The 72,089-nt window shown below is 34.6% G+C and overlaps 1 protein-coding gene across 1 annotated transcript; it reads left to right on the top strand.

Moving 5' to 3' along the window:
* The first annotated feature begins 28,584 nt into the window (after positions 1 to 28,584).
* LOC133092181 (THO complex subunit 7 homolog) lies at positions 28,585 to 29,279 on the top strand. The gene has a single exon (XM_061191412.1). It carries the CDS (start codon positions 28,595 to 28,597, stop codon positions 29,216 to 29,218), a length of 624 nt encoding a protein of 207 aa, XP_061047395.1. The 5' UTR covers positions 28,585 to 28,594; the 3' UTR covers positions 29,219 to 29,279.
* Positions 29,280 to 72,089: the final 42,810 nt, after the last annotated feature.

Below are 72,089 nucleotides of genomic sequence, written 5' to 3'. Positions count from 1 at the left end.
AAGAGTTTTTTTTAATACCAAAATGTGTGCTAAATGTGGATAACCTGCTTATACTCTTCTAAACAACAGTTTTATGAGTTTTCTGCCCAAAGTTTAATTAGCTCTTCCACACTCTGTCCCCTTTTCAAATTGTATATTTGGGTTAAGAAAAAGGTTGTGATGTATGTTTAAAACATTAGCTAGTCACCAAAGAGTAGAACTGCCTCCTGTGTTCTGCCAAGGAGAGTAAATTGCTTGGAAAGATGTCAACACTGAAAAACTGTCAATAACTTTTTTGGCTGCTGTTGTTCAAAACATTTTATTAGTATTTGATCGGTGTTTTTAAAACAGACCAAAATACACTCAGGATTTATAGACTTTGGAAACAAATGATTATATGTTAAGCCAAAATCCTTTTCTTTCTAATTATATTGCTTCCATTCAAAAGTATGAATCCATATTTGAACCTCTGACATTATATTTTTTTGATATGAGATATGTTCCATCTGGATTCCATCCAGAGAGCTTTACTAATTAAAGTACCAGCTAAGTATGGTACATTATCTCATAATGATGAGGAAAAAGCATACAACCAAGATTTAGGAGGTCTATATGCAACCATCATGGTAGTCAGATTCCCTAGGTCTTGGTTCTGAAAAATATGGAGATAATTTCTGCCTATCTATTTCAAGGGGTTTTTGTTAATATAAAATGAAATTAGCACCTAAATTAACTTTTCTAAATTACAGATAAGTGCATTTGTGTTATAGACACCTGATAGCAGTAAAAGTATACCAAAGATTTTTAAGATAATTGGACAATTCTATTAAAATACTTCAAAAGTGTTAAGTGCAAAGAGCAAGACAGAAATGCTCACATAGAATACATATGCTTAGAAACACCAGAAGGAAGTACACTAAAATGTTATCTGTGTTCCTCTCTAGTTAAGGTACTATAGGCAAATATTACTTTCTTTTTTAATCTTATCCACTTTTTTTCAAATGTTCAATAGTGAGTATACATTAGTTTTATAAGAAAAATATCAATGTAAAACTTGAGAATTATCTTTTTCACTTATATTTCACTTGATTTACTAATAGTGAATATAGAATTTGAACTTTATACCTATATTACTGACAATTGTTTTAAATAATCAAGATTGGGTTATTTACACTGAAGTATTCACAATCCTAGCTCTGGATCTGCCTCTCCAATATATTATCTGCATCTCCCTTCCATTATGAAATGAAGAGAAATATTTTCTGTCTTACATAGTTTTTAAGAAATAGCTTTCATGATTATTTCTTTTTCTTTTCCCCTGCTGCATTAAAATTTTATACTCTAATTTTCCATGTGATTAGCTTTTTTTAATATCGTTTTTTCCGCCAGAGCGTGCCATGCGCTTTCAGCACTTTGTACCATGCCTGAATACTAGCCAGAAAGAGTAGCTGACATCTTTCTTGTTCCTGGGATCCACAGACAAGGCAAATTCAGTGCCTTTACTCCTGCAACTCATGGATAGTGATAAAATGGCTCTCATACTGAAGAACAATTAGAAAATGTGAATTGAGAACTGAATTTGGTATAAGATGCCCTCCTGAAAATTAAGTATAACAAGTGTGAAATACTTTTCAATAGTTCTATAATACTAATAAAGTTGAAAATTGAAATCAATCTTCTTTTCTATATTATTTCCACCTTATAATAATATCAAACTTTAAAAATGTTGTAGAAATTAAGGTTTGGTGCTGTAGACTTCAGGTTCTTTTCTTATAACCTTGCATGAGGAGTTCAAGATCTCAAAAGCAAAAATGAGGATGGGAAAGGGAATGTTTGTTGGTAAGAAAGATAATTTTTCCCTAATATCTATCAGATAAAATATTTTAGAAAAGTAAAAGGAAATTAAAATGTGGCTCATGTATTCCTTCTATTAATACTCTTCTTCCCTCCCCTATAAGTTCCATGAGACATAGTGGATTAGCTCTCTCAATGGTACCTGTGTTCCCACACTGAAGTTAACTGAAAAAAGACAAATCTTTCAATACTCTGATCTCATTCAAAGGTCATAAGGTGCACTGACTAATGAATGAATAAGGCACTTTGAAAACCATCTAAAATATAATATGTAATTATCTATCATTAGGGGAACATATCAGAAAGTTTTGTTTTCATTTTTTAAACAGTTGACTTCAGGCCAGTTCCTCATTTTACTTTATTTTTCTCATCTTGCTCTGGCTTATGTTCAGAACTCCCATTGACTTCCAGAAGGATTTTCGCATTTGGCTCAGCTTCAATAGCAGAAAACAAGATATTGAACAGACCCTTACTGCTTCTGAATATCTCTAAAATAACAATGTTCCACCTTCGAACTGTCTATCCCATAATGGATTTTTCATCATCAACATCAAAAACTGCAAGCAACTCTGCACAAAATGTTTTATAAAATGAATTCAAAGAGTGTAAAGAAGTTTGCTTACTTTTTTGTGGAGTTATTTTAAAGTTTCCTGTTATTGTGTATATATTATTTCATGTAACCTTTACAATATTTTGTGAAATTTTTAGGGTAGATACAAGTTTCTCCATTGTGCAGAAGAGAAAACATGGAATAGAATTAATAGCCATTAAAAAATAACTCTTAGTGGCATGGACATATATACACTACCAAATGTAAAATAGATAGCTAGTGGGAAGCAGTCGCATAGCACAGGGAGATCAGCTCGGTGCTTTGTGACCATCTAGAGGGGTGGGATAGGGAGGGTGAGAGGGAGGGAGATGCAAGAGGGAAGAGATATGGGGATATATGTATATGTATAACTGATTCACTTTGTTATAAAGCAGAAACTAACACACCATTGTAAAGCAATTATACTCCAATAAAGATGTTTAAAAAAAAAAAAAACTCTTAGCTCTATCAGTAGCCTCTGTACTTCAGACCTCTGAAAGGTTTCAGCATTACTTAAGGGAGTTTTACACATCATTATAGTACAGCAAGTATTGGGTCACATACATATGTATTATAATTTTAAAATATTTTTAGGTACCATTTGATTAATAAACCATATGCCAGTTATACAGTATTTGTATAGTCGTAATATTTTTGCATTATGTACAATCTCATTCAGGGGCTAAAAAAGAACAATTATTCTTATATACAATCTCACTCAAACTTATTTTCTGGTATTAAGGAAAATTCAACATGTAAAGAATAAATGCACTGAACTGCATTTATGCTCCTAGAGAAAGTGGCACTAGGGGAATAAAACAGATTATTCAAGATGATGGGTTAAAGCAATATTGAGCTTAACAAATTTGCATCTAAGAAACCATATATATGGACCAGATATAGTCTAACTATTGAGACTGTCAAAAGAAACTCTACATCTTAATATACTTTTATTGGTTCTTATTTTTTCAATAAGAGATATGGTGTATAATACACCACTCCCAATTGAGAGCCTAGCTCCCAAAAAAGACAAAGAGCTCCTAGCCCCAAATCAAGTTAACTCAGCCTTAGAGAATAAATTTAAGCAGAAGTAATAGGCCTTACCTTTCAGTGTGAAATTGCAGAGACCAATTAGTGAAGTTCTGAAAGGTACCATTTCTAGTAGCAATTCTTCACTGTCTCAGTCAGAGACAAACTGTAAAATGAAGGGGACTTTTCTCATTATGTTTGCAATATCTTCAATAGCTATGACAGTAATACAAATAAGAAGTCATCAGTATGAGTGAAGAAAGGAATCATATTTGAAAGAACCAAGTTAGAATTCTCTAATGTATTAATAAAATATTGAATGAAGCAATTCCAATTTCCACTTTTACAATACTATAATATTCACTATTGTCTTAGAACTATGGGAAGAAAGTTGACATATAAATGATGACAGAAGAGAGGACAGAAATGGAGAAAATTTTTTTTAGTGAATAACAAATATGGTATGAAAGGAAGAGTAAAATCAAAGATCCAACAGGCCCTGAAGGTAGAATACCTTCCTTAATACCACTTATTAGAAAAAAAACTCTAGAGCTCAAAAAATGCATTCAAATTGATTCCTTCTCATTATTACAACTGCATTCCTTCATTTCAGCCTCCTTGCTGACGTTCCAGTTACACACCTTCTCATTCTCTCCCTACTTCCACACTCTTGCCTCTATTTATCTCTCTAAAAACAAACTGAATCATGTTAATCTAGTATTTAAAAAAGGGAAAACATAATAATGAAAACTCTATTAATGACCCATTCTGATATGCCCATATCATATGACAGAGATCTATTCAATCTCTGCATAATTTGAAGAATAAATTATCACATGAAAAAGACTGCAAGTGAATATATTTTAAATTTACCTAAAACAAGGCAAATAAATTAGTAACTGAAAAACTCACTTTTCAAGAATATGTCATAAATGAAATAATATTTTTCATTTTTATTCTTGTTTTTTCTAGCATTATTTTATTTTTATAGTCAGAGAATGGTTCATTTACAGTCAATATTTCCTTTATGAACACTACAAAATTAATTATGGTTTATTCTTTAATCAATAGACTACTCTGAAATAATCACTACATAATGATCAAAAGGTCTTATCAATAATTTTTGTTTCAAACTGGTTTTTCAAAATTTCTTTTCTTTTTTTTTTATTTGACAGGTGTTTATTGTTTGTCAGACACTGTGCTAGGCATTGGAAATAGAGGAGTGGATAAAACAGACATAAGGACACCAGCCACTGGATTTAAGGCTCCCCTTAATCCAGTATGACCTCATGTTAATTTAACTAATTACATCTTCAAAGACTCTATTTCCTCGCATTCTGAGGTTCTGGGTGGGCATACATTTTTTTTTTTTTAATTGGAGTATAATTGCATTACAAAGTTGTGTTAGTTTCTGCTGTACAATGAAGTGAACCAGCTATATGTATACATATATCCCCTCTCTCTTGGACCTCCCTCCCACCTCCATATCCCACCCATCTAGGTCATCACAGAACACTGAGCTGAGCTCCCTGTGCCATACAGCAGGTTCCCACTAGCTACCTGTTTTACACGTGGTAGTGTATATATGTCAATCCCAATCTCCTAATTCTTCCCACCCTCCCCTTCCCCCCCATGTCCACATGTCTGTTCTCTATGTCTGCATCTCTATTCCTGCTCTGGAAATAGGTTCTTGATATAATTAGTATGAGTATTTATGTAAAATGACAGCTAGATGAAATACCACTATCATGGATAAGGAAAATGTCCAAAAGTGTTTATCATCTATTTTTATTTCGCAGTTTAATATGTTGTTGTATTTGATTTAAGACTATAATTTTAAAAGGCAATAGACATCACTGAAAGGTAAGACTTTTAAAAACAGATTTAAACTCCAAAATACAAGACACCAGAGTTTATATCATATCAAGTGCCACAAAAATATTTTTAAATGTTATTTAAAACATTATTTTAAATATTCCCTACTTTATTTTTTTTAAATTTAGTATATCAAGTGAACTTAGTAATACCTGCTTGGCTTTTAAGTTACTTAAGCAACATAGTTATAATAATATTTTCTTTTAGAAAAAAATGATATAAAAATTCAATTTTAAAGTCTAATAAAAAATACAACAAAATTAAGTTAGACTGCATATAATATACATTTAAGGTATTTTGAAAATACAGCAGTGAAGAAGTCTTTCCTGCTTGAGTATGTAAGAAGATGTATGTGAAGGTTAACAGTTATACATATGAAGTCAACCCAAATATCAAAACTTTTATAAACAACTAGACTGTTTAAAAACTGTTTATAAATCTGAGGTTATGATTTTTTGTTTTGAATGCGTGTTGGAAACCTAGTTAGGATCATTTAATGTTGACCTCTGGACCTTCAGCCTTATTTCATAAAAAGTGGCCATTTTCATATTTTTCTATGCCTTAAAAAAATATGATATAAAGGTAAAAATAAATAAATGGGATCTAATTAAAGTCTTTTGCACAGAAAAGGAAACCATCAACAAAACAAAAAGACAACCTACTGAATGGGAGAAAATATCTACAAATGATATGACTGATAAAGGGTTAATATTCAAAATATATAAACAGTTCGTACAACTCAACATCAAAAAAACAAACAACCCAATTAAAAAATTGGCAGAAACCTGAATAGACATTTTTCCAAAGAAAACATACAGGTGGACAACAGGCACGTGAAATGATGCTCAACATCATTAATCGTCAGAGAAATGCAAATTAAAACTACAATGAGATACTACCTCACATCTGTCAAAATGGTTATCATCAAATATACCACAAAAAAACAAATGTTGGTGAGGATGTGGAGAAAAGGCAACCCTCGTACACGTTGGTGAGAATGTAAATTGGTGCAGCCACTGTGGAGGACAGTATGGAGGTTTCTCAAAAAACTAAAAATAGAAGTACCATATGACCCAGCAATTCCACTCCCAGGTATAAATCTGAAATAAACAAAAACACTGATTTGAAAAGATACACGCACCCCAAAGTTCATAACAGCATTATTTAAAATTGCCAAGATATCAAAAGAACCTAAGTGTCCATCAACAGACCAATGGATAAAGAAGATGTGGGAGTATATATATACACAATGGAATACTACTCATCTATAAAAAAGAAAAATTTTGCCATTTACAGCACATATATATATATACATATATATATACTATATTCCATTGTGTATATGTACATATCTATATATAGTACTCAGCCATAAAAAAGAATGAAATTTTGCCATTTGCCACAACATGGATGGACTGTGAGGGTATTATGCTGAGTGAAATTTGTCAAAGACAAATACTGTATGATATCACTTATATGTGGAATTTTAAAAATACAACAAACTAGTGTATATAACAAAAAAGAAGCAGACTCACAGATAGAGAGAACAATCTAGTGGTTATCAGTGGGGAGAGGGAAGGGGGAGGGGCAAGATAGGGGGAGGGGATTTAGAGGTACAAACTACTATGCATAAAATAAATAAGCCACAAGAATATATTGTACAACACAGGGAACATAGCCAATATTTTATAATAATTATAAATGGAATATAACCTTTAAAAATTGTGAATCACTATATTGTATACCTGAAACTTCTAATATTCTACATCAACTATACGTCAATAAAAAAATAATAAAATACAAAAAAAAATCAGCAAAACAGATGAACTCTTAATTTAAAAAATTTATGATATATTAGACCCATTTAGATATCAGGAGCCAGAACTTAATCCAAAATTATAGTTTGTAGAGTTCCAAAATTTCTACTTTGTTTCAAATAAGTTTACCAAAAAATGAACCAGAATGACTTTTACTTTTAGTCAATGCCCTCAGATGCAATTGAATTAGCTATGATGTTCTATCTTTTCTATATCAAAAAAGAAATGTGTGCTCATATATGTTAACACAATCCCAAAAATCTATTGGGGAAGATGATGTATTCATACACAAGTTCTTTAAAGCACTATGATTTGTTTATGCTGCGGTTAATATGGAACATTAACCTCATTACTGAGGTTGTTTATGATTTGTTTATGCTGAGGTTAATATGGAACATTAACATTTTATTGGAAGGTAGGTATCAGTAAAAACACATAGTGAAGAAAAATATTAAACCAGCAAAAAGAAAAAAAATAATAGTATACTTTCCTCAAGGAAAAGAAAAATAAATGTGAAGTAGATAATCAATATGAACTTAAACTTTTCATTCACTTATGTACATTTAGGTATTAAATTTATTCCTTTTTTTTTTCCTAGAGGAGTAGTTGGGTAAGAAGGTGGAGATGGTACCAAAAGTCTTTATTTCTGCCTATTATCTTTTAGTTATGCCAAGTCATTACATAATGGTTGCAAAGAAAACCAATTAATTGCAGTTCAGAAGAAAGTAACAGTTGAAAATAAAAATCCACACAGACACTTTAGACTCACTGGAAAGACTAATGCCAAGATACAGGGAAGTATTTGTAATAATTTTATCTTAGGAAGTGCTATTAACATTATTAATATTTCCATTTTTTATGAGGAAACTAGTTACTATAACTTTATTAGTATATTTAAAATGATAGAAACCAAAAAGTGTTTTATAATATTTTGCTGATTTTAAACATCAGTGCATACTTTAATAATAATTTTCAGAGTATATTTTGGAAAAATAATATGGATAATTTTAAAGAAAAATTAAAACCAAATATTTCACCATACGGAAAATTATGAATAAAATAAACCCTCCATATAAATATACTGAATAGAAGTTTAAAACATGGTTGCTGTGAGTGTGAGTTAAGGTTATTCATTACACTGACCTAATATTTTAGCCGCACCTACTTGCTGTGTGAACTTGAGCAATTATCTAAACTCTTTCCCCCAATATGTTCATACTCAAAACTAGATTAGAAATTACTTATATCATAAGGTCATCTGAGGATTAAATAATTTAATTACTGAAAAGTTCTTAATGCAGTCCTCAGACCCCTAGTAAATACTAAATAAATGTTGGTACTATTATTATTAACTGATTTGTCTTATGATCTATGGATTGTAATTGTTGCCTTGACTTCTTGACTTAGCTGTGTTTTGTTAACATGGTAGATAGCAGTTCAACAAAGTTTCTGGCTGGAATTTTCTGATCTGGCTTCATTCTCTACTTAAGCTGCATCAGCTTTGGGCTTGCAATTTAGTTTACACTTAACTAATTTCAAGCTGAAGAAATGTGTCCTGGTAGAAAGCACAAATGTAAATTGGTTCATGTTCAGCATCTCTTGTATGTCTCTGGACATAACTGAAAAGTCATGGAATGACTATGGAAGCCTTTGAATTCTTAGGATTTTAATTTAGGACCTGAGATAGATCACTTATTGAAACTCACTTATTGAAACACCTAATAAACATTTAAATTACTGCATTTCCATTTTTCTTTTTTTCCTTTAATCAATTTTTAAAAATTATACAGCAATACATTCTTATTGTTACAAGTACTAATTATACATATACAGAAAAAATTAATAATCTTTTTCCTGAAAAACTTTCAGTCTATCCCCAAAAGTCTTTATCACCACCACTGTCAGTAGTTTGTCTACACCTTTTCATTCATCATGTATACTTGCATGTGTTTGTGTGTGTCTGTGTGTATCTAACACACACATACATATCCACATTCTTATGTGTATATGTAAATATATATATGGGCATCATCCTTTTATTAACTTATTTGACAGAAATAGAGGTATATCTATTAACTAAATATAAAATGCAAAAAAATACATAAGAAATGGTTTATGTTTTGTGTGTAATCAGAACCACCATGTATACTTGTATATACACACACATATATGTACATATCAGCATAATATATAGAGTAAGGAATAGAGATTTCATTGTTTTTAAATTACTTGACATTCTTTCAAGTTATACTATTATTTTTTCCTATAAGCTATATAATATATAATTAAAAGTTATATATATGTGTAATTTTAAAAAATGATATGTAATAGGCAAAAGTATATCTGAGACATTAAATAAAAGGAAGATATCAGTAACATATACATAATGTATTAATTTCTCTATATAATCTCTATCATATACATATGTACATATATTTGTATATAGATGTTAGCATAATCAATCCATCTATAGGTAAATTAAATATAAAGAGATTCAATACTTTTAAATTGGCCCTTGACATTCCTATAAGTGCTATGCTATTTATAAAGAAACACACAAACATATATATATATACCCACATGTTTATACAATTACTCAATTGGTAGACATCATGTAACATACACATTTTCTCATTTTTGCTTCCATGAACAACTTGCAATAAATATTCTTGTACATATGTGTGTGAGAATGTGAATTTATAAACATACATACATATACATATACATGTACATATTCATACATATGATAGAGGTTTTTTGGAAATCAACATCCTAGAATTTCTGGGTAAAAATATGCACATATTTAAAAATTGTAAAGATATTTATAGCATAGACCATTGAAACTGTGGAATGGTGCTAAAAATTCCAGAGTCTATGGCACAAATAAATATCTGTGTAAGGTTTTTTACTCACCTACTTTGCCACTGGAGGGGGGAATGTAGTGACAAAATCTTGTCACCAGAGCTAGAACCTTAATCCCAGCAAACTGCTTTTCAGAAAGATTTTAGCAATTTATACTCCCACCAGAGGTACTTATCTCTGTCACAGTATCATCAGCCAATGGATGTTACTGTCTTTATTTATAAACACTAACTTTATTGGTGAAAACTGTATTACATTATTATTTTAATTTCCATTTACTTGACATTTAGTGAGATTGAACAAATTTTTATATATTTTATTGGTAAAGTGATTACATCTTTATCAATTATCTATTTTCCTTTTATTTCTCATCAGTTAGACAGGATTGTTGTTATATTATCCATATTGACTTTATTAGTCGTAAGTTCACATTTTATTTGGGACTCATTTATGTTGTCTATTGCCATAAAAATATTTAATTTTAAGCATTTAAATATGTCCACATTTAGACATATTAAAGATGTTTTTATGGCTTTTCTCTTTCTTTCTATACATAGCTTCACTTGTTTGAATTACACTTGTGATCATAAAATTTCATTTTATTTTTTTACAGAATATCTCACAACCATATTTCAATGTTATACATACCTCTTATGAACATCAATACAACAATAGTCATGTTTTGAGAGAAGGATAAATAATATTTTGAGTTAAACTATCCTGTCAGCTTCTAAAATGCACATGTTACCTGCACCCAATTGTAAACAGAGCAATATAATATGTATACCAGGTCAAGACAAACACTTTTTAATGTAACTTGAAAAACATAACTTACCCAAAAGAGGAACCACCCTACCTCTAAAAGAATACCTGCTGGCAGGGTCAATTTTTTTAATTTTTTCTAAGCATGGGAGAATACTTAGCTCTCTTCAAGCGCCCACATGCATAATTGAATTTCTGGAGTTCTGCACCACAGAGCATGGAGGATAAGATTTTAGCCAGGAATATTTTAGAACAGATGTTGTCAGTTGTCTACTTTGAACTTTTCTATCAAATGTATGAGTTTGAATAGTTATGCTTCTTGGATGGTCCTGCCAGGATGTGTCAGCTGCAAAATGTATCAACAGTTAACTTAGTAAATTGACCTAGTAGGTGGGTTCTGTTAGTATTCTCCATTTAAGATTGCATACTACCTTCCAAACACATTAGTTTTCTTCTTTCCATAGTTGACATCAAACTGCACTTTCTGGCACTAGTTAAAGAAAATGATCAAATGACTTTTCAAACAACCACTGGTTTAGAATAGAAAAACCATATTTTTAATACAGAAAGATATTTTCATATTTACTACAGCAATAGCATCTGGATGCAGTTTTTTTCTAAAAGCTTATCAATGTGTTTATAATAATACACTTTAATGAATATGTAGTTCTTTGAATGCAAGGGCAGTGTCTTCATGTTTGCCAGACTGATGTTTATCACAAAACTTGAATAATAATAATAATACTGATGTTTGAAAAAATTGCTAAAAAATACATGAAAGGAGGACTTCATTTTATAACACTTGGTTTGAAATCTGATATTTTCCAAAACCATTTTCACTAAGTCTGGTCTCATGGTAGTTCTTAAACTGCAAGCTTTGAAGCACTTTTGCCAATTTTGGATCAATAAGGAACTGATGTAATTTGATCCATAAATACTTTCTAACCATAGTAAAATAAAAATCTGATAGCAGATTGATGAATGTCATGACAACTCTTATGATCTTGGCTATTATCAATGTAAACTGAGAGCACAACAAAGACAGAACAGCAGTAATGCTTTAAACCAACTGGGCCTCTGACATATTGAGTAAATTTTCAAACCCAAGCTGGGAGCTTATTGGGGAAGAAATAGACCTGGAAATTAAGCAAGCTAAATTTTTAAATACTATCATGTATTAAGTGTTTACATTATGCCAGGAGCTCTAGTAAGAATGTTACCTATATATTGACTGACAACAGCCAAATGTGATAGGCACTAATATTAATCCTTTTTTGCAGATAGGAAAATGTAGATCTACATAGAGGGACAACTTCCTCAAAGGAATTTACAAAGCTAAAATATGAACCTGAATCTGTCTGATTTAAAAACCCATGCTTTATACAACTACATAAAAGTATATACTAGATAGAGTGTATGTAGTATGTTACTGCTAGGTTTGCCTCTTTTCCTGTGTGAATTTTTTCTTTAATTACTAAGATTTCTTATCAAAACAAAAGCAAGAGTTACAAACATTTGATTACTCTAACAGAAGGCAGAAAAAAAATATTTCTAACATTTCCATGATATATAGCTGGGAACAAACTCTCTCTCAAAAAACTATTTCACAGAAATATTTATTATTTATAGGTATAACCAGAACAGATGAAATTAATTTTGGTAAATTTAAAAAAACAGACATTCAGAGCAAAAATGTATGAAATTTTGATTTTAGAAGCCTGTTTATGAGATTATAGCAATCAGCACACCATCTCAGTCTTCTTGTATTGTCCATTCATCATTCATTTATCCATTTAACAGACTTAGGGTAGAGCTCTGCTAAGCAATGTGGACATAAAGATGCATAACATATTTCCTCATTTGAAGACAAATTTTTATCTAATTATAATACAGTGGGATAAATGCTTCAAAATAAAAGATAGTTAAAAACAAAGTACTGTGGAATAAATAATGAAATGACTATTTCTACATAATACATTTGAGGACTCCTTTATATGAGTGAAATGTATTATGTATAACTCCTTTATATTACTCATTTCAGTAATAAAAATCATCTTCTAGCAGTCCTAAGAGAATACCCAGAGTACATCTCTCTCTTTTTTTCTTTTATATATAGCTTTACAATTTACATGTTCTGCCAAACTGATGAGTATCTCAGAAAATATAATGAACTTTTCTGTTCCATCCAAGCAGCCATTTGTAGAATTTTTTCTTTTTAAGGAAAGCAAAGTCAAAATAAACCAAATTCAATGATATTTACATAACACTATTTGGGTCATAATTTCTCAATGGCATAATTAAGATAAAATGACCTTTATCCTGTGCAGTCTCTGATTACTGAAGATCCTGGATTTAAACAGTCACTATCATAACCTACTTAAATGAATGTGAGATACATCACCCAGGAGGCTTGTTCTATAATGATTATTAAATTTAACACTAAAAACCAGGCCTGTCTTTTTCCACATCTATCAACAACATGTCTTACATGTAATTGATCCACAAAATGCAATAATTCACCAGAAAATTTTAAATGCCTATAATTATCCTCCAGGCTGTGAGGTGAGATAAAACTTCAAAGTTCATAAGGCACAAAGATGGGAGGTTATTCTTGAAATAGGAAACAGTGTAGTTAACTAATGGTACATATTAATGTCCATTGTCACAGAAAACATTTTTATCACCCCTATCCAAAACCTCACAAATACACCCAATCTGTCACCAAATTGCATTGTTTCCAGAACCAAAAGCGACAATGCATTACCTTACAAAAGTAGAAATTTTGAAAGAATATTAATATCAGTGAAATACTGTAATTTAGTATGAGTTGTACTCAAAAAGCCTTATTTTGAGCTTTTAGTAACTCACTGATAAAGATTTAAAACAATAAGAAAGACTTTTGCTTTAGTAAGACAGACTAGGTAATTTGAACCAACTCTCCTACTGAGACAACTAGAAAATATGAACAGAAGAAAATTTATTTTCTTGAAAGCTTTAGAAAGTTTAAAAAATAGTGAAAGTGATAGCATCAAGATCCAGAAGAATAAAGAAATGCAGAGAGGAGAGCCTAGAATTTTTCACTATTTATTTCCTAGGGGCATAAGTGGATTATAGAGATGAAAGGGTCTGTGATGCTGTTCCATTTGGAAGAGTGTTGCTCATGATTTATATCCTTTCAATTGGGAATGTCTATTGGTTCTTCTTGTGGAAATATGTCTCTTTTCCCCAGGAGGATTTAAGGAATCATCTCATGTAGCTTCTTTGGGCTATTCTCTCTCTCTCTCTCTCCTCTAACTCTCTTACTCTCTAATTGGAGATATTTTCAATGAAAATCAATATCTTGCTTTTCTAAAAGTTCCATATATAACAATCCACACTCCTAAACAAAATATTCATCTCAATCTAAAGTAGAAGTCATTGCAAAGGAGGTAGAAACATAGTAGTCCTCTGTATTAAATATCTCCACTGAATAAGTGGATGAAAAGTGAATAACTAAAGCATGAATTCTGATCCCAGTCCGGTCACTAGCTGCCAATATGATCCTGATGTGTCCTAGACTCTGTACCTTAATTTTAGGAAATTAGGAGTACTATTATCTTTCTATCCAAGTTTTTTTGTAAGGATCAAATAAGATAATGCAAGGGAAGTCTTTTGTCAACCACAGGTCATTTTTTTCCCCCCAAATTAAAAGACACATGGGTTGAATTTAAGGGAAAAAAACTCTCTACAGGAGAGAACTGCCTTTAAGTCATTCCTGACTGACATCTGGTTTTTAGGAAAAAAAATAACCTGCCATTTCTAACTATCACACGTTTGCCACTCTCCTTCCCACGAACTTTAACATTCCAGTTATGAGTACTATTAAACTATGCTGACAGTAAGACTAACAGAAAAAAAATTTTAATTAACATAATTTAAATTATTTTTATTTAATATTATATCAATTTACATGTGAACATTCAATATAAAATACCACTGGTTCTTGATTGGAAATCTAAATGAGTCTTTCAATATGGAACAAAAGTGACATCGTGAGAATATTGTATTGTCCTTGTGGATGCATTTTTCTCAATGTTCCCTGCCTTGATTTAGGATATCATTTCTTAAAGAGGTCTCCTGGGAAAATAATTTTATGAATCATATTATCTGAGGAAAAAATTTTGTAAGTGGTACTATCACTGGCCTACCATTCACAAAGTAGCATGAAGGTATAGAATTAACTCTAAACCTAAAAATTAAAGATCAGATTCCTAATGAGTCTTAAAGCAAATCAGTAAGAAAAATATAAATGTAAAAGTCATCCCTTGTATCTATTACCAGAATAAATACAAGCAAGAGCATGTAGGGAAGACAAAATTTGTCAAAAAAACAAACTCTCTAAAAAGATCTGCCTGAAGAAATGTCAGCTGTCCATAATCCCTTTTGCAACTTGGCAACTACTGAGTGGCGGAAGGGGAAGACAGGACTTGGAAAGTTTTCATTAATGCATCTGGTAGCACTTTTAACAATTACTGTCACTAAACTCCACTGGAATTTAGTGAAAGGTTGCTATATCACAGACACCAAAGCTACTCATCACTCTTGCTACTCTGCCACAAATTCTAGTCACTTCAGTTACCAATTATACTCTGCTGCATTCAGGGTCAAGGAGATATTTTCGGTTCAAGGCAGCCCGATCATTTCAAGAAGAGGTATTTCCATGCCAGGCATCTTAACTCATTACTGCTTATCTCTGACTCATTCCGAGTTCTTTGGGGTCCAGAATTGCTATTTCTTTATTTTACCTGAAACAGCACCATGGGACATTATCTCCAGACCTGCACAATATATTTACCTCCTTATCAGGCTATGCCAGGGCAGCTGGGTTTTACAAGGGTATATTATTTTCCTAGGAATGCCATAACAAACTACCACAAATGACATGGCTTAAAGTAACAGAAATTCATTGTCTCACATTTCTGAAGGCTCAAAGTCCAAAATCAAGTTGCTGACAAGACCAGGCTCCCTCTGAAACCCGTAGGGGAGAATCCTTTCTTACCTCTTCCTAGCTTTGGTGATTTGCAACAATCTTTAGCATTCCTTGGTTTGCCCCTGCAGCATTTCAATCTCTACCTCAGTTGTCACATGGCCTTCTCCCCTCTTCGTCTCTATCTCCATCTGGCATTTTCTACTTCTCATAAGGACACCAGTCATATTGGATTAGGGCCCACCCTAATGACCTCAGTTTAACTACATCTGCAAAGACCCTATTTCCAAATAAGATCACATTCCCAGGTTCCAGGGATTAAGACTTCAACATGTCTTTTGGAGGAACACAATTCAACCCATAACAAAGGGCTAGGGACGCTTTTCCTCAGCCCTTGGCACCATGTCCTTTTGAAGCTTGCAAACCTTAATTCTTATGAGACAGCCAAATAATTATACTCCTCAATTCTCCTCATTTATTTTGGGGTAAAAGGAAGAATTCTAGATTATTCACTTTTTTGTACTAAAGTATATATCCATAGCCTTTGCCATCTAATTTTGCAGTGCCATCCGACTGTGGATGACAAATACTTCCCTGCCCCTGTGCAGTAAGACTTGCCCATAGGACTTGGTTGGCCAATGAAGTTTAGTGGGTTCATTGAAAGACTAAACTGTACTTGCTTGATTTGGCTTGGTTCTTGGACTCCTGCTGTAACTCATGAGAAGAACATGTCCCAGGTATCCTCTGGTCAAAAAAGAGTGAGAAAGATGTGGAATTGTCTAATCCAATCTTTAACCTGTAAACAAGACTGATAGATCTGCAGATTAAAGAAAAGGTAACCCTGCTGACCCACAAAACTCTGAGCAAGAGAAATAAGTATTTGTCTTTGTAGGCTACTGAATATTGGGGTGGTTTGTTTCACAGCATTATTATAGTAATAGCTGACCAATATGTTCTGTTGTGTTCTGATGATTTAAGATATATGCCCACTTTATCACTCTCTCTTCTCTAAAATTTTCCTGATTGATTTTGCAGGTTCTTTCTATTGAAAATTATTTCAGGCTTAATTTATTAAGAGAGCTACTCAATATTAAAAGAAATATGTCTGTTTTATGAGCCATTTATTTCAGAAATTATACTTCTGATACTATTTGTGATTATCACAATTGGCCTATCACATATTCCACTGAAATTAACTTCCCACAGAAGATAATAGAAAGAAACAGAAAAGGCTAAATCCTTGGGCATGTGTGAAATAATTTCAGGGGCGTCTTATAGCTAAGGTGACCATATAATTAATCGTGTACTCTGGGACACCTTTGAGAATGAAAGAGGATGCTCTTAATAGTTATGCCATAATCAGTCATAAACTAGACTTCCTGAGCATTCTGGCATGTATGATCATGGTTCTTATGGTGAAACAACACTGAAGCACATAAAGAGTTTAATTTTCATCATTGTCTATTCAGCACCTTAATGTCTTTCATATAAATGCTGGTTAAGATATTTGCACTTAGATTTGCAAGGTATAGAAATCAGAAAGAGTAACTCCAGAAAACTCCCAAGGGGAAAAGCAGCTATTTACCTTTTTTGATTACAGGTTAATAGAGTCTGTATTTATTGTTAGAGCAATTCTTATTGAGGAAGATTCACAAAGAAAATATTTCAGAAAGAGTTCAGGCTCTTCAGGAAGCAGGTTAACTTCCTGTTGACATTTCCAATTCCAGGTATACAGAGAACTGATTTCCTTACTGGATAGAAGGACAGCAAATCCAAATAATATGAGTTTTAGCCTTATATATCCCAATTATTCTCAAAGCTTTCAACACTAGTTTTCAGAATAAAAGATGATTCAGCTGTCTGTTTTTCTGTCTTCCTGCTTTAATGCAGCAGTTCTCAGAGTATGATTTGAGAATCCTAGGTATTCCTTACACTTTTTCAGGAGGTAGTGAGATTGAAACTGTTTCATGATAATACTAAGACATTATTTATCACTTCGATCTATTGACATTACAGTGATGGTGGAAAAGCAAAGGTGGGTAAAACTGGTGGGATCTTAGCACAAATCAAAGGAATAACTCAAGCCTGTATGAGCAGTTATGCATTCTTCAATACCATGCACTTGCGATGAAAAAAATGACAATTTCAACTAAGAATGTCCTTGAGAAAGCAGTAAATATATTGATTTTATTAAATCTCAACGTTTGAAGACATATCTTTTTAATTTTCTGTGCAATGATATGAGAAATACACATGAAGTCTTTCTGCTATATAATGAAATACAATGGTTGTCTCACCGAAAACTTGCATGAAAATTTGTTTACTTGTGTCACTGAATGTAAAGCAAGTGCATTTTCATAAAATATCATTGTCATTTGAAAGGATGTCTGACACACAAACTATGGGTATTGAGACTTGGGTGTTTGGCAGACATTTTCTCAAAAATGCACAAAGTGAGCCTGCCATGCCAAAGAGAGCAAGTGAGAGGTATGTTGCCAAGAATTCACGTAAAAATTTGAATCTGGGAAAATGCCTACCCACTTCCATGAACTTAAAATTTCCTAGTAGGTAAATAATTTACTGAGACAATCAGAGGTAATATTAATAAAGGTGATATTTTGCTATTTGATTTATATAATGAAATGTGCTAAAATTTTGGAAGATTTCCATAACTCTGTAAACAAATACTTTCCAAATGGCCATTGCATGATGTTACAAAATAATGCATGGAGAAATGATACAATCAGAGTGCAAAATAGATGGTGGACCTTAAGGTAACAATGTACAAAACGTTCATTGATATTGTTTAATATTCTTTACTAATTTTTAAGAAATTACTAATGTTGAGTTCTGATGTAGAATCAAAGAAGGATATTCCAAAATAAGTGAAAAGGCTATTGAAATATTTTTCTCTTTCCAATTACATATCTGTGTAAAGCCAGATTTTCTTCATGTTCTGTAACCAAAATAATATAGTAGGTTGAATCCAGAGACATATAGAAAAATCTATATGTCTTCTACTTTACCAGACATTAAAGAAATTGTAAAGCTATTTTAAAAATCATTCTATCACTAATTATTTTTTATTTTGAAAACTGTATTTAATTTAAAAATATTTTTATGCTATCATAGCGAGCTTACTATTATTCATACTTTAAAATTTGATTTTAATTTCCAACATAATAAATATTGGTAGATCTAACTCATGTGAATACAAGCTTTTTTTGTGGTACTCAGCAATTTTTTAACACAATAAGAGAGTCCTAAAAGCAAAAGTTTTGAGTACCATTGCTCTAGTCAAATCCTTTCTGTCTCTTCTGGATTCAGTTTCACTTTGTTTTGTTTTCAATTGATAAAGATAGAGAGATAAAAATCACTTTTTATTTCCTAAAAACACTGCTATGTATAATCCCAATTCTAGTCAACTCTTGTTTAATTCCTATTTTAAGAAGAACATTAATAAAACTTACACTATAAAATTATCTATTGGAAGCACTGCACTGATGGTAGAAAAATCAATTTGTTGAGTTTTATGTAAAGTACAGGCCAAGTAAAGGGGCAATGATATGATTATGATCCTTCTGTTGTGTCTTTTCCATGAAGTATTATGTGAAATTAGAAGAGTTACACTGTAGATTTCTCCTCTGGATGAGATTATCCACCCATTTCCATCTCCTTATCTATTGTGAGCTGCTTTCAAATTGTTAGAGTAATGGGTTGCATAGCTAATGTATTTGTTCAGGAAGAAAAGGAATTGTTTTGACGTACATTAAAAAAAATTGTTCTGATGTTTTCTTAGGATTAAACTTATTTTTGTCCCCCTAGTTTGATGATAGTGACTTTTCAACCTGTTTGCTTTTTTGTTTTATTTTGTTTTTGTTTTTGAAATTTTTGGACTCCATGATATTTTTTAAAACTCTCAGTTTCTTTGTGTTCTGATTTAATGCTTAAGGATTTCATTGAGAAATTTACTATTCCCTGATGACTTACTGTGGAGCCAGTTTCAAGGGGAAGTGAATTAACTTAAGTTCTCTAATTTTAGGCATATTCTATTCACTATACCCCTCACATTATGACTCCCTATGCTGTAAATATAAAAGACATTAGAAAAACTAACATAGGAAAAATGGATAAAATGTGTTTTAAAATGAATTTATAAAATTCAAGAACAAACTCTTACAGATCAACAAGCATATGCTTTGACAAGCTGAAAGGCTAAAAGTGGATGGATGGTGTTCTGTACATTGGAAACTTCAGCTCTGAAAATCAGGGCAACAGATCCTTGACAAGTAAAGATACTGGATGTGTCTAGTCAGAATAATAGTAAAGGATTTTTTTCTTACTTTGTGACTCAAATTTGTAAATTACATTGGAAATTAATATCTAGATATGTTCAAGATATGCCCTATTCTAACAATTTTTTATTCAGTATCTACCCAAGTTTCTTGCACACACAAGACCTGAAATGTGTGTTTGTTGAATAATAAATCTGGACTTAGTTCCATGTTAGTTTTCTCCAATAAATTTCAACATGGAAAAAAAAAATACACCCAGTATCCAGACTCCTTACTTTGCCTTCAATAAATCATTCCCAGTCCAACTCTGGCTCTGAAAACATCCCCAGTATCTTCTTTTTTTTTCTGCTCCAATTCCAACTCTTGGATGTAAAAATTAAATACATGTGTGATCTGGAAATATAACAGCAATGAACCTTGGCTGCTCTACTCAGACATGTGAGTATTTAAGTAATAAAAGGTTAATACTATACCAGAAGGAGCCAGGAACTCTTATTCTTCCTGCTTAGTACATATAGAAGAGTCAAATGACAGCATGTGGCAGACTACAACTTAGAAAACAATGTGTGCCAGAAGTTTACAGAATAAAATATCCAAAGCCCCAGATGTACAATAAAAGCTAGAGAAAGAGGAGGGGGACACATTTCTCCTGAAATCTTTTGAAATTCTTCCTTTTAAGTCTTTTGTGGGATTTTGGCTGTCAAAATGGCAAAGTAGACGCAACATGAGGAAAAAAATTGATAGAAGAGTTGTATTTTTTATACTTGCAACTTGGGTTGCCATAAACCTTTGGGTAAAGAAAGAGTGAACTCCACAGCAGTGTAGGATAAATATTGCTTGCTGTAAGGTGCTCACATTTCCAAGCTCAGCTGAAGGTTTAGTAGTGCAATGCTATAGACATGATGTGCAAGGTTAGAGCAACTCATTCAGTATTTCCATTCAACAACAAACTGTGAAGGTACAGTTCTATGCCTTGCAACCTCACTTCATAAAATAAGAAAAATGATATTATATAGTTGATCCTGTCAGTGAGGTTGGGAACTTAAATCAGTTTGTTCACCTCAGAATGAAGAAAGATTTACTCTGGAGAGCCAGCAAACGCTATCTGAAAGTAAACGATACCTTACAGTGGTCAACCTGGAAGGAGTTATTGAAGCCCATGAGTAAAGAAATATCAGGAAGTGCTGAAATGAATATTCTGGAATATTCAGAACATCAAGATAACTTTAGTTTAAAACTCTAGAGCTAAATTACTTAGATCAAAAATAAATTTAAGAAAATAAAAATTTTAAATTATTTGAAATACCACCATTAATGACTATAAAGAATACTTCATCCTGACAAATATATTCCACTTCAAAATATCCTCACAATTCTAATTTTGAAATTCTCTTTTCTTGAAGGTTTCTGAAGCTTTCAAGACTATTTTGCTTATCACCATGGAGTTTTGGTCACAGATTTTATTTCCCTCATCTAGCTTTATTTTGCTCAGCCTATGTAATCAGAGACAACATCTATTTCACATTTCATGAGTTCTCAAAGTCTACTTCATGTTGTATATGATGGTCTTATTTAAATAATTAAAGTTGGAAAGTCATTTTAGCTTTTACAAATGAATACTTGAAAGCAAAATCAACTCAATTATAAATTACCAGTTTCTCCTAATAGTATGCTTGCTTGAGGAACTTTATTTGTATTAGTAAACTAAATTTTACTTAAATAAAAATGTATTTATCTTAAACTACTTAGCTTATTTACTATAATCTAAAATACCTCAATGCATATTAGGTACACCTTATATTTTTAAAAATAAATTTTCCATATAATATATACTAGTTTATAGATCAAATCTTTAAACTTTAGCATGTGCTAGTAAATACCAATGACAATATAGATACTAGTAATCATTATTATATAAAAGAAAAACTATTACTTGTGGAGTAGCTTTTACTATACTTACTTCAGGCAGATAACAAGTACATATTACCTCTGGACAAAGTATAAAAGGCACTGTAGAGTGATCAAAATTAGACAGAAATTTAAGAGCATTTGACTCTTGAAAGAAAGGAACTGGATTGGATTAGATCCATGTTTATACACATATCCCCCTGAGGACATTCCCATGTCTGAAGGTCCTGGAATAGCTAAAAATTCAGGAAAAAGTCACAGACTTATTAGATTGAGGTATCACAAGACAAAGTTTAGAGCTGTCAGACTGCTGGGAATTGAAGGAAAAAACAAACTGAAAGAGAAGGGCACACAGAGAGGAAGCTGCAAAACTTGTATATAAAATGTTCAGAAACTATGCATGCATGAGGAAGACTTTAAGAAGTCCAACAGAAAACAACATGTTGCTAACAGCACAAGACAAAAATTGGTACATTTTAGATGTTTGGTAAACACATTGGGTCTTCCATTGAAATCCAAGAATGGCCATACTTTTTTCTCAGGTCTAAGGAATTCACTCTGAGCCTAAAGGCAAAACAAATACAGACTTGCTCTAAGAAATCATATAAGCAAGACTTCAAGATTTCAAGTTAATCAGCCAGTTAATTAACTATCATCTAGAGCAGAAATTTTCCAGAGGAAAATAACAGGAACCAGTGTCTTTAAAATAAATCATCCAGACTACAGTAAAAATTTATAAATGTGAACAGGAATATCTAGCCCACAATCAAGAGAAGAAGCAGCACACAGAAACATATACTTAAATAACACAGAGGTTAGATTAATAAGTACTTTAAAGCAGCTAACATAAAATGTTCAAGGAATTAAAGGAAAATCTGGTCATAATAATCAAACTGATGGATAATTTCAACAGGTAAATGGAAACTATAAAAAGAAACTATGGAAATTCTGAGACAGGAAATACAATATCTGAATCTAAGAATTCACAGGCTTCAGAGAACACTGAAGTTGGCAAAGAAAGAGAGAGACAGAGAGGTAGAGAGGACATGAATGTAAAGAGAGTAGAAGAAAATGTATCTAATGTATACAACAGAGAAACAAACTTGAAAAAAAATATTCAAGCAAATATATGTAACTGTGTATCCATAAGAAGAGGAGAAAGCAAGGAAAATAAAAATAATACTTGAAGAATTGTTGAAAGAATATATAATTTATAGATCTAAGAAACTCAGAGAACTCAGTCACATCATAATCAAACCGCAGAACCCCAAATATGAGTAAAACTTTGAAGATGCCAGCAACAACAACAACAACAACAACAAATACTTTATATATAGGGGAGCATTGATAATAATGCTGGCTAAATTCTGATCAAAGTATGTGAAGGAAAAAAGACAATGGTGTGATATCTTTAATGTACTGAAAAGAAAAAAAAAATATATATATATATAAACCTAGAATTATCTATCCAGTTTAAATGTGATTCAAAAATGGAGAAAATACTAATATATTTTCAGGTAAACAGGCGCTGAATCTATCCTCGTAAAACCTAAACTACAAAAACTGCTAAATGAATTTCTTGAGACTGAAGGGAAATGCTGTAAAATGGAATCTCAGCTCTACAAGAAGGAACAAAAAATATAAGAAATAGAAAATACCTGGATAAATATATAAAATATATTAAAAAAACTTAATTTTTATTCTTTTAATTTCTTTTTAAAAAAACAACTAACAGTTTAAAATTATAACATCCTAATGCAGAGTTTGTCATTTGTGTGCGTGTGTGTGTGTGTGTATAAACAATATCACAAAGGTTGGAGATATTGTTTGAATCTTGCATTTTACATTCATTTTACATTAGCTCTGAGAAGCCTTTGATAAATTATGAATATGTATTATAATCCCTAGAACATCATTAAACATACAAAAACTAGAAATAAAAGGCAATAGAGAGATTTACATGGACTAAAAATAATAATATTTGATTACCACATGAAAGGGAGAAAAGGAGGAACAGAAAACAGAACAAATGTAGAAAAAAGAAATATAAAATGGTAGAGCTAAATGCAACCACAAAAAGAATTATAATAAATTTGAATGAACCAAACAAAAGGAGGAGTTAGAATGAATTGAAAAAGGTAGATTTATTGTCTATAAGTTATTTGCTTTAAATAGGACACAGTTGATTAAAAGTAAAGGATAAAAAGATATATACCATGCAAACATTAATCAAAAGAAAGTGAAAGTGCTTAAAGTAATAGGAAACAAACCAGAATTTAATCCGAGGAATGTTATTAGGGATAAAGTGGGACACCAATATGAATAAAGGGTCAATTCATCAAAGGTACAAAACTATCATAAATAAGCATCATCTAGTAACAGAATCTTGACATACATGAAGTAAAAACAGGTAAACAATCTACAGAGATAGAAATTAAATAAAAATAGTATTTACATATGTTGGTGGGTATTGGCTAGAAAAACACATAAGGAAAATTTCTGGAATAATGGGAAAAGTCTATGCTTAATTTGGGTGGTGGCTATAGCTTTATACACATTTATCAAAACTTGAATTGTATATTATAGATTTATCCATTTCATTACATGTAAATTTAACCTCAATGAAAAATCAAAGGAACAAATATGTGTCAGACAGTTATACACGACACAAGGTTTCATTTATTATCTGCAGGCACATTATGAGTTAGATATCATTAATTTTTGATATGATGGAACTTATTTTAAGAGAGATTAAATGATTCACTCAAGGTCACAGAATTAGTTAGTGGCAGAATCAATATTGAAATGCAGTTTGGTATTTATTCCACTATACCATATTCTAATTAAAAAGATTCTATGTAACATAAGCATTATAATCTCTTATAAAATCATATGGTACTAATTTTTGGTTATGCTTTTCTATTTTTGTTTTCTTATTTAATGATTGTTTTGCTGTAAATCACATACCTGCTATATGCTCAAAGGTTTATGTCTTGACAGTAAGGTCATTGTCAAGAGGATCTTTCTTTGTTTGGAGTGGAAAAGTTAAGATAGCTGAGATAAACTTCTTAGTGATCATTAATAGGTGGACCATTCCAAGAATTACAAAGTCCTACCAACCACTATGTTAATTGAATAGAAGTTAATCATAGGTATAATATAAGCCATACATAGGCAATACATTCCAACATTACCATTATACCAATATGTTAATAAAATTATCTTTTTGTGACGGCTCAGGGTATTTTTTTCTTCCTTTGTTCCCTATTTCTATTTTTTTTAATCAACAAAAAATTTCTTTTTTCAAAGGATAACATATTTTTTAATGTGATTCATATTTAAAATGTAAATTAAGTGATTCAGAAGTTTAAAACTGAAGTCTTTGACTAGTTTGAGATTCACCATCTCCTGGGAGACAACTAAAAATTAACAGGAGTGATCAAGCCTTATTTTTGAATAGTAACTCTCCCCGAGGGAACTTTCTGCAGCTTAGAATAGCAGAGAATTTGTAGTCCTGGATTTAACAAATTTTAAAATGTAATAAAATACACAACAATTAAGTTGTACAGAACTATCCTTATTGACTTAGAAAGCTCTTGAGAATCTTGCAATATGTCAGACTCAATCAGCACTGTGAACACTGTGATTATCATTGCCTATCATAGACTAATAAACTAGTCATTTGAACTTACAATTGATTTGAATTCTACATAAAGGAAGTCTATTATGTTTATAGAAGCCTTACATTTTAATTCAATCAATAATATTCTTGCTTTGCATTTATCAGCACTTTATATATATTTCATCTTATAGAAGTTTAATTTGTATTTTCTGAATTTATTGCATTTTTGACACCCATCCCTTATTTAGTATTTATTCATTCAATCACTTATTCATTCACTTCATTCACTCTCAGATGATGCCATTATTTTTATTTCACTGAAAAAGAAGAAAAAAAAGATGCGATCAGAGATTTTCCGCCTCATGCCAAACACTAAATTAGTCAATGAACCTATATTTGTGCCCACATACTCTACCTATACTCCAGATGTAATCAGCAATCACCCCCATGTATGAATTGGATCCGAAGAACAAACGCAAAGACATTGCTCCTACAATTTTGGGCTATCTACTTTATCATTGTCTTTGCCTTCACATCTGGATCATAGCTTAAAAATAAATCATGCTTTAACATCTCCCATCTTAAAACCAACCAACCAGCTCTTCCCTGATCTCATATCTTTCTGCCAATACTGCCGTTTCTTTCCTGTCTCACTGTTATGGACTGAATGTTTGTGTACCCCCAAATTCATATGTTGAAGTCTAATACCCAGTGTGATGGTATTAGGAAGTGGGGCCTTTGGGGTGATTAAGTCATGAGGTCTTATGATGGGATTAGTGTCCTTATAAAAAGAGACCGGAAAGCTCTCTTGCCTCTTTCTGTCGTATGGTACAACAAAAATTCAGTAGTCTGCAGCTAAGAAAAGAACTCTTACCAGAATTTGACCATGTTAGCACACTGATCTCAGACTTCCAGCCTCCAAAACTGTAAAATAGATTTCTGTTGTTTATAAGCCACCTAATATCTATGGTGCTTTGTTATAGCATCCAGAACCGACCAAGACACTCTCCTCACAATAAAATCTTCAAAAGAGTTGTCAATACTGATTGTTTCTACTTCCTGATCTTCAATTCTCTCTTGAATTCTCTCCAGTCATTACTCACCACTACTATTCCCTAACATCTTTGTTGTCAAGGTCACCAATAACCTTCTCTGTGATAAGTCCCACAGTCAGTCCTCAGTGCTCATTTTACCAGGCCTATCAACACCACTTGATAAGTTTATCATTTCCTCTTCCCTAAAATATTTCTTCACATTTCTTCTGGAGTACCAGTCTTTCTTGGTTCTCCTTCTTTGCTTGTTCTCTTCTGTGTTGTTCTCAGCTCTATCTACAATGTGTAGACCTGTGACTGCAATGACACGGGCATGCATTAATATATTTTGAATGAATAAATTAATGAATACTTGTGCTTAAAAGCCACTCTTGCTCTTCAACTGAAGGTAATCACAGAGTAGAGACAAATATAAGCATTAAAAAATGACTGCCAATCATTTATCTCTTCTAACGATGGTATAACATGAAGAGAAAATGTTCCTATCAATATCATAAATACAGCCTAAGACAATTGTCATGCGACTTTTCTTGTATAATATTAAACCATGAGATTTTTTTTACAGTTTAATTTTAGTATTGTATTTCTAATCAGCGTATAATTAACATTGCTTTGCATTTGTATATAGTCTTAATTTTATATTTATCTACATTGTGTACATGAATGTTACAAATATATATGTTCTTCTACATGTAAGATTTCCTGAGCAAATTACATGTTTGTCAAAAGCTTTCTCAAGTTAAATGATGAGAAGATAGCTCCATAGAAAATTTCTGTTTTAAGACCACTACAAAACTTAAACTATCCATTTGAACAAAATAACAACAAACAAAAATTAAAATGTGCCTATTGTCCAAGAATTACTGGTTTCTTTAACATGACCCTTAGAGACACAGCAGGGTCTCTGTAAGATAAGAACAAGTAGAACAGGAAAACATGAAATTACAACATAATTTGGCATGTATGTGTATATTTATTCTTTGGTTAAAAATAGTTCATTATCACTGAGGAGATTATTCAAACAAATAGAAGCATTACCATCTAAGAAGTCATGAGATTAAAAAGGAGATATCAATACTTTATTTTTTCAGAACATACTTCAGAATACTTGAAGTATGCTCAAGTAGCATAATTATCCTATTCATGACCAGCTCACTGTTTTACCTGTCAAACTGAGTCTCTTTAGGTGAAAAAAAATCATCATATAATGATTAGCAGACAGATGTGATTTAATAAATATTGAGAATAAAAGCACTGCACAATTTTAATGGATCTGTAATTGTAATTCCCAAGTATCTTTCCTTCCTCAACTAATTGGGTAATGACATTGCTAGAATTAATCCAAGGTCATCAGCTTGCACACAGTGCAGATGGTTTCTCCACTTTACGGGTATACAGGGGATTCGAGACTACTGTTGCCTGCTGCTTTTCAAACTAATTTTTATTCTTAAAAATCCACATTTTCACTGCAGCTGAACAGCTAAGCCATATGTTACTTTGTGAATACTTTAAATTATCTGGTGCATGTAATTATTGTACTAAAACTAGCATGCATTAGTACTTTTCAATTTTGTTGTAAGAAGGAAACACTCACAGTACTATGCTTTGTGTGTGTGGTTTCTTTTTCCTCTATGTACCAAGCTTTAGTTTAAATTATGGTTCCAATGAGAATTTTAACCTAAAATACATTGGTCGGCTGATATGTTTCCTCACATGTAACATATACCAGCATAGTTCAGATTTTGCCTAGTGCTATTTAAGATACTATGTTAATCCATCTAGCTACTAGAAAGTTTGGCTTTGAGACATATTTCCAACTTCTCCCATGGTAGCCATGATAAATAGGAACAAGGTATTTCTGTGCTTTTGTCAGAATTCTGACATGCCAATGGCAGGTTTGACAATTTGGGCCTTTTCAAATAATGTAATGGGTAAAACGACTTTATCAAAAATAGTAATATCCTCCGCCGCTGCCGCGCACACCATGGGAGCCGTGACTGACGACGAAGTCATACGGAAGCGTCTCCTAATTGATGGAGATGGCGCTGGAGATGATCGGAGAATTAATCTGCTAGTGAAAAGTTTCATTAGATGGTGCAACTCTGGATCCCAGGAAGAGGGATACAGCCAGTACCAACGTATGCTGAGCACACTGTCCCAATGTGAATTTTCAATGGGCAAAACTTTGCTGGTATATGATATGAATCTCAGAGAAATGGAAAATTTTGAAAAAATTTACAAAGAAATAGAATGTAGCATTGCTGGAGCACATGAAAAAAATGTTGAGTGCAAAAAGCAAATTCTTCAAGCAAAACGAATACGAAAAAATCGCCAAGAATATGATGCATTGGCAAAAGTGATCCAGCGTCATCCAGACAGGCGTGAGACATTAAAGGAACTAGAGGCTCTGGGAAAAGAATTAGAGCATCATTCACATATTAAAGAAAGTGTTGAAGATAAGTTGGAATTGAGAAGGAAACAGTTTCACGTTCTTCTTAGTACCATCCATGAACTTCAGCAAACATTGGAAAATGATGAAAAGCTCTCAGAGGTAGAAGAAGCTCAAGAAACAAGCATGGAAACTGATCCTAAACCACAGACCAATTAATCACTCACCATTCCCAAGAATATTGAAGTAGCAACATGATCTTAGTGTGTTCAGAATTTGTTGTGCTCTTGAGTCATTTAAAGTTTTGGCAGTGAACTACGTTGCTTTTAAATATTAATGCACAGTTCACTCATATTTCTTCACACAAAGGGAGATGACTTCATTATATATTTATTTCTTCACACAAAGGGAGATGACTTCATTATATATTTGTTTTTATTGAAATGCCTTTTTTATACTTAAAAGATAGGAAGCAACATCCAAAAATGTTTAATGAAATGTTTTCAAGCCAGATTTGTTAGTGCTCATTGGTATTCTAGGTAGTTTTTAACTGGTAACATTGATTTGCTCACAAAATAAGTGGAAGATAGTGAGAAGGTGGCATTTCTAGGATGTACATGAGAAAATGAGTCAAATTCTGGAAATCGTTACCACTTTTGAAAATGAAGTCCATAAATAGGCTCTCAGGAGGTCTGTGAACTTGTGAAATTACGTACAAAATGTTTGTGGTGTATGCTTATTGTGGGAGAGGTTCCACGATATTAAGAATCACTGATATCAGAGGTAATTACAAGATGCAAAGTAAATCAATATGCATTACTTTCTAGATCTCTGTCCTTAATACTTGAGCAATGTGGTTGTTAAATGTTTTGTTGAAATGTTTTCTCTCTATCGTTTTGTTCTGTAGGAGTCATTTTCAAGAATCTTGCAAAAAGGATTTCATGATCTTTTTAAAAAATTAAGCCAGGTCTGAATCAAAAAAAAAAAAAATAGTAAGATCAATCATACTTATTTGTTAATATTTAACAGTCACCAAAGTGTTTTCATATTAAATATACTTTTATAACACAAAAACAATCTGAGCTCAGAAGGCAGATGAATCATTATTTTGCATATGAAAAACTCAGAGATCCAAATGATTCACTCAGGGTCCCACAGCCAGTAAGTGACAAAACGAGGTTAGGACTTGCTGCTACTTTGGTCTTCCTAGAGCTTATTCTGCCCCCATGACTAGGTTCAGGGTCCTGTCTTTTTCATTTTCGTCTTACCCCATTCATAGATTAGGAACTAGCCATGTAAGGCAGATAGGCAAGATGAATCTATATTAACCAGCATTCTCCAGAGAAACAGAACTAATAAGATAAGAATGATAGATAGGTAGATAGATTGGCTTATGCAATTATGGATGAAGGCAAATCCCAAGATCTACAGGGTGAGTCTGCAAACTGGAGACCCAGGAGAGCCAGGTCCAGTTCAAGTCCAAAACCCTGAGAACCAGGAGAGCTGCTTGTATTGGCCCACTCACATTAGGGAGGAAAAGCAGCTTTACTCAGTCCACTGATTTAAATGTTAATCTCATCCAAAAACACCCTCACAGACACACCCAAAATACTGATTGACCAAATATCTGGACACTCCACAGCCCAGTCAAGTTGACACATAAAATTAACTATCACAAAAACAAACTAGTTTTTCCCTATAATTATATTTTTTCCTATACTGCTTCCCTAATTCACATAAGCTTTGTTAAAATTAAGCTCCATAAATCATGTTGTAAGTAGATGCAATAAATCTTTACACAAACAGAAACTATATATATGTGCATATATATATATTCAAAAATTATCAATATAGCGAAGCAAAAAACCTAAAAGTTTATATCATACTCTGTAAAGTATCTGAAAAATGTCATACAAATAACTGATCCTCTGTGTTCCAAGGGAGAGTATATCATAGAACTTGCATGTAGAGATAAAGTGTGACCTAAGATGGATTCTGAAAGACAGATTATAATTAGTTAAATTAAATGAACAAAGAAGGCTCTTCCAAGCCTAGGAAAACCTGAATAAAGTCAAAAGGCACAAATTTGGTGAGCAAATTTTGAAAAACGTGTTGGGGACCATCAAGGATCAAATAAGATAGATGAATTAGGAGGGTTATGGATAATATCAACTTCCTCAAATAGGCAGGATTTGATTCAGAGTAAAATGGGATCAACTGATGATTTTGAGCGAAGAGGTAATTGATGAAAGTAGTCAGGTTTCTGAAAAACTTGCTTGAGGTGATGAATAAAATTGATTCAAAAAGGCATAGACATAAAAAGGAAAACAAATGAAAATTCAGAATCCTTGGCACAAATTTATGAGTATATATAACAGGGTAGCTGCAGAAGGATAAAAAAGGAAGGAAACAAAAACATTACTAAAAATAAACAACTGTTTGAATATGTAAAAAGGGAAAATTCGGGCTTCCCTGGTGGCGCAGTGGTTGAGAATCTGCCTGCTAATGCAGGGGACACGGGTTCGAGCCCTGGTCTGGGAAGGTCCCACATGCCGCGGGGCAACTAGGCCCGTGAGCCACAACTGCTGAGCCTGTGCGTCTGGAGCCTGTGCTCCGCAATGGGAGAGGCCACAATAGTGAGAGGCCCGCGCACCGCGATGAAGAGTGGCCCCCACTTGCCGCAACTAGAGAAAGCCCTCACAGAAATGAAGACCCAACACAGCCAAAAATAAATAAATAAATAAATAAATTGATTAAAAAAAAAAAAAGGAAAATTCAATGACATATCAAGATTTTTAAGGCAAGATAGCTTGGGGAATGATGGTATCTCTGATATAAATTTAGAACCAGGACTGAGGCTTTGGCAACACTCACAGCTAATGATATATAAGAACAATTAAAACCAAACCAATGAAGAAGGAAAAGAAGAAAGGATCATAAGGAAGAGAGAATCAAATTGGAAATTTTACTTGGAGGAGAATGTGTCAAAAAGAGTAGATGTTCCAGAGAGGGGAAATAAATAACAGACTTACACACACATAGAAGACAGATTAGTCTGAGGTTCAAAAAGGGAAATAATTGGTGGAACTGTTTAGATTCCTTCTACTAGATGAACATTCTGTACACTAATCAATTGCAGAGGAAAAATTGTCACTGAATTCTAATTGCTGACTTTCACTACCTAATCTCTCTGTGGAGATAAGAATTAGTTATGGAGTGTTTATGTAGATGGCAGTCATCTTGTTTTCCACAAACTCATTTGCATGGAAAAGCGCACATCAGTTAGACACCTGTCAAAATAATTAGCTAGGCATGAGATAAGGCCTTTTAGATTTTAGAACATTCCAAGCATTGTCTTTTTTTTTTAATGTATAAAACCAAATCAACACATTTTACAGAAATAATAAGCATTGTATATAATTCTATAATTTTTGTGTTCCTTTTTCTTTGGTTTTTCTTATCTATTTAATAACGTATCTAATTTAGTAAAATAAAACATTACCAGCTGGTAATCACTGAGATAATGAGAAATGGAATTTCTTCTCACTGTTCTCATCCCTCTCATTCTATGTTAGGCATTATGAAATTGAAATAAAATCCATTTCAATTAAAAGAGCTCTGTTCTCTTATCATAGAGCATGATAAACAGTATTACTGAATTCAGGTCAATCATAATTTAATCACCATGTATCCATCATTGAACACCAAGTTCACAAGAATATATCCTTTTCTCCTCCTGCATGATGTGAAAGCCCAAGGTTGAAGTATACTTGAAAGCGCTTGTTACTAAGGGCATTCTCTATTTTGCTCCTCCTCTTGAGCATGGAACAGGGAACCAAAGATCAGAGCTTGTATGTCTGGAAGATGTGATATGATTTGTTGCTTTATAAATATGTTTATTTTACAAATATTTAGCCTGCTTCTTTCAGTGAATTTACTGTCCACTATTAAAAGTTTGAAAAATGTGAAGTTGATACTAGTTCCTTTTATTGTTTACCTTTTAGATTAAAACATGTAATGACATGATGGTCATTTTGGTAACTTAACTCTCCCAATTTCCATGTCCTCAGATGATTTTAAAAATTGAACAAAACAAACTACTTACTATCCTATGTTTTGTGGATATGAAGATGAATGAGAAGCAGTTCCTGTCCTCAAGTGTGTTCTACAATGGTTAAAGCACTTATAGTTATTGATCTATTAATTAAAAGAAAAAAACATTTGAAGGTCATTTCACGCACAAATGCTTGCCTTTCTTACCTACTTTGTACTTGTCAAAAGTGATCCTAAGCACACAAACATTATATTCTTCTTCTAATTCAAGGTGTCCCACCTTTGTCACTATTGACATTTAGGGGCAGGTAGTCCCTTGTTGTGGGGCTGTCCTGTGCATTGTAGGGTGTTTCGTAGCAACCTCAGTCTCTACTAACTGGATGCTAGTAGTGTATCCCTAGGTGTGACATTGAATGCTGTGTCCCGACATTGCCAAACTGCCCAGATTGAGAACCACTGCTCTCATTGTAGTGGAGGACACCTACATTTAAAAGGCAATCAGAGGTGTACATTTTTTTTTTTTGATTCCATGTATAAGCAATATCATATGATATTTGTCTTTCTCCATCTGGCTTACTTTACTTAGTATTGTAATATCTAGGTCCATCCATGTTGTTGCAAATGGCAAGCCAGACAGAGAAAGATAAATATCATATGATATCACTTATATGTGGAATCTAAAACAAAATTTAAAAAAGATGCAAATGAACTTATTTACAAAACAGAAATAGACCCACAAACATAGAAAACAGACTTATGGTTACCAAATGGAAAAGGGGTGGGGGAGGGATAAATTAGGAGGTTGGAATTAACATATACACTCTACTATCTGTAAAATAGATAACCAACAAATATATATATATATATGTATCTGAATCACTGTGCTGAACACCTGACACTAACACAACATTGTAAATCAATTATACTTCAATTAAAAATAGATATTAAAAAAGAAATACAAAAATTAATTAATTAATTAATTAAATCTGTGCAAAGAAAAAAAAGGACTCTTCACAGCTCCCTTGCCCCTTTCACATGCGAGGACGCAAGGAGTCTGGGACCCGGAAGAGGTCCCTCACCTGACCATGCCTGCACCTGGTCCCAGTCTTTCAGCCTCCAGAACCATGAGAAATAAATTCCTGTTGTTTATAAAGTAAAAAACAAACAAACAAACCAAAAAAGGCAATCAGAGGAAAGGGAATCCACAGAGGAGACTCAAAGAAAGCAGTCAAGAAATAGAAACAGAACAAAGTCTGAGAAACCAAGATAGGGAAGAATTTCAAGAAGGAATCTGGTCAGTGGTGTCTTATGCTGTGCCCAGTAATAAAGATAAGGCTCTAGAATGGAGTTTAAACAGAACAATTCAGGAGTGATTTTTACATATTGACCTTTACCGCACAGCATCTCCTCTAGCCCAGGAGTTCTTAAGTGGCCATGCACATCTGTGTCACCTAGACATCTCAAACCCCGGAGATTCAAATTCAGTCATCTTGGAAAGTGCTGTGTTACATGTACATATATTGGAAAAGAAATTTACCTGAGACATCCTGGAATGCGTCCTAATTAACAGCTATTGTTCTAATCTCATTTTCTGTTTCCTTTATTTCCTCTGTAATTTTCTCCTTGTCTTTAGCAGTGTGGAATAGTATAAAGAATGTTGAACTCAGCTGTTCTGGTCAGAGTTCCTAGTTCCCAATTTAACACTAAATAAATGTGTTTACCGGACAAAGTCCCTTATACTCTCCACCTCAGTTTAATCACCTGTAAAATTGGATTGGACAGTTTCCCTAACACTAATCTTCTACATATAATCTGATAAAATAACCAAAGTAAACAGATTCCTGGTGGAAATATTAGTTGATCCATTCCAATCAGATACAAATATTATGAAAATAAAGAAGTAAACCACAGATTATAGAGCAAACTATAGTCTAAATTGTGATACAATCATCACACAGTAACTATGTAATAACATTTCAAATTGTAATATATCCAACAGCTGGAAAAAAAATCCAGAATAGTATATAATACTACATATCCAAACAGAATAATTAATTCTCAAAGAAATATTCTGAGTGATTTACATTTCAATATTCTGAAAAATGAATTCTCACATATCTGCACACATGATAGATTGTTTTCTACCAATGAGATCACTCTATATATTTAGTTTGGAATTTTGCTTTTCATGTACATTTACTGCAGTTCCTTTATCATCATGGGAGTTGTCACCTCTGAAATGACCACTTGAGAAAGTCAAGAAGCAAGAAGCTGCTGCTACACACTCTACTCACTATCACCACAACTACTTCTCAAGCACAGGAAGTAGGGGAAGAGGCAACCAAAGCTGCAGTTTGTGGATTCATGCATCTGATGGAGCATCCACAGATTCAACCTGCACATGGGGTAGTGGATGAAGGAAGGCCAGTGCCAGACATCAGCACGCTTTCAAACTTTGTTTCAAACAGCCAAGTACCTCAGGAAGAAGGGTTCTGTCTTATTGTCACCTTCCAGACCTCACACAAGTGCATCTTGTTAGTCGAACCTAATTTGTATTCAGATGAAAAGCACCGGTTAGCTTTTAAACATCTCCCCAAAGAAGAAGAATATTTGAGAGAGTTTAAAGAATGCACCACAGTGTATTTCTGAATTTTCCTTTGCAAATGGAGTAGAAAGAGCAACAGTAATCTCTTTGAGTTGGTAGTCTTTATTCTTGGCCATGATAGTATATCAGCAAAGAACTTGGGCTATCCTAAAGGTTTAGTGGCTGTTGATGTGGTTGATGTGACTATTAAGTAATTAATCATAAAAATAGTCGATATAAACTGAAGCAGGAAAAATTTATTAGTTAAATGTTCAAACTCTGGAATAAAACTACTTGACTAAAATTTTAGCTCTACCATTTGGCTAACTAATAGGACTGTGGGCAATTTACTTAAAATCCCTCTTCCTCAGAGATTTTCTTATATATGAAGTAAGAGTAATAATATTACTCTTCATATTATTGTGAGGATTAAAAGAGAAAATCTGTGGAAGACATCTAACTCAGTGACTAACACTTGGTGTAAACAGTGCTAATGGTAACAATAATTAAGTCAAATTGATTGTATTTAACAGACCTATCAAGACCATCCTGAAAGAATTTTTGAAATTATTATGGTAGCCACCCATCCATATAAATCCAATTTTTCTATAGGTAATTGACCAAATGCTATGTATTATACATGCATGTGTATATATTTTTTCTCAGAATATTTTGTGGTTAAAATGGTAGCCATATTTTACAGCCTGAAATTAACTCTATTTTATTATGTAATAGAATCTTTGGGAGGAAAATCTCATCATCCAAAAAGATGACTTAAAATTTTTTTGATCAAAGTTACAGGTCTATGATATCTCTACAGTCATTTATTTCGTTCATTTATTTAATTTGAATTTCTAAAACAAACTGTAAACTGTTTAATAACTTCTAGACTGCTTGAAGAGAGACATTATTCCCTGGATTACTAGCTCCTAAATATGATTATGAGATAATGAGAAATTCCTAGGATGGTGCTAAGTGTATAATACAGGTTCTAAATAAATATCAGTTTCCTTTTATTTTCACAGTTCCACAAGGGCTTGGACAAAGTTGTCTTCATTTAGAATTAATAACAGTCAGTGAACAATGTGATTGATATAGTAGAAATGTACCCGGTGAATTTGAGGTTCTTGATGTCTTGTCACAGAAAGAATTCAGTGAGAGACAAAGTGATTGACACGTAAGAAATGGAATTATTTAGAGAGAAACACACTCCACAGGGTGTGGGCCATCTCAGAAGGCAAGAGAGCCTCGAAATATGATGTGGTTAGTTTTTATGAGCTGGGTAATTTCATAGGCTAATGAGTGGAAGGATTATTCCAATTATCTTGGGGAAGGGGCAGGGATTTCCAGGAATTGGGCCATTGCCCACTTTTTGACCTCTTATGGTTGGCCTCAGAAGTGTCATGGTGCTGGTGGGTATGTCATTTAGCATGCTAATGTATTACAATGAGCGTATAATGAGGCTCAAGGTCTACTGCAAGTCAAATCTTCCTCCATCTTGGACCCAGTTGGTTCTAACCTTGAGCCTCTAATGAGGCTCAAGGTCTACTGCAAGTCAAATTTTCCTCCATCTTAGACCCAGTCACGTCCTATGGCTATGTCTTTCTTTTAAAGGTTGTGCCCTGCTCCCTTCCCTCCTGCTTCAGAAAGAGCATGAGTTTGAAATTAGGTTCATATAGTAGGTTGCAAAATGCCCACAAGTTCCTCCTTTCCCCACATGCATGTCCCTTGGCAATGTGACTTTGCCTCTCCTCCTATTAAGAAGTGGAGAAATGTTCTCCATATGGGCTTAGCCATATGACATACTTCACTCAATGGAACATTAGAAAATACAATCTAGAGTCTTAAAAAGTGTTGAGTACTGGGTGGTTGTCATCTCTTGGTGTTAAAAACCCTCCACCATGTGAACAAGCTAAGGCTAACTTCCTGAATGATGAAAAACAATATGGAGAGAGGTCCCAAGCCTTCCTAGACACTCCATCTATCCCAAATATGTGAGTGAGGTCTCCTAGACTATTCGGTCTCTTTCTAATCAAACAGATTCAGACTGAAAGAATTGCCCAGACAGCCTACAGAATTATGAGGAAAAATTAAAATGTATTGCTCTAAGCCATGTACTTTGGCATTCGATTGCTGAACTGGAAAAAACTAACTGAAAAGGCTCATACTACAGTTCTACCACTTAATAAAGCTGTTTAAACTTGGACAGGCTACTTACTTTATTGAAACTTAATTACCTTACTTGGAACATTGAGATAACTTCTGACTATACATTGTTGTGTTAGGTAGTTAGTCAGACATTAGCAGCAAGGAGGTGACAGCGGTAAGAAAGACAATAAGGAGCAATCAAGTCACACCCAACCATCAGGGGACTCTCCCCTGACCTCACCCAGAATGGGCGAAACGATGGTCGTGTGGTGGGCAGCTTATCCTGATAAAGAGGGGCACAGTAACACGAGGGAAATTCCCCGGGCTGCACATGACCAGACCAGACAGGGGTATAACCTACAGTAAACCCAAACTCATTATACCATCATTATAGCAAAATCTACATGTGGTTTTGCACCACCACCCCACCACCCCGCCCTGTGGGCATTTCTTACCAATTCAAGGGTGAGAGCATGCGTAGCAGTAAACTTGTTACATATTTTGGGACTGTCAATCAAATAATGATCCGCTGTCACTCACCCCCACCACCCTGCAAAATGCTCCTTAAAAGTGCCCTTAAGGGCTTCCCTGGCGGCGCAGTGGTTGAGAATCTGCCTGCTAATGCAGGGAACACGGGTTCGAGCCCTGGTCTGGGAAGATCCCACATGCCGCGGAGCAACGGGGCCGTGAGCCACAACTACTGAGCCTGCGCGTCTGGAGCCTGTGCTCCGCAACAAGAGAGGCCGCGATAGTGAGAGGCCTGCGCACCGCGATGAAGAGTGGCCCCCGCTTGCCGCAACTGGAGAAAGCCCTTGCACAGAAACGAAGACCCAACACAGCCAAAAATAAATAAATAAATAAATAATAATTAAAAAAAAAAAAAAAAGTGCCCTTAAGCCTGTATAGGAATGCTGCTTTCAATTCGCAGAAACAGCCCCCTCTCCCTCTCTGAGAGTGTACCTCTGCTTAAATAAACTTTGCTTTGTGCTTAAGCTTAAAGTGGTAGTTTGCTATTCTTTGATTACTATCGTGGGACTGAGATTTCTGGTCTGGGTCTTCTGTTGACCTCCTCGGTTGAAGCTATTTTGTTACAACATATGTCAACCCGGTGACACTGCGGTGAGAATTAAAAGAGATAACATGTTTAAAACCCTTAGCACAATGGCTGGTATCTGTTAGGGACTCAGTAATATTCCTTGCCTTTCCTTTCCTCTCCTCTGACAATTTCTTTCATAGAGTGTTTTTTGGGCCACAACATATGTTTGTACAAGATGTACCAAGCACAAAAGTATTGCCAACTAAAAATTGGCACTTGCCATCTGCCACTACAAGGATCAAGTCACTAGCCACTGCGGCCATTGACCTTCAACACACCCTGAAAGAAGTTCAGCGTGGAGATCAGGAATGAGGCACTCTGCGCTCTGGGAAAAACTGGCAGAACAAGCCTTCACATAGTTTGATATTTTCAGGAGAAGATTTTATGACTCCAAATTCTTACATCTTCTCGTATCTAGAAAAGCACTAAAATCGTTGAAGGTGACATCTGCTCCTCATGACTAGCAGAAAGCCTCTGCCAAAATGTGTGCTCAACTGCAGGTCTCTCCCTTCACTAAAATCATATATAAAACTGACCAGCCCCCCCACCTCTTCGGAGAAGTTCCTCAGAGCTATCTGAGATGTCATCTCTTGGGCTGTAGTCCTCATTTTGCCCCAAATAAAACTTAACTCACAACTCTCATGTTGTGCTGGTTTTTTTTCTGTTGACAGTACTAAGTCTAAAGAAGCAGTGGGACCTATAATACAGTCCATGCTATGGTTCCCAAACTGTGCACTCAGGTTTAGGGTTTTCTTTGCGCAGAGGAAAGGGTGCCTTACCTTATTCACACAAGCCTAACTAGAGCTGGATTGTATGCTTAACAAATGTCTGTTGACTTGCATCAAATTAAATTATGTGGTAATGGAAAAGTTGAGTTTTAAAAAATAGAATAGCAAAAGTTATCCTGGCTGATTTCAAAATCTAGACGAGTCATCCAAAACCCATCCTCACCTTTCCTTGATCTCCAGTGAATTTCACATTTCATTTCAGCATTTATACACATGGCTACATTCTAGAAATAATCACCACTTATCATTTTTCAGCCTCAGAAAACTTAAGATGTAATGATGCACTGTACTTTGATTATAACCGGTATCCTCTACTGTTCTGACTTCCTTAATTGTGCTACATTTGGACTTCAGCTCTTTTGATTCCCCCATTTTCTCCAGTCGATCAACAGCCTCTTGCAACACTCTCTTTTCCACCCGGCCTGGATTGTATTGAGAGAAAAAAAAATAACATAAAAATGTAGATGTTTTACACATTAATGTTCTCCAGCCACAGCTGGACGTTAAACACTGCTTAGAAATCCTTGGCTATTTTCCTCTGCCTTTCCTCAAAGTGACCATTCTGAATCTTCATCACACTTCTCAATCTCCTAACCTCTTCTCACTCATCCATCTACTCACTCATTCATTCAAATATTTGCATTAAGTTTCTACCACACAATGTATATTTTGACGGGACATGGAGATAAAACACTGACCAAAATATGGTGACCTCTTCTGTCAAGAAGCTTATATTCTACTCTGAAAAATAGAAAATAAACCAAAAAACAAAATAATTATAATTTTTAGTTTTATGGACAAAATAAATAGAAAGGATGCTCTGAGAGAATTTGGATGGGGAAGGGGACGTGGAGGTGGCATTCTTATATGTTAATCAGAGTAGAACACCTTATGGAACACATTTAAGTTGGAATTTGAAAGTTGAAAAGATAGCCTTAAGAAGAGCTATGAGAAGATGCTCTAGCAAATAGCACAGCATTGGCAAAGACCTTGAGTTTTTAAAAAATACAGCGTTCTAGAGCCTGTCAGAAGTTCAGTGTATCCAGACCATGGAGAAATTCTAATGTAGGGTTTAACCATACATAGGAAGTAGGGTGATTCATTCATAGATCATGCAAAAGAAAGAAAGGAAGAAGGAGTAAGGGAAGCAGGGAAGAAGGAAAGAAGGAAGGGAAGAAGAGAGAAGGGAAAAGAGAAAGAAAGAAACTTAGAACACATGCTAGCACAGTTAAAGAAGTAAAATGTCTTACTGGCTTATTAGATAGCTCACAGACATTTTGGAAGGCAGAGAAAACAAGCTTGAAGGCCACACAAAAAGATACTATGCCCAAACTATACTGTAGGAGTGTGCCAGTGAAGAACCCCTGTGACTGCTTCTACCTCTCTTGGCATCAGTGACCCTGGGCAGTGGTGCCTAATTCTCTCTCATCACTGGTCCTAAAAGCCTCTGTTGCCATCCTCAGCTAAACATGGGTCCCATGTGGCACCTGTTTCCTCATGTTAATCTTTTGTGAATTGAAGTTCATTGTAGACATGCTTAGATAGCAGGCGCTAGTTTCCAAGTCTGTGCCTTTGTTGCAAAGGAGTCTAGGAGAGTAAATACCTGGTTTCTACCTTGGACTGGAGGAACTCAACTCATAAGAAATTTCCCAAACTTAAGAAATGTGCTTGGCAGCTAGATGCCATGACATTTTTATGGTGTGAAACATATAATGCCAAAATCTCAGAAACTTACAATGAAAGTTCATTTCTTGCTCATGTTTTATATATATATATATGTGTGTGTGTGTGTGTATATATATATATATATGTGTGTATATATATATATGTGTGTGTATATATATATATATATATAGACTGTAGGTTCTCTGATTCTCTGCTCCATATGTTTTCTCATTCTGGGTTGTAGGTTGAAGAACAACCCCTATACCAGTTATGCCTTTTTCTGTGGAAGAAGCATAATCAAGAAGCTAAGATAGTCCATGCAATCACATTTAATGCTTTAGTTTGCTAAACATCATGGCTATTCATATTCTTTTGGCCAAATTAAGTCTCACGGCCATTTTTTTAAGTTAAAAAATACGAAATGAAAAAATATACTTCTCGAATTGCAGGGGCTGGGGAAAGAGGAGAGGAGAAGTAAATATTTGTAAACAATAGTCTATTAACACAGTCTAACCTCTTAGTCACAAATATTTATTTCCTTTTCCCCTGCACAGAAAACACACCTCAAGGAAGACATCCTAAATGTCTTATCCAATCACGGCATCAGACTGTGAATCCATCATTTTGTGATAATCTCTACTTTATATCTAAATGATGGCACTCCTCCAGCTCACACATCCGTCATAAAATGGTAGATTATCCACCAAAAAGCATTACCGTTTGAAAAGAGAATAATGAGAGACAGAGCAATCAATCACTGGTCCAACAATATCTAAAATTCAGCTAGACAAACACTGCAGAGATCCCTCTTCTTGGTAGTTGAGCATGTCCCTCAATTAGTTTTTGGTTCTGTCTGCTGGGAGGAATTCCTCAGTTCATTTTTCTCCATGGGTCTAAGCCTTGTCTTCTGGGAAGAGTTTCCTTTTGATTAGTCTCCTTGGCAACATGTGATGAGAGTTTTCTGCCTTTTTCTTTCCAATAGAAATTAGAAGCTAAAAGTTCATTTTACATATTGAATAGTCACAAGCTCTTCTGATACAGATTAGCAGTGATTTTAAAGTTACAAATCTCTCAAAAACATGGTTGAATTTTATTTTTTACCAATTTGATGCTAATCAGTTTAATATTCCAATAGCCATACAAACTATTACTTTGGAGACATGTTTTTCTCCTTACATTAATTATAGATATTTTCAGTATACCTGCCTTTCATTGGATCACACTCTTAGCTTAACCTATTCTGAACTATTTTACTCAACTAAAAGGATTTACAAAAGACGATTCAATAATAAATAAAATACATTAAAATCTATTCTGAGATTTTAACAAAGAGCTAAACCATACTTATGATTTGTGTTTTCCCTTGAGCATGTGTCTTAATAGCTACGTTCATGATTTGGTCTTTGACCTAAGGATGCATCTTAATGAGGTTTTGGGTCTCAAAACATTTCTCAATTTTATATTTACTGTTTATAGAAGAGAACCCATTATATTTCCTAACCCTGAAAGTCTCAGATATTCAAAATTCTAATTTCCTTCATATACTTTCTTGAAAACAAGCAGGTTTTTTTGTTTTTTTTGTTTTTCCTGAGCTCATTTCTTGCTGGTAGCATTATATCCAATGCAGCATAACACCTAACCCTCATAATAACATTTACTTGCCAAACCTTATAGGTCAAAGCCACAGTTCTATTAGACACATTACCTGCCTTCCAAATTATCACAGTTGATGGGTTTTTTTTTTTTTTTTTTTCCTAACTGCATAATATGGGGCACTGTTTTTCCAGTTTCTAATAACAGTTTGGGGAGATTTTTTTCTTCCTTCTACTGGTCCCAAAGCCAATGTTACATGTACTACATTTTTGTTTTAGGAGTACAACATTTCTAGGTGCCAATGTTTGTATTAGTCAGCTTTGATAATCTATGTTGTGTAACAAACATCCCCAAAACCTCATGGCTAACAACACAGGTTTATTTTTCACTCCTTTTGTATGTATTCTCTGCGATAACTGTTCTTCTGCTCTTACCTGTGGGAAGTTTTGAGTCTTCTACATTTGTCCTCTAATACTACAGGCTAGGGTGAAGGGACAGCTCTAACCTAGAACATGACTTTTCATACCAGAGGGGAAAAGCAAGAGAAGCTAAGCCAAAGCATGTCACTGTTTTTAGCTCCTGCTCAGATATGGCATATAGCAGATCTGCTCACACAATGTTGACAAAATTTAGTCACTTGTCCAATAGGATGAAAAATTATAATCATTCATTGGGAGGTTAACAGTGAAAGAGTAAAGGAGAATAAATATTTGCAAACAATAGTACAGCTTACCACAGAGTGAATGTAAAAACAAATTTGAGAACCAAGTCCTCAGGAGCTATAATAATTAGAGTTTAAATAAACAAAGAAGAGTCAAAGAGGAAGAATCAACCAGTGAGAAAATAAGAGTATCAGGGAAGTATGAAATCATGTGAACAAATAAGAAGGCAGTTAAACAAAAAACAAGTAGCTAATTTTGACAAGAACCACTAAGAGGTTAAGTAAGTTGAGGCCTAAAAGATATCTATGGATTGAGGAAACATGAAGATCATTGGTGAATTGGACATGAAAAATTTTAGAAGAGCAGAGGAGCTACTACCAGGTCAGAAATCTATGTTAAAGAATAAATAGAAGATTGTGAAGTTTAAAAGACTGATAAATTATACCTTCTCTTCCCTACCAGTTTCAGAATCAAATGATAAATACATGTAGAAGTAAGAGCTATAGAGATCAAAATAACAAATTTATAACTAGTAAAGCTGAAGTGGAGACTAAAGCTGTGTGGCCAATATATGTTTCCTTATATCTTCCTTTTCTTATAAAGCATAGGATATATCCACAAGGTAGATTTGGTCTGAAGAACAGACTTCATTTATCCATCCATGTGTAAGAAAAAAATGGTTCCCTCAGCCCAGTACATAGAGAAATTCACTTTCAAGAGTCCTTAAATGACAGATCTGGGGCCTCAATCCCAACACATTTTCTACATAGCATGAACAGTAGAAGAATGCATCTATCCTCTAGGTAGATGTGGTGGAGACTACTAATTGTCTTCCAGTACCACATTTCCCTTCATGATTTTAGAACTGTACCTCCTCTCTACTGAACTTTAGCAAGACAAATGGATGTATAGAGACCAAATTGCCCAGTCTTTCTTGCTTCTGGTATGGTCCAGATTAAGTGGCAGATAAAGTGACAAACAAATTTCAGGTCCCATTCTTAAAAAGAAAGTATATTATCATCTATTTCTCTTTTTCCCTGTCTGGGTTCAGAGAGATGGAAACAAAAAGCATATCAGAGATGGAAATTACATGTCAAGGATAGCAGAGCCACTCCACCAGCCTGAATCTCTGGATTATCTTTTGGATCAGCCACTTAACCACCCTAGAAGCTTCATATCCCTCTGAACTCTTGCATGAAAGATTTTCTCTTGTTGACTGACTGTATTTTGGGGCCTAATTGTTACAGTAACTTATGCTACACCATAATTAATACATAATTTGGAACTTAGCAATGTTGTGCTGCCATAATAAAAATCTCGAATGAAGCATTGGCTTCTCAGGTGGGCTGTGAGCATCAAGAACATAAAAAGTTTTAAAACCTGGTAACCCTTATTATGTCATGACAAAATATTTGGTCAGCTACGGTAGTGTGGAAGGCAAACCACATGCTTTCCAAACCTATAAGTAGTTCAGAAAAGGTAAGTGGGCAGTACTCTGTGACTTCAACTTGTTGCTTTTAGCAAGATCCTGAAAGAGATTAATGAAGACAGGCAAGAATTAGCCAGGTTACAAACAGAGACAAAATGGAACACTTTTCTCCTAAAGGACGTTTTCTTGTCCTGTGGTTTGCAATTTGAATTAACTCTAAGTCTAGAATCTGAGTACCCAACAGTATTGCAAATACTAGTTTTCCTGTATAACTCTACCTAAAAAAGATAAAATTACTTTCCAGAGTCTAACACATCTCCCTAAGATTTCTCAGATATGGTGGCAAAGATCATATTACAGTGTTTCTTCCCAGCCAAAACTATTTTTTTCTATTAAATAGCCTCATGTAGCCTCAGTTACTTTGAAGAAGGAAGAATAGATGGAAGAAAGTAAATAAATAAAAGCATAAATGATTGAAAACAATGACTACATAATAGACATGAAAGAATCTTCAGAAGGCAAGCCAAAAGCTTGGACAAACCAGACAAGAAAAGGTCTAACCAAGGAACTTTTCCACTGAAAATTGAGAAAGTCTTTATAATTCCTGCCCAAGTAGGAGTTCATCATTATTATGAACTAGTGAGGGCTATGTGTTGCCTATTCTTTCCAATTCCGAATGGCCAAAATAGGGCTTTTATTGAAAATATTCTGTTTCCATTATACTGTGTATTAGGGTGGGTGGGTGTGTGTGTGTGTGTGTGTGTGTGTGTGTGTGTATACTAGGGAGTGAGGGCAGTAATTTGTTTATCAATGTATATGTCACAAGACCTTGAAGAGTAACATCCAGACTCAGTGGAGAGCATTACATATTACCCAAAGATGGTAGACTTTGTGCAGAATGGAACTTTGTACTATCTTTTTGGAGAAAAGTGTGGGAGATGATATGCATTAATATTTGAGTGGCCAGAGGAGAAGAAACTGCTAATCACCCCTCACTACCCATTCACCTATCTGTTAACAACCTACCTTTCCCTTTGATTTTGAGCCAGGAAAGCCCAAATAAAAAGAAAATTTCTCAGCTTCCCTTGTGGTTAAGTGGCCACAGTCTCAACTGAATTGAGAGTACAGGGATATGTGCAACACACAGGTGACATCTTGAAAAAAAAAAGTCTCCTTTCCCTCCATTTCCTCTTTTCTCCTTCCTGCTTGCTGGGAAACTGTGATAATTGGAACAGACACTTTCAGTCAGGAAATGGAAGCCAGGTGTTGAAGATAATAGATGTTCCTCAGCCAGTATGCTTAACCCTCTTGAAAATTCTGCCAACCTCTAAGCCAAAAATTGAGAGTGAAATAAACTTCTGTTAAATCCAATGAGTCTTTGCAGGGTTCTTGTTTTGTTTTTTATTTTATGTTTTATGTTTTTTGTTTTTGTTTATGTTTTTAACTCATACTCTCTTTTTTTTCATATCTTTATTGGAGTATAATTGCTTTACAATGTTGTGTTAGTTTCTGCTGTACAACAAAGTGAATCAGTTATATGTAAACATAGATCCCCATATCCCCTCCCTCTTGAGCCTCCCTCCCACCCTCCCTATCCCACTCCTCTAGGTTGTCACAAAGCATCGAGTTGATCTCCCTGGGCTATGCAGCAGCTTCTCACTAGCCATAACTCATACTCTTAACTAATTCAAAAGCCATACATGTACATTCTGTTCCTTTCCCAAAATCACCAATAGCACATGTCACTCATCTTAAGTAGAAGACTGAGTGAGGAAGACTAGAAGTATAATAAAAATGATCCTCGGTGTGAAGTAGGAGTAATATTCTTCCTTATCTTAGGTGTAGAAGTAGACACTGGTTATATAACAGCTCTATCAAGAATTTGTGACAATAAGAGGAGTAAATAAATGAGGCATATTTGGAGTAAAAGAAAGCACTTTTAAATGAGGATACGCTAGAACATATCTGTAGTATTGTTATTTTACAGATTCTGATAGATTATACCATAGAACAGAAGCTGAAAGCATAAAAAACTAAAGATCTGGTTATTACATCCTAGATACACTAAGTCAAATTTGTTTAGGAGATTTAAGAAAGGGTCAAAAACTTTTTTAAAAAAAATGATACAAAGGATGGTGCCAAATTGTAAGACGGGAAACAAATTCTGCTGACTCAGAGATCTTGAATTTCAAAAATAAAATTTAAGTTTCAATGACACAGGAAGCCATTGTTAATAGGCAGGATTTGGAAAGTGCCGTAGAAGTGGCTGGCAAAACTTAAACTGAGAAGGGACACAACATACCTAATGCGGGTTCAGTTTCAATCACCTTGGGGATACATCCGATTTCTGGGCAAGAATCAACTGGCCATAGCCAGAATGGCTACCCTACCTTCCTTGCTCAGGTAAGTGAAGCTTTGCTTGATTAGTAAGTGCAGTTACAATACTGGTACAAAAATAAAAGAGAATTGCATACGTGAATGGTACTGATAATTTATGTTAGAACGACGTGTAGACATAATGATAAGTTTGGAATCATTGAGATACATTGCAAGTGTTGCATTTATTTTTCTACATCTTTGAAACTTTTAAGAAAACCAAGCATATTAAATCTTTGATTTAATAAATTGAGTGAAAATTTAAATACAAGAAGCACCGAGAGTTTCATTTTACAAAAAAATAGGTAGTATGCTGATGGAAACAAACAGAATTATGATATAGTGGACAGATGGGAAATAGAAGAGATATGTCTTTATAAAGACAAGGAAGAATGGGATCAGTCGCATATGTGGAAGATTTGGGCTTTGAGAAAGTGAGGCACTTTCTCATCATCACCGTTTTAGTGAAAATGAAGAAAATATGGTTGCAGCTGCAGGTTGATTTATAAATTTGGTGATGGAAAGATGAATGCGTCCCACCGGATGGCTTCAATTTTCTTAGTGAAGTGTGAGGTGAAGTCATTATTTTGAAAGGAAGGAGACATAAGTAAGTTAAGAAGAGAGAAAAATCACGGTCAGAAGATGAACAAGCAAATTTTCTAGATAAAAACAGGTGTTCAATAAATAGTAACAATTAAGTTTATGTTTATGTAATTAAAATGAAATCATGCAACCTTGCCCTATAGTGTTCTCCTATAGCATTCAGCAGCATGAATACAATCATAAATAAAGGAGGTTCTTGCACTGAACCAATGTATGCTTCCCACCAGCCACACATGAGTGGAGTCTAAGGAGCCCAGGGAGTTGAGAATACTTTCCAGGAAGTGATTAGACTATCATGCTATGGGCTAAGAAATGAAGTGAAGCAAGGAGGGGGCTGATGGATGATGAAAAAAGGTGACAGAATCAGTGGACCAGAGATTTTGATGAGATAGAAAAAATTGTACTATTACATGAGATAGTAAAAGTAAATCTTGCTCTCCCGGTGAGCATCCAATACTTCCTCCATGATTCTCACTTTCTGGTGATGACCTTTATTCATATTCCTCTGGGGGAAAAAATGTCAGAAGAGAAAGTTAAATTCCCCAATGACCACCACCATATCTCCCAGCTGATCTGGCTCCCTACTTGTATCCTATGAATTTCCTCCTGTTGCCAGGGTTAAACTGTTCAAAATCCCACACAAGGCCAAGCTCTTCCACTTTTGCAGTGGATCCCATCACTGATCCGCTACTGTTCCTTTCTCTCTTTCATCATTAATTCTTTCTTCTGACCTGAAATATAAGCACCAGCCAAAAACAAATGCTATTTCTCATATTAAAAAAAATTATTTTTAAAATTGTGACCTCACATTCCTTTCCAGTTACCAACACATTTTTCTGCTTTTCCTTTAAAATAAAACTCTTTAAATGTAGCTTCTACACCCATCATTCCCAATTTGTCTCCTCTCTTGAACTCAGTCCAATCACTCTTTTATCCTGGTTACTCCACATTAACATTAACTGTTATCTTCAGTGTCACCAATGACCTTGAGATTGCCAAAACCAATGGAAAATTCTTAATTCTCTTCCTAATCTATCAAACGTAACAATTGTTCCATTTTTTTCCACTAACTCATATCTGTAATTTTTTCATCCCTTGACTTCTATGATATATGTCTATTTTGGTTACTCTTGTTTCCTCACAGTTAACTTTCCCCTAGTCTCCTTTGCGTGTTTTTCTTAATTTTTCCAGCCTCTAAAATAATGGCACATCATGAAGCACATCTCAGAGTCCATCACTCCTCTACCTACAGTCACTACCTTGGTTATCTCATCCAACTGCATTACCTTAAATGACATGAATATGCTAACTAAACCTAACTGCTAACTTGTCTCTCCAAACTAAATTTCCCTCATAAACTCAGATCTCATACTTGCTACTTGACATCTCCCTTTAGACATCTATTAGAGACTTTAGGTTTACCCTGCCCCTGCAAAAAAACTCTTAGTTTTCTACCTCAGTCACTGAAATTTTAAAATCTTGGAGTCAACCTTGATGCCTCTATTTTTTGACATCTCACTTGAATCAATATATCACCTCTCTTAACTTTAAAATATGTATCAAATCTAATCTCTTCTTACACATCTCTTGCACTACGACAACCCTAGTCCAGTCTAACTTCATCTCTCACTGAATTATCACAATAGATTTCTGTTTCCCTGCCTTCCATCCTTAACCCTTTATAGTCTATTCTCCACTGCATATAGGGTGACAATTTTAAAATACATTAAATCCTGTAATTCCAATAGACACTTCAATAGTATTCCACTTTAATCAACGTACAGTTCAAAGTCTTACAGTGGCCCACAAGGCCCTATGTGATTGAGCTCCTTGCCGTCTCTCTGGACTCTGAGATACACAGTAGTATAAGGAATTTTGTTTTGTTTCATTTAAAGGTCTTATTATCTTGCTCTGTTTCATGCTCTAAACCAGCATGGGTGCAATAAGGATTTTGAGGCTGAACTTAACCACGCAAAAAAAGCATTTTTTCTCACTCTAAGCAGAAGATTTAGTCTGTTTCATTAGGAAAAATAAATCAAACATGATCCATAGCAAGCATGATCTACAAGTAAAATCCTACTTACACATCAAGCACATTATAACCTAGAACCTGATCATCAGACCAAAACACATGCTATCATTTTTCACATCAAAATAAATTTTTTAAAAAACTAACTTTAATCCTCTTTCAGCTACCAGCATACTTCTATGCTTTCTCTTTATCCCTCTTCCTTTTTTCCTGAACCTACTTTTTCTCCTTACTTCCATTCTTGGAAGAATATAAGATGCCTTTTGGATACCCTATTTCTGATCAATGACAACGCCTACATCTTTCTTCCTATTTCTTCAAATATGTTACTCTGTCAATTAGCCCTTTTTTTACTCTGTGTATTCAGTCTCTCTCACTCTTTTTGCTCATGTTTTCAGCAGCTAAACATGCACAAGGTTATTCCACCCTGAAAAATAAAACAAAACAAAATTCCATTGACCCTTTTTACCCTATAGCTTTCCAACATCTTTCTTTTTCTTTTCACTACCAAGGCCCTTGAAGGATTATTGGGTCTTCTTTTTCTTACATCACATTCATTTCTTAAGTGTCTTTGGTCCCCTAACACTTTACTAAAATTGCTTTGGAAAAAGGTCACCAATGATACCCTTATTGCTGAATGTAACAGAAAATATGTGTGTGTTTATGTGTGTGTGTGTGTTATCTTCTGTTTGTGGCATTAATCATCTCCTTCTTCTTGAAATCTCTCCTCTACTAAGACTTCCATAACACTACCCTCTTCTTCTACCCTCTCTGCTACTCTGACTTTCCTCTCAGTTTCCTGTGTCACCTCCACTCCTGGGACTTGACAAATTCAACTTGCTTGATTCCTTAAATCAAGGCATCCTGATGTTCACTCTTGATCTAACATACCACTGGAGGATGGTAATAGAGTGTCATATTATCTGATTTCACATCGCCTCCAGGACAAACCTCAGAACTCTATGATGGTGTTTCCAGACGACATTCTATCTAGTCAGTGGGTCTACATGATGTTTGGCAAATAGTAAATAGTTCTGAAATTGGAGACCACAGTCTATCTCAGAGCATTCAACAAACGTTGTAGCAATTTAATCCTATTGACCACAGACCAAAACTATTTGTTGTTGTTAGAAAATACATGCCAACACACAGTTGCTGTGTGTTGAGACTTCCAGGACAAGTGAGAGGGTTCTTGGAGAGGGATAAGTTGGTTGTCGTGGAAACACTTTAGGTCCTTAGGAACAGAGAGAGCTATTTCCTCTTTTGAGGAAGGCTTAAGAACTGCTTTCCTACACAGAGAAGGACAATAAAAATATGACAGGGCTTCAATTTTTTCTGGGTCTATGTAAGAGGGAATGGTACCCATATTCCAGACAGCTCAGGAAGACTTTCATGGAAATAAGGCCTTAGGCAAAAACTGAACTAACAAAGTTTTACAAAAAGAAAAAATACAGACAAACCTCCTCCATAGGCCTTAAGTCCCACCAAATGAATTAAAAAACAAAACAACATTAGCAATAATAAATTTTCACACAGTCCTGCCTGGTGCCACCTTCTTCCTCAGACCTGCTGCGCAGGAGAGAGGCAGCCCTGAAAGGGTTCCTCTAACAACTACCTGGGGGAGGACCACATTTTCCTTCTGACTCCAGCCTGCCTTTCCAATCTTCTCACCAGCTGTTTGCCATTGGAAATCAGTTGCTTAAGCCAAACTCAGTTATTCACCACAAATCCCTAGTTCCTTATTGTTCCTGGAAGGTTGCCCACCTCCTGCAATGATCTCTCCATCTCCTCTCTGTTCAGACATCTTTTCTCCATTCTTTAAGGATCCAATCAAATCTTGTCATTTTCTAGAAGAATTCCCCAACTACAACTGCTTTTGCTGACACGGCTGAATTTCTAAAGTACAGACAGTCTGTAAATACCATTTGACCTCAACAAAGATAGCCATGTAGTTCTGGTTTTGTTTTTTGTTTGTTTTTAACCTATACTACTGTTCTTCCCACTAGTGTTAGCTTCCTTGAAGGGCAGAACTGGGTCATGATCATCTTAGTCTCCACCTAGTCTGTAGCACAGAGTAGGCTCACAGTCAATGCCTATTAAGGGCAGAAACATAAAATCACAAACTATAAATCAATAATAACAAATGTGATACAGTGAAATCACATTCTCTTTGGTAGAAATTTCTAATTCTACTGATAATTCTCAAGATTCAATTTACCATGGCTATTTACAATTTACTTCTGACTCCATATGGTCTATTCAAGATCCATAGTTTGCATGCTGTATATTCATCCTTTGTGTGAACATTTTTACCTATGGCTTCTTTCGACATTTGTATAATAATCTTAAGATGTGGATCACAGGCCAATTTTCATTGGTGGAATAGCTGGAGTGATATAGATCCTAAAGAATTTGAAACCTTTAAATTATGTATGGAGAGTATCTAGCAATGTATATTTTTTTCTTCAATTCTGCTTCTTTATGGAAATTTCCTTGGGTAAAATATAATACTTCTTATAGCAATATAGAATCACATTGCTTTGAAAAATGCATGTTACAGAAGTATTTATATTGAGGATATTACACTTTGTATATATGCTCTGTTTTCCGACCTCAATGGTTCTGTTACAATTTAACCGGGGACCATTATCACCTCAGCAAGTATGCACACAGCACGTATCATTAATTTTCTTCCTACAGTACCCTCACCTGAATGTGGCCACCCTAAAGATTTGGAATTTCTGGGGATGTTTCCTAAAAGAATCAAGAAAAAGAATCCCTAAAGTGTTTCTTGATCGTACTTGATCGTACTGAACAAGTGTTTTACTGTCTTTGTTATGTTCAGCAAATGTTTGAAACTATTCCACTAGTTTTGAACACAGTTAAAAATTATCAGCCAAAAAATATGTTTGAATAATAATTCTGATAGAAACTTTGCTGGATGGTTCTCATGTTTAAAAGAGGGAAAGGGATATTCTAAGTGTTTATGACTGACCAAGAAAAATTTCAAGGCTCTTAGGATGGAAGCATACATAAAACAGGTAGGGAACATGGCTATAAGCAATCAATCAATACAGAACCATTTTCATTTTTATGAAAATTATATGTATGGCTACATGCAATAAGAGTTATTTGGGTAGAGAAAATTCAAATTGAAAAAAAGCCAGCCTTGTACTTTTGACTATAAACTGGACTTTATTGTTGCTGATATGACTTTTTACAAACAACAAAAAAGAGCCAATTTTCACAGCTAATACAGATTATTTCAAAAGTATCTGCAATACTACAAGTACCCAACAAATGACAGCATCTATTTTCCCCTAAACATCAGGATAGAAAATCCAATATGTCATTCTGTTATTTAAATGCCTCTTGCATTAACAGAGATAAGAAGAAAAGAGCTATTTCTATTGATCTACGGATAAAAACAAATAGTATAGTATTGAGTGAACAGTATTGGTGAGAAGACAACTTACAGCATTAGAGAAGAGAAAGACGTCAATTTAGTGAGTAGATGAAAGTGGGTTAGTTTAGTAAGTTTAAGAAGAGTGTTTGCATCAGTATGACCTTTGTGTAGTAACAAGGAAGATAGGGAAAGAAACAGAATTGTATTACATTTTACATTCTTTAGAATGAAGAAAGAAGGTGAAACAAGAGCACAGCTAAATAGGATTCCATAATGCTAAACAGCACAATCACGGCTCCATGGTGAGTTTGTAACAAACCTCTACCCCACAACCCCATCATCTTATGGGAATTATAATGAAAAATACTACCCACAAATTAAGTATCAATAATTATTATTCATGTGAAAGGTGTACCTAGCTAGTTCTACCTTAGAAGAAAGTCTGTCTAGGAAAAAATGGTTTTGAGACCTTTTTTAATGTCATGGAATACATAAGAAATAATTTTTGCACACGCACTGGGATAAATGGAAAAAGTGGGCAATTAGTACAAGCTCGCTGGCTCCCCAGGCCTTGCACAGCTTCTTTGTGGGATGAGGAGACCAGCATCTCCAGGGCACCTTTAAACCCTTCCCTGCAGACCCATATTCTCTGGCTCATCTTCAGACAATGGTTGATATTGTAAGGGAGCAATTGGCCATCCCAAAATATGTCTCTTTGACATGAGGATTAATTTAGGCTGATTATGTTTAAGAAAAAGAAGATTCAAGAAGTTTTTCTTGTGTCCTCCCCCTTAACTGCTTAAAAGAATTTAGATCAAAAGGCTTTTCCTAATGTAAATTGGTGTAGCCACTATGAAGAACAATATGTAGGTTTCTGAAAAAACTAAAAATAGAGTTACCGTATGATCCAGCAATCCCACTCTTGGGCATATATCTGGAAAAGATGAAAACTCTAATTTGAAAAGATACATTCCCCCTAGTGTTCATACAGCACTATTTACAGTAGCCAAGACATGGGAGCAACCTAAGTGTCCACTGACCGATGAATGGCTAAAGAAGATGTGGTGTATATATACACAATGGAATATTAGTCAGCCATAAAAAAGAATGAAATAATGACATTTGCAGCAACATGGATGAACCTAGACATTACCATACTAAGTGAAGTAAGTCAGAGAAAGACAAATATCATATGATACCACTTAAATGTGGAATCTTAAAATAATGATACAAATGAACTTATTTACAAAACAGAAAGACTCACAGACATAGAAAACAAATTTAAGGTTACCAAAGGAAAAATGGGGGGAAGGGATAAATTATGAGTTTGGGATTAGCAAATACAAACTACTATATATAAAATAGATAAAAAATGAGGTCCTGCTGTATAACACAGGGAACAATATTCAACATCTTGTAATAAACTACACTGGAAAAGAATCTAAAAAAGAATATATATATATTGAATCACTTTTCTGTACACCAGAAACTAACACGACATTGTAAATCAACTGTATTTCAATTTAAAAAAAAGAGTCTGTTCCTAGAATATAGCTATCACCAGATATATCTGAAAAGAATATGGGCTGGTTGTGATGGGAGAGACTCAGCAGGGCCTAGAGATCAGAGTTCACTCTGTGCCCCATTTTCTCTATATGCACAAGCAAACATTTGTTTACCAAACGTTTGCTTTTCCTTCTCCATGTGAATTTCCTTCTTCCCTTTTGAAGTCCCAAACCACAACCCTCAACATCCTCTTTTGAAGATGGTATTTAAGGTGAAGGTTTCGGCCATTTTAGGGAGTTACTCAGTTTTCCTGGGTCTCTTCTATGTTATTAAATTGTTGTTTGATTTTCTCCTGTTAATCTGTCTGTAAATTTAATTCTTAGACCATCCAGAAGAACCTAGAAGGAAAATGTCTTCCTCCATGACAGTATCAGTTAGGAAAGGATTTGTGTTTTGAATAAAGGGGTTAAATTAAGCTTGTATACCCTTGAGTTTCTGGACCACATCTGTGGCACCTCCTGCTCTTTTAGTTGCAAACAATTTGAATAAATCAAGCAGTTGCACGTTCAATTTGCATGACCTGTTCAAATTATTGGCATTACCTATGGAACGGGATTTTGGATTGAAAAATAAAAGTCAACTTTTTCTGTGTTTTTGGCTGGTTGTTGTAGACATTGTAGCAGCTTGTTTCTTGGATTGAGTTCCCTATTCTGTGCTCTCAGCCAAAAGGGCTTAGCTGGCCTAGAGCCCCAGAGGAAAAGGGTACCAAAAGTCAAAATATAATAGCTACATCTAAGTATTCATTTTTATAACTTTCCAATTTTCAAAAATATCATGGTATCAATCCTTTCGAAAACCAGCATTCTCTCTCTCTCTCTCTCTCTCTCTCTCTATATATATATATACATGGCTTTAATTTTTGGTAAAAAGTTAATGATTACACTTTGTAAATTACCTTTGCAATTTAATAAAGCATAGGTAAGTGTACCTTAACTCAAAAATAAAGCTAACACAGATCATTAAATGTTAATCTGTTGCCAAATTTATAGATGTGCAGGAGCCACAAACTCCTTTTTTGGCAATAAATGTCTTGAGATACCTTGCCTCAGGCTAAACCCTCTGGCTGACAATATCTCAGAATGCTTATCACTGAGTAGTTTTCTCTTTCCTTCTAATCCTATATAAAAAGATCAAGCAGTTGATAAGTAGCAAAATCACCTCTCCAGAGATCTTTAATTATAATAAAGGTATTTTTTAAAAATCACCAAATAAATGAGATAGATTGGGTCAAATTAGTGACCAGAAACCCATAGAGTCTTTATTTTACAGGGTCCAAAATACACTGATCCCCATCAGATGGCAATGTGACAATTTGTGCTTTTGATATTAAAAGCATAATCTGTAATTCAGACACAGGATCTAGGGCATTTGTAGGTTCATAGTATAAAAGTGTACAGTTTGAATATGGCAGGGGTTGAAATGCTTAAAATGGGTTATAGTTGGGTCACTTTCACTCTTGCATTGCTGTCCCATGATTTTTCCTGCATTATATTTGTTTTTCTCTTTTTTTCCCCTCTAATTTTACATTTGTCTTTTACCTCTTCAAGTTCTCTTTTTCCCTTTTTTCTTTAAGTGGGTAAACTAGCTAGTATTCACGTATATGAAAGAAATCCCTTTTGTATTCTATAATGTATTTTACTCAGGGAAGGGGAGCCATTATAATGATAGTGAGGGTTAGGAAAGCCTGGGCTAAAAAATCAAGCATATCTCTTTGATATTTTACCACTAATCCTTGCACACAACTTTAGCCCGGTAATGTTGCATCTTCATTAATAGAAATTTGTTTTGTGAGCTACCCTGGAAATACCATGAAAATAAATATACTCAGCTAATCTTATATGTGCTTATTTCAACTCTAAACTAACAAAACAAAAACAAAGAGTGAATATCTGTGAATTGCCTGATATACAAATATAGATTGAAAATGGTATATAAGAGAACTGAAAGATGTATCATATACTAATGGAACCTTCCTAATAAGAAAAACAAAATACTCATTTTGTTTTGTGTTTAAAAGCTGATCTGAAGATGTCCATCTAGGGTTATAGGGAAAATCTTTGCTACAAAGACAGTGCAACTTCACATAAACTGTCAGTAGTGCTGATAGAACCAGATATGCTGACGGACCATTATAATAGAACAAATCACAAAATGAGCAGAACAGTGGCTTTCTCTTGTTGAAAAAGAAAGGGAAGGAAAATAAGGTAAGGGACAAGAAGGGAAGGGATGACATGACAGTTTTGAATACAACAAATTGGTTACAGAAAAATACTTAAAAGATGATGATAAATTGGTTTGTCTGAATCATGGTCAGTATTTTGATGCAGTTAAAGCTTATGACAATTTGCTTCTCTTGCCATGCTTAAGTTTTAGGTTGTTTTCTACATCAAGTGTGTATATGCACTTGTGGGGAAATATGTATCACAGACAGGAAAGAACACTTGTTTTATTTTTTAGAGCTTATTTGTATCATTTCTAAAATACTCTAGGAACAAAATTAATATTTGCATTTTTAAGGATATTAACACAATGATCATTGGCTAGTATTGCAAAAAAAGAAAAAAATTCAATACACTAGATTTATGACCTTTGGGTTTTTTCAGTCTCATTTAAAAAGTAGCCAGGCCTTTATAAAATTACAGTGACTGACTCAACATGACTTGTATCATATAGTTAATTTTTAAAAACATATGTTCTTTATAATGCCTTTCTACATAAAAATGATTCAACAGTTCTTCTACCACTTCCTCCTACACTGCAAATCTATCAAAAGCAACATTCATATGTTCTAATAAGATCTTTTAATATTTTTCAATAGTTTTGTGCATTAATAAACTTCATTGAAAACAATCTAAAATTTACTCCAAAATTTTTTTATTGTTTGAAACGAAGACTGAAGAAGTATGATTGAGTTTCTGACTTTTGACAAAATTTTCTGCTGCTCCTAAAATATCATTTTTAAATACATTCCCTAAATAAGCAACATATTCTTTGCAGGTTTTTAAGGGATCTATGTCTGTTCAGAAAACACAAATGTAAAAATGTGAAGTGAGAAAAGTAATGAAATCTAATGAATTTGAGTCCAAAGATTATATTTTTTCAAGTTCACCAAAGTGGTTTAGTTTTAAAGCACAGGGATAAAATTACTTGTCATGGGGAAATTTGTATTTGTTTTGGCTTTGCTCCACTTTTGGAGTATTATTCATACTTCTGGGTCCTTTACTCTTTATACTTTCAAATGCATATTCCTAATACAATTTATTGTTATAAAACAAATTTTGTAGCTTAATCACTTAATATTGTTATATAAATTCATATAATACCTGAGTGAGTATAAAATACAACACAAATGTAAGGGCTTTTTTGAAACATAACATGTATCCACCATTAATAAATGCATTAAGCTTTGTAGCAGAGAAATGTATTATATCAATTCACATTATATATTCACAATGTGAAAATAGGTATGTCACAAATGCATTGTTCTGTGTCTTGCATCATAGAAAACAGACTTTTGAAAAATCAAAGGGCTATATCAAAAGGAGAATTCTTTCATATTCCTCGCCTTTGCTGCCATGAGACCCTGTAACACCCAGCCTCATCCACGACTTCACAAGTCTTTGAAGCTGTATGTGAAATACAAGCATGCATCATTCCCTTCTAAGGAATTCTTCTTTGGGATGTCAGCCCCTGCCATAGCAGCTTATTAATTTTTTAAAATTACAACCTGTAGTTTTCTCAGAAAATGTATCCATTTATGAGGCCAGTAACAATATGCATTGTGTTACTTAACAAATGCAGAGTTCTTACACCAAAATTCTTCTCTGATGTTCAGTAAGGTCTATACTCCCCAGTTAGAATCAATCTTATGTTATAGGATATGGATCTCCATAAAGCCACTCAATTGATAGCAGGCTCAATTTATTAACTGATTTGTATCTAATTTATAGAGAACAGTGGCCTAATAGAATTGGCTATAGGTCAGGTAAGGATTTATTTGAAAGAAAATAGTGACAAAATTTGAGGAAAAGGGAGCTGTCCAAAAAGTGCAGGGTGTAGAATCTAAGGAAGTAAGGTGAAAATATTGATAGAAAGAGGCAAGGGAAAGATGGAAAGGAGTGTATTGAGGAGACTGGAGGAGAGAATGACATTATGTTTAGTGAACAAATAAAAAGTGAGTTACCTTAGTAAATCTAGAAAGAAATGTCCCTATCAATGTGATCATTGTGTCGAGACACACAAAGCAGAAAAGAAACAATGGTAGACTTTTATATTCATTTGAATACTGAAGTGAGAGAAATGATGGGCCCCAGGTTGTCCTCAGTCCTCTCTTACACTCTGTGTCCAACCAGTCTCCCCAGCTGCTAGCCTAACCAACCAAAATCAGCCTCAAACTCACCAACGCATGTCCGGCAGCACCTCCCACAGAGGTGAAAGTTTCCAAAGACATGACCGTGATCACATTCTTCATGGTCTTGTTTTCATGGCTTGATGACTTTACTTTCTCAGACATTCCTACAAGCTTTGATTGTCCACTTGTCTACCCACATAAGTAATTCAGGCTGTTATGGTGAATGATTGATTACTCTCTGATCCTCCAGCTGAAAAAGCCTTGAATGTTTCTGCTTTTTTTCATGGAACTCTGCTACTCCTGTGATGACATACCTAGCCTAGTCTACTAGAGGAGAATGTGGAGGAGAATGAACCCATTCTAGCTGAGGCCATCTTTGACAAGTCAGAGCCCATGGACCCACCAGCTGACTGCAGATGCGTAAAGGAGTCCAGGTAAGATAAGATGAACTTGATTTAGATCATCAGAATAGCCAGCAAACCAGAAAAAACATGAAAATTAATAAATGCTTGTTGCTTTAAGCCACTAATTTGGGGGGGTGGAATTTGGTATGTAGAAATAAATAATTGATACAGTAAAAGGAGTAAAGTTAAAGGGAACAGAACTTTAGACATGGGCATCTGAAAATAAAGAATATACACAGAATCATGGGCATTGACAAATGCCTCAGCTTGTTGATTGGGAACTGGGGGGAAGAAAAAGATAAGAAATAAGGACGTCTAGGGGAAAGGCATACGAATGGACCTATGGGCGTAAGCATAAAGCATGACTATGGGAGTAATAATAAAGCAGTCTTTGTATTGCATGTTGATGTCCATGAGTGCCCATTTATCACATAAGAAGCCTAAACAAAAAAGTTAGCCATTTCCCATCAGCCAGGTTCTGACAACTGATACCCTAATGTGGCACACTGAGCCTGTGAATGGACAAGCCATAATGACAAAGATAGAGCCTGTGCATTAGCCCAAAAGTATAGGCTCCTATTCATCAAAGCTGATCTAGCTACTGCTACAGCACAATGTTCAACCTACCATCAGCAGAGAATGAAACAAAGCCTCCATAAAGCACCACTGAGGGTGGACAACCGTCCCAGTTAGTCCAAGACTGAGGGGTTATCCAGGATGGCGGACATTCAGTGCTAAACCTGGGACAATTCCAGACAAACCATCCTTCAAGGAGACCAAACAACTAGCTGGTGGCAAGTTGACTACATTGTACACCTTCAATCCTGGCAAGGGTAATGATCTATAGCAACTGTGTTGGGGAGGAAGAAATTTTCCTCTAACCTTCTAGGTTTTTCTGGCTGCGCTAAGAATTAAATTTGTATGAGACCGATTAACAGGAGAAAAATAAGAATTTAATAACATGTATACATGGGAGAGACCCAGGAAAACTGAGTAATTCCCCCAAATGGTCAAAACCCTCACCTTAAATACCATCTTCAGATAAAGACAAAAGAGGATGCTGGGGGTCGTGGTTTAGGACTTCAAAAGGGAAGAAAATTCACATGGAGATGGAAAAGCAAATGTTTGGTGAACGAATGTTTGCTGGGCCATGCAGGAACAGTGGGATACAGAACGGACTCTGATCTCTAGGCCCTGCTGAGTTTCCCTCACCACATCTATACTATGTTCTTTGCATATATGTCTGGGGATAGCTCTATTCTGGAATGGGCCCTTTATCTAAATTATTTTAGGTAGTTAAGGGGGAGAGTAACAAGAAAAACTTTCTGTGTCTTCTGTTTCTTAAAAATAATCAACCTAAATTAATTCTCACGCCAAAGAGACACATTTGGGGGTGGCAAATTTTGCTCCACTACAACTAGAATTGTCACAAATTTCAGGTACAGGTTTGCCTTTCCTACACACAGAGCCTTGACAAAGTTAGAAATGTTTAATCCACTGGACACCATCACACATAACATCATCTCAAACCAAGAGAATCACTCCAAAGCAAAGGTCATGTGACGGTGGACACATGAACACAGGATAGTCCAATCCCATACTGCACTCCCTGTGGCTGCCAGTCAAATGAAGCAATGGGACATTTTCAATATTCAGTTGAAGTGCTAGCTTAGAGATGTGACCCTACAAGGATGGGACACTAAACTTTAGGATGTGGTTTCCACCCTAAATCAAGAACCATTCAATGGTGCAATGAACATAATAGATAGAAAACGTAGCTCTGGGACCAAAGGGTAAAGTTAGGAATGACCTTGCTCATCATTTATCCCAGTGACCCACTTGGAGGATTCATGCTTCCTACATTAGATTACAACAGTATATTCTAGAATTCTTAGTTCCCAGAATAACAATCTTTCCAAGACGTAGCCTATCTCAATAAAATTTAAGCTACAGATGCTACTCAGTGATTTCAGGCTCCTGATGCCAAGGAAAGGAATCACCAATCTGGCAGGGGCTTTAATTCTGATCATTAAGGGGAATGGATTCAGTTTTGCCACTAGTCATGTGAAGTTTGGAGGTCCTTATACAGTCCAAGATTCAGTTTTCTCATCTTTAAAACAAAGGTAAATTCTACTTCATGGGACTTTTATAAGACTTAAATGAGAAGATGAATTTAAAGCAGGCTAATACATACTAGGCATTTGGTAAATAATAGCTGCTATTATCTTTTATTGTTTTTAGTATTATTATCATTATTATTATCAATATAAGCCTTCCTGGAGTTTACACTCTACCATAGTCAATAATGTTTCTAGAAGTAAATCTAAATTCCTAAACTCTGGTAAATGGAAGGCCAAATGTGCTATAGTCACATGTGAATCTTAAGCAGGCAAATGTGAGTTCTTTTTCCTCTTAAAACAATAGTATTTTCCTCCTCCCCTTCTGGTACTGTCAGTGGAAACTATTTTTTCTTCCTGAAATCTAAGCCCTTCACTAGGCCTTAAAATTCTTATTGAGGTATGTGGTCAAAGGATTTACCAATTTAGAAAATATTCCTTCCCTATTTGTCTAGGAAAAGGCCAAGGTTCTTCTTTTAGAATCTTAAAGAACACTAACACATTACCATTTATAAAATATCACCATATTTTATCTCATAGATCTTCTGGCATAGAGTTAAGTATTGATTGTCCATTTGCTTACATGTATTCATTTGAAACAGACAAAAATGTATATAACTCCTGTGGAAATAAACAAAGACCACCCAGATAGAACAAGCAAAGGCTATTCAGAGCTTGCTATAAAGCAAGGGAGTCAGCTGCCATCACTTGCATTTGGCAGAGACTCAAGGCAGATGGGAGTGGGAAAGCTTTATAGTGGAAAAAAAGGGAAGGCTCTAGTTGGAGGTTATTGGCATGAGGACTCTAGAGGCAGGCTGATAGAACTGGAGCATCCTGCATGACTGGTTAGGAGAGCATACTTCTCTTGCTCTGATTGGCCCTAAATTGTGAACAGGAGCAAAATGAGGGAAGCTGGCATTTATTGATCAAGTCATTACCGTTTGGGGAAAACTGGTTAAGAAGTTGTGGCTTGGCTTCTGAGAATGTTTGCTGCAGGGTTTGTGGATTAGAGTTTTATTTTAATATATGGTCTGGCCATTTCCATTTGCATGGTCAGTCTCTCACTCCTTTTATGACATAGATAGAGGACCCCTCAAAATCCTAAATACTTATTTTCATGCTAATCTATGCATATGGAAGTGAGTTTCATAATAAGTTTATATACTCAAAAATATGTTTCTATACCGGAAAAAGATTATGCTTTTGAAAACATCTGTGTATAGATTTCTACATAAAATAGACAGACATTTTTTTTTTTTTTTGGTTTGTTTTGGGAGGAATCTCATTTCTGCTACTTTGAATTGGTGATATTTTAAGGACAGTTTTGAAAATCAAGATGGAAATTCTTTATAGACCATCATAGCTAAGAGAAGTATGATAACCTACCATCAGTGTTTTTCATTCATTGATTACAGCCCTGAGAGAAGAGCAATCTGACTGTGAAATTGCTTTTTTACTAAAAATAATTAAATCTGATATGTAAAATAATTTATTAACTTTACAAGGTCTTCAAAAGCAATTTCATTAGATGAATGTATTATTGCTATCTTTAGGAAGAGGTCACTGAAATCATAAAGTATGTATAAAAATAATTTCACAATAAAAAGTGATTATGCAGTCTCACACTTCCTTTATTCTGGGTAAAACAAATCTTCTGAATACACCAGCATGTTACCTTTAAGAACTTGAAAAAAAACCCAACCTCTGAATAAGAAAATTCTAAAAGGGAAGTGTGTAATATTAAATTGCTTGATTTAAAGGGATTTTCCTTTAATAATAACCAAATGTTTAAAATAAGTTAAAGAAAATTTTCTTCTTCAAATCATTCATTCACTTTTTTCAACAAATACTTGTTGAATACATAGGAATGTAGACTGAGGATGAGAGCTCAAATATGGTCATCTGACATCATATTTTTTTTCTGCACTTTAAAAAAGTTGAACCAACTTTTAAAAAATCAGGGGATTTCATATACAAACCTAGATATCTGTCTTCTCTTAAACAACACAGGCATTTGCACAGGCCAGACATCTGCTGGAAGAGAGAAGAGGCTGCCTTTGTGAGACAGGCCGTGTCATCTTCACCACAGTTCTGACCACTCCCCACTGAAACCCTGTCTCTCTCAACTGTCCTCTATCAGAGCCCTGACACCCTGTTATCCTTAGAAAAATATTTCTTTATACCTGTGCCTCAGTAAAGAATTGAAAACCAAAAGCTAGACCAATAAAATATCACATTTTAAGAAAAGGGGAAAAATATGTTTACTTGTAGAAATAAGACTATTCCCACAATTAAATATACAAACAGCTCTGTAACACCAAAAAGAAAAGACAAAACCCAGTCCCTTTTTAATGATTTATACTATCATTGTGGCCCCTGCAAACTTTTGCACTAGAAACCCCAGGTAAACAAGCCAGGCACTAGTCTAGTTCCTAGGAATAAAATTGTTAGCAATATTGAGTGGGTTTTTGACTTCACAGAGTGTATAACCTAGCAGGGAGAAACCTAATAAGAATTCTAATAAAGTTAAATAAGTAATTATAATAAAGATCTATCCTTAGCCATTAGAAAAGTAGAAACTTCAAGGAGCTGCCTTTTAGTAAATCATTGGAAAAGCACAAAGGCCCAGGGAAATGGTGTTTGGCTCACCCTCATTTCAGATTGTGAGATCTGAGGCCTTAATACCTCACATTCCTATTTATGCCCATCATCACTAGTTCCCAAATTGTTGTCTACACACTCTTATCTACCCAATTGTCTTCCACTCTCCTTCATGCATTTCAACCTTCTAACTTATGATCATCAAACTCACCTATAGCTGCCATCACTTCTTGGAATGTTCTCGCGACTGGATGACCTTCATTAAAACCTGGCTGCCTCCAATGGAAATCCTTCCACTAAATTGCTCTTAACAAAAAGTTTTTGTTGTTGTTGTTGTTGTTTTGTTTTTTCTTTCTCAGTCCACAAACCTCAGGACCAAGAGATAAGATAGGTGTCCTCCTTCCTCCTTAATACTACATTCAGGTAATTAATCCCTCTGCCTTCTTCTGAGGGAATTAATACTATCTAAAGCTTATGTCATCTTCCTGTGCCACCTTCTCTTGTGTCTTGATACGATCTACTGAATTACTCATTATTTTTTGAAGACATCTCTCAGGGCAAAGAATTTCTCCCTACCTCATTATCATTCTCAGCTACTTCAACATGGACATAGATGAATTAGCCACACCCGGTCTCTTTAATCCTTGGACTCTCATCTCTACCTTAGATGCCCACTCCCACATTTAACACTCTCAACTCATTCTTCTCATTTCCCCTCCCTTTTTCACCCTAAAAGAACTCTTGTTGAACTCTAACCTATACCATTTTGCTGCCTGTAATTGAGCGCCTGAATATTTCTAGGGGAGAGAAAATCATACAATGGCATATTTCACATTAAAGTCATAATCAAATTACTCAAATGAGTACATAATATATAACTCCTAGAATTCCTATGATGTTTCCTTAGTGCATTTGTTTCCAGCATTCTGAGATAAGTTATCATGTCTTTAGTCCACATTCTCAACTCCATTGTGTTAAGTGTTAATGATATACTTAATATTTTATAAGACAATCGATGACATCGAACATAACAGCTTTGGCAGAAACTGCTAGGAACCTCAAAATAGCCATTCAGTTTTTAAATTTTTTTTAAATAACGGAAATCCATTCTTTCCATAAGCATGTTGCCACCAGCTAAAAGATTTTGTATCCCAGAATTCCTTGAAGCTAGATATGGCCCTATGACTTAGTTCTAGCCAAGGAGATATAATAGAAATGTATGATATCTTCATAAAGCTCATTAGAAGGTATGGATGTGGCCTTTTTTTTTTTCTACATTCTCCAACTTACTGCCTAGAAATCAAAAATGATTGTGGTGACTTTTAGGCTAAAAGGCAGAAACATTTTTTAAGAAAAAGGGTCAAGGAAAAAGGAATGAAAAAGACTCACTGAATGTCATGATAAAACATCATTTGGGGTCTTTATCAAGTATTGTTTCAATGGAGTGAGAGGATTAGAAGACATTGCAGGCAATAGAGTGAGTAAAAAGGTAGAAATACGGGGACAGTTTATAAAAATCTTTCCAGAAGTTTGATTATGAAAGAGATGAGAGAGATAGAAAAGTAAATCAAGGAGGAATTGGAAATTAAGTATTTTTTTTAAAAGGGAGGTGCGTGATCATTTTCACATTATTTTTTATTTACTGAAGGGATATATGTTGATTTTAACAAGTTAATCAGTGTAAAGGTGACTAAAAGAAGGATTAATATTTTCTCCACATCTCCCCTATCCTCCCAGCCCCCTAAACAACCTGTTCTTTTTCCTTATTACCAGTTTGAATATGACATCATTCTAATTTTCTCTCCTGTAAAGTGAGGATAATGTTAGTGCCAGCATCAAAGGTTGGTAAGTATTATATTTGCTATTATTCCTGGGCAGTTGGGCCTGTGACTGGTTTGTTTATTCTGGGCCTGTGACTGGTTTGTTTATTCTCAGATCCACTCCTTCATACCCCTTGCTTTGTGCTATACCACAGATATCTGACTCCTCCATTTTCTGGGCTCCTTTGTCTATTGATTTCTAATTAGTTTCCAGATTCTGGATGCACTAGCAGAACACAAGAGGAGAGAAAAGAAATCAGGATATTTAACTTTCTCTTTTACTGGGCTCCATGCCAGGTCTCAGCAGGAGCTGCCTCTCCTTCACTGTGTGAGCTAAATTGGAAACTATCCATCCCTGAACTCTGTACCACCATCTTGTTCCACTGTACCATGAAAATGATAGTAGCTTTCAGCTGTTGCTAAGTTCTGGGTGTCTTACTCTCACCCAATTTTCAAGTCTTTTATCACTTTTACAACTAGTTTCCAATGTTACACTCGCTCTATTATACTACCTGGCATGGGTTCTCTCTTCCTGACTTTGCCCTGATTGATACATCATCATCGTCACCATCAGAATGAGTCAGTAAATAGAAATCAGGTAAATGTGGAAACAAGTGCCTAAAGAAAGAAAGAGATGGAGTACAAAGCCCAGGTAAGAGGAAAAGCCTACAATTGAGAGAAGAAAAACTATCTTCCTATTTAAGGGAAAAATACAGCCATGTAGAATCAGGTAAACAGTCAGTCCAGTTTATTTTGTATTACCTTCCTTTATTTTTATAGAATCCATTAATCCTGAACATGTTTGAGGCAATTGAGACCAGGGTGTAATTGTACCTTACCTCTCAATAACACCTTAGCAAAATAGTGAGTCTCCAGGGAAAGATGACTAAATTATGTGTTATGCAGATAGAGCTTTAGAAAGTGTCATAGAGCTCCTTAGGTCCCAGAGTGCACAGCAACAGCAGAATGACATACATACAACACAAAATGCGGTGAAAAGTAAAAACGGTTGCATGGAATTTCTAGGCAGATTGGGGCTTAGTCAGGCTCAGAAAGTTCCCCAAGCACAATGTTGTGTGAGCAAAAAACAGAAAGATTTCTCTCTGCCTGAGCACGGCACTGCAGAAGAAAAGAGCTTTGCTGAACCAGATGAGAACCAGCAATAATTTAGAAGGAATCTATACAGACTGACCACTGAGAAACGAGCAAGACAATGAATGACTCAATAGAAGTCAGCCTGGACAAAGCACACTTAGGACTAGATGCCCAGCCTACCCTCCAATGACTTGGGACTATGTAAGGACCGTAGAACCTTGATAGAGTACCTAGAAAAGGAAAGGAGAGACTGAGAAATAATTTGGATTACAAGTTTTGACACTCTGCTGGAATAAGGCTCCAAATAAAAAATAGTTTTATAAAAATAAATTTCTATTTATTACACACCTGAATTAATAAAATGAGATTTCTACCTGTGACTTAGCAAATAAAAATAATTGAAGATTCTTACAAGTTTTCAACTCATGTCAGAAAAGTAAGCTCATGCTATGGGAAATTTTATGAAGTACTGCATTGAGGATATGAATGAATCTATTTTTGGTAAAAAAGTAGCCAAGCTGGAAAAAAAAGTGTCCTTATTTTATAATGCTTAAAGAATATTTTGAATAATTGGTTGAAAGACTGAAATCAACCAGAATGTTACCTTGAACTTTTATGAATGAAGTCAGCACTTTGCTTATTTTGTTGTTTTGTTTTATTTTGTTTTCCCACACACAAAAATTATATGTGTGAAGACAGATTTAATTGTGAAATTACTTGTAAAGAATTTTTCAAATATTAATTTTTTTCAACTGGGAAGAAATAGAAATATATACTTATATGGCACAAAAACTTTAACAGGTAAAATGCAAGACTGGGAGTTCACACTGCACCCATCGTTTATCCTGAAAATCTTTCAGTGTGATTTCTCAGCTGGTTTTCTCACCTGATTTTCTCAGTATCTTCATTGGGTGCTCAAATGGTAAGTTAAAATAATAATTTAAACCCTTTTGGCCATACTTATAATGGAATTTGAAGTGACTTATAAGCTTTCTTCAGGTACAGTGATAAATTCTTACTTGGCATGTAGAATGCATTAGCCAAAATTTATTTGCTGCTTTTCTTAATATGAAAAATAATGATGCCCTGGCAAAGGATAAACATGAGGACAAGGTGAAATGATTCATTGTTTACCTAACAAGTTGCTCACAAATTCAGATTATTTAGCAGCTATTTTTCTAGCCTGAGCATTCACGTCCAACAAGTGTAAGCTTAACTTCGAATTGTTGTAAGGTACTTGACGATATCCATAAAATTGAAATACAGTTGGAACTGGAAAGGGAGACTTGATTATTGGTAATACAAGTAATGTTTTATCTTTCATTACATGTGACAAAAATTGTAGTGTTAGTGGTTAAAAAGAATGCATGAGTTATCTTTCTTTACTAAATATGTCTAGTCTAGTAAAATAGACTAAGGAATAAGTCAGTGAAACTTTCACTGACATAGGACACAATTAACTAAGCTCCCCAGTAATAAGATTCACTTACTGAAAATTTCAGCATTGGATGGAGTCTCCTCTTTGAAAATATTATTCCAGCACTCCTCTTCAGGGATTCCTCATTCAGCTGGGGAATATTAGTTCACATTTATCTCTCTCTCTCTCTATATATATATATATTTTTAAATATTTTTTTTTACAAAAGAAAATTGCCCAGATAAGGAAGCTGGTATGCCATGATGCTTCTCCATTCAACCTAGATTTTTAATAAATAGACATTTATTTTAGCCATTAAGCAAAAGAGAAATCAAAAACTCTCATATAGTAAGTAATGTAAAATATCATTTTTTTGTGATAAAAAACTGATGCTTTATAGAGTTGAATGTAAACTTCCCATGAACTTTTAAGAATGGGGCAGTGGGAGACCAAGCAGTCCACAAGGTGTCCCTGGTTTATTATCCTATGTCACTATAGATAACTCTGCAAAAGCTTTGAGAAATATAGCTATGACTTCAATACTTCAGTCATTGATTTTACATCTTTTCAATGACTTTGTCCATCAGCAAACAGTATCTCCTTGAGGAACCACCAGCCCTTACCCCTCATAATGATCCTCTTACTCTAAAAATAGGGACCCATGTCCTGGTCCCAGATCCCAGTGAAAAGGGCCAGAAACTGGCAGCTGTGTCAACTACTAACTAATAAAGGCCTTAATGGGCACTTTGGAAAAACCAGCAGAGACTATCTAGGTCTCTTTTTCCCATTGCTGTCAGTAATCTGGCTCTCACGGAAAACAGAAAAGAATCTTCAAAAATGTCTGTCCGCAGTATAACAATAATAGTGTAGAGTCAGTAGTTTACCTCAAAACACTGGTAAATGGTGAAAATATAAAGATGATAGTAATCATAAAGGGCATAGAGAGAGAAAAAAACAAGACTGTTTGAGGATGGCTTTTACTTTCCAATGAAAAGCGAGGAATATTAAATATTTCTTCTCCAAGAACCTCGAATACAGAAATAATTTAGGTTTTTTTATCTTGTTTCTGTGACCTGTGCTTCCATAAAAGGTTAATATTTGGAACATTTGACTGGCTTTTTTTTTTTTTTTTTAATTTTATTTATTTATTTATTTATTTATGGCTGTGTTGGGTCTTCGTTTCTGTGCGAGGGCTTTCTCCAGTTGTGGCAAGTGGGGGCCACTCTTCATCGCGGTGCGCGGGCCTCTCACTATCGCGGCCTCTCTTGTTGCGGAGCACAGGCTCCAGACGCGCAGGCTCAGTAATTGTGGCTCACGGGCCCAGTTGCTCCGTGGCATGTGGGATCTTCCCAGACCAGGGCTCGAACCCGTGTCCCCTGCACTGGCAGACAGATTCTCAACCACTGCACCACCAGGGAAGCCCCTGACTGGCTTTTTTGAAACCTAATACTAAGCACTTCTACAGACTTAACAATTCCCTGGATATGGAAAAACAGCCTGGCCTGTCTATCCATCTCCTTATATTCCTGCAGCCGAGCTTGGTATTTCAGGCCTGTTTTGCATTCATCCCCATAGTGTTTGGTGAAGCCTGTTCATGAAAGAGAGCAGTACAGGATTTCCTGCAGATTTCAGTCTCATTGATTTATTAACTGATTTCTATACAAGGGTTGTTTTAATACACGCATCACTAGTGATGACACAGAGAATAATTACCATCCTGTAAATGATCAGAAAAGTCCTTTTCAATATGAAAGTAATAATCTTTTATTATTAAAAGTCTACACAGACCAGTTCTCTCTTTTCTAGGATACTGCACTAATGGACTTTATAAAGCAGTATCCTACTCTTTCAGGGTGTTGAATATTATTGAAATCAGTGAGAGGATCAAAGCAAGTGCACATTTTATAGGGCTAATTTTTTTCTTAAGTTTCTTTGATGCACAGATGAAAGAATATCACCAGATCTTGCAACAAAATGACAAAAATATTCATTATAAGGCAATTCTAATAAGTTGTAAATTTTTAAGAATGCATTAGGGCTAAACAGAAGCATATTAAACTATGGTTTCAATGAAATAGTCTTAATTGGTGCTATAAATAAAACAATATAAAAATACTACCTAAAATCAATTTTGAATCACTTCATGGGTAGATGAACTCAAATTAATACTGACATTGTGTGCTTCACTCTTAACTAAAAGAAAAATAACATTTCTAGAAAATTTTCGTATAATGATGTTGCTCTGGTTGGCTTTCTGCCATTTAAGCAAATAACAGTGGCTTTTTGTTAGGCTGTTAAAATTATGTTTTGGTGTGAAAAATTATATTCTTTAATAACTAGTTTCATTATACAGAATTTTCTAATAGGTCAAAGTACATTTGAAGCTTCTTCTATAATTTTTTTCCTGGATTAATAATATGTCTGGAAATTAGATATTCACAACAGAGACTTTTTCTGTCTCTTGATTTTTCTTTAACATATTATAAATACTTTCTTTTTCTCTTTGGTTGTATAAAGGAATGATACATGTAATATGTATTTGCATTTTCCAATTCAGCGTTCTAAAACAGTTATCTGCCAAATCATATAAAGTTAAGAATGTTCACTATTCCTACATCACCATGATATTATTATCTACACCTCTCTGTCCATTTTCTTGAATACGGCCACTGTGACAGCATGGAACTTTTAATGGCAACACTGCTGTTCACAGCATCACGGTACACCCTGAACCACACAGAGTTCTTCCCTCACTAACAGGACATTTTAATAGTTTTCACTTTTGTCATTCATTTTATCATGAATCCTTTGTTTGGATATTTTAGTCATTTGGACAGTTGAAAAAACAATTTTCTTCTGTAAGAATATAAGAGCTCTATAAGAATATAAGAGCTCTATTTCTTTTTCCAAATTGAATTAGAAATTATAGATTTCTGTTCCCTTTTTCATTTTCTTTTTCTTTCTTTCTCTTTCTGTCTTTCCCTTTCTTTCTTTCTTTTTGACAAAATCCTCAGAGAAGCAACAAATAATTGCACTATATTCTAGTTCACTAAATATTAATTTAGTTACTTTGTGTGAAAATTTTCTTCTATTTGTATATCCTCAATGAATGCTTTTATACTTCTTTAAGTAAATAGCATCTTTTGTGCAAGTATAATATGGATGAACTATAATAGCATACTTTAATTTTACCCACTGTATCAGTCAGGGGTCACCAGAGAAACAAAACCAACAGGATTGGCTCACACAATTATGGAGGCTAAGTCCCTCAATCTGTTGTCTGCAAG

Source organism: Eubalaena glacialis, chromosome 5 (assembly GCF_028564815.1).
Source record: "Eubalaena glacialis isolate mEubGla1 chromosome 5, mEubGla1.1.hap2.+ XY, whole genome shotgun sequence".
Lineage (NCBI taxonomy): Eukaryota > Metazoa > Chordata > Mammalia > Artiodactyla > Balaenidae > Eubalaena > Eubalaena glacialis.
Note: the sequence above shows the minus strand (reverse complement) of the source record. Positions and strands in the feature narration are given on the sequence as shown.

Coding starts and splice junctions, on each gene's coding strand:
- LOC133092181 (XM_061191412.1), top strand. CDS start 28,595: ATGGGAGCCGTGACTGACGACGAAGTCATACGGAAGCGTCTCCTAATT.